The sequence below is a fragment of the Zingiber officinale genome, chromosome 2A (assembly GCF_018446385.1).
Source record: "Zingiber officinale cultivar Zhangliang chromosome 2A, Zo_v1.1, whole genome shotgun sequence".
Classification (NCBI taxonomy): domain Eukaryota; kingdom Viridiplantae; phylum Streptophyta; class Magnoliopsida; order Zingiberales; family Zingiberaceae; genus Zingiber; species Zingiber officinale.
This window is the reverse complement of record NC_055988.1, coordinates 151,166,925-151,237,256: the sequence shown is the minus strand read 5'-3', so window position 1 is coordinate 151,237,256 and position 70,332 is coordinate 151,166,925. Positions and strand designations below refer to the sequence as shown.

At 38.7% G+C, this 70,332-nt stretch overlaps 6 protein-coding genes across 24 annotated transcripts; 3 read left to right on the top strand and 3 right to left on the bottom strand.

Moving 5' to 3' along the window:
- The first annotated feature begins 17,153 nt into the window (after nucleotides 1-17,153).
- On the top strand, nucleotides 17,154-19,390 carry LOC122042705 (glutamic acid-rich protein-like). 3 transcript variants are annotated; one of them, XM_042602980.1, is made up of 4 exons: nucleotides 17,154-17,313; nucleotides 17,421-17,539; nucleotides 18,783-18,841; nucleotides 18,904-19,390. In XM_042602980.1, the coding sequence occupies exons 2-4, from the start codon at nucleotides 17,423-17,425 to the stop codon at nucleotides 19,235-19,237; spliced, it is 510 nt and encodes a 169-aa protein (XP_042458914.1). In that variant the 5' UTR covers nucleotides 17,154-17,313; nucleotides 17,421-17,422; the 3' UTR covers nucleotides 19,238-19,390. The 3 variants fall into 3 exon arrangements, with proteins under 3 accessions (XP_042458914.1, XP_042458915.1, XP_042458916.1); XM_042602981.1 differs by having other exon boundaries at nucleotides 17,186-17,346; XM_042602982.1 differs by having other exon boundaries at nucleotides 17,202-17,313; nucleotides 17,399-17,539.
- Nucleotides 19,391-20,027: 637 nt separating this feature from the next.
- Nucleotides 20,028-35,655, bottom strand: LOC122042703 (flowering time control protein FCA-like). 14 transcript variants are annotated; one of them, XM_042602971.1, is made up of 20 exons: nucleotides 35,186-35,655; nucleotides 34,423-34,493; nucleotides 34,084-34,162; nucleotides 27,693-27,775; nucleotides 27,563-27,614; nucleotides 26,763-26,830; nucleotides 26,144-26,210; nucleotides 25,981-26,060; nucleotides 25,849-25,913; nucleotides 25,694-25,756; nucleotides 24,680-24,839; nucleotides 24,528-24,602; nucleotides 23,873-24,439; nucleotides 23,424-23,622; nucleotides 23,135-23,352; nucleotides 23,000-23,035; nucleotides 21,215-22,263; nucleotides 20,973-21,133; nucleotides 20,829-20,861; nucleotides 20,028-20,688 (listed from the first exon to the last, which is right to left on the bottom strand). In XM_042602971.1, exons 1-17 carry the CDS (start codon nucleotides 35,514-35,516, stop codon nucleotides 22,174-22,176), a joined length of 2,304 nt encoding a protein of 767 aa, XP_042458905.1. In that variant the 5' UTR covers nucleotides 35,517-35,655; the 3' UTR covers nucleotides 20,028-20,688; nucleotides 20,829-20,861; nucleotides 20,973-21,133; nucleotides 21,215-22,173. The 14 variants fall into 14 exon arrangements, with proteins under 14 accessions (XP_042458905.1, XP_042458906.1, XP_042458910.1 ...); XM_042602972.1 differs by having other exon boundaries at nucleotides 20,990-21,133; XM_042602976.1 differs by having other exon boundaries at nucleotides 20,028-21,133; nucleotides 21,215-21,385; nucleotides 21,539-21,607; nucleotides 22,218-22,263.
- A 1,180-nt stretch (nucleotides 35,656-36,835) lies between these two features.
- On the top strand, nucleotides 36,836-45,660 carry LOC122042702 (ESCRT-related protein CHMP1B-like). Of its 3 annotated transcripts, none has more exons than XR_006129333.1 (3): nucleotides 36,836-37,549; nucleotides 45,308-45,366; nucleotides 45,473-45,660. XR_006129333.1 is itself a non-coding variant. In XM_042602963.1 (3 exons), exon 1 carries the CDS (start codon nucleotides 36,936-36,938, stop codon nucleotides 37,545-37,547), a length of 612 nt encoding a protein of 203 aa, XP_042458897.1. In that variant the 5' UTR covers nucleotides 36,836-36,935; the 3' UTR covers nucleotides 37,548-37,549; nucleotides 45,308-45,333; nucleotides 45,473-45,660. The 3 variants fall into 3 exon arrangements, 2 of the variants coding, with proteins under 2 accessions (XP_042458897.1, XP_042458896.1); XM_042602963.1 differs by having other exon boundaries at nucleotides 45,308-45,333; XM_042602962.1 differs by lacking the exon at nucleotides 45,308-45,366 and having other exon boundaries at nucleotides 36,837-37,549.
- A 667-nt stretch (nucleotides 45,661-46,327) lies between these two features.
- LOC122042700 (E3 ubiquitin-protein ligase KEG-like) lies at nucleotides 46,328-50,162 on the bottom strand. Of its 2 annotated transcripts, none has more exons than XM_042602960.1 (5): nucleotides 49,921-50,162; nucleotides 48,275-48,681; nucleotides 48,094-48,185; nucleotides 47,541-48,014; nucleotides 46,328-47,384 (listed from the first exon to the last, which is right to left on the bottom strand). In XM_042602960.1, the coding sequence occupies exons 2-5, from the start codon at nucleotides 48,641-48,643 to the stop codon at nucleotides 46,430-46,432; spliced, it is 1,890 nt and encodes a 629-aa protein (XP_042458894.1). In that variant the 5' UTR covers nucleotides 48,644-48,681; nucleotides 49,921-50,162; the 3' UTR covers nucleotides 46,328-46,429. The 2 variants fall into 2 exon arrangements, with proteins under 2 accessions (XP_042458894.1, XP_042458895.1); XM_042602961.1 differs by having other exon boundaries at nucleotides 48,275-48,646.
- Nucleotides 50,163-51,644: 1,482 nt separating this feature from the next.
- LOC122042699 (syntaxin-124-like) lies at nucleotides 51,645-52,571 on the top strand. The gene has a single exon (XM_042602959.1). It carries the CDS (start codon nucleotides 51,645-51,647, stop codon nucleotides 52,569-52,571), a length of 927 nt encoding a protein of 308 aa, XP_042458893.1.
- Nucleotides 52,572-52,648: 77 nt separating this feature from the next.
- Nucleotides 52,649-55,962, bottom strand: LOC122042698 (probable phytol kinase, chloroplastic). The gene is made up of 6 exons (XM_042602958.1): nucleotides 55,539-55,962; nucleotides 53,631-53,698; nucleotides 53,424-53,555; nucleotides 53,233-53,348; nucleotides 53,025-53,139; nucleotides 52,649-52,953 (listed from the first exon to the last, which is right to left on the bottom strand). Exons 1-6 carry the CDS (start codon nucleotides 55,866-55,868, stop codon nucleotides 52,767-52,769), a joined length of 948 nt encoding a protein of 315 aa, XP_042458892.1. The 5' UTR covers nucleotides 55,869-55,962; the 3' UTR covers nucleotides 52,649-52,766.
- Between the last annotated feature and the right edge of the window lie 14,370 nt (nucleotides 55,963-70,332).

Sequence of the window (70,332 nt, the reverse complement as noted above, 5' to 3'; positions counted from 1 at the left end):
CAGGAACCCGATCTCACTGTCGCTCCTCCAGTTTGCTTACCTCAACCTACCTGCCAAACTTTGATCCTCCAGATCCAGTTTGGACTTCTCACTCAGCCTTGATCGGCTCCCCAGGACTTTTCCTTTGATCTTCGATCCTTCAGACCTCTCGATCACACTGCCAAACTTCGTCTCCCCTCGACCTTCTTGGACTTTCACCTGGGTTCCACGATCTGCTAAGATTTCTCCTGCCTAGCCTCCAACTAGGTCTTTCCCGGTTGAGTAAACATTCTGCACACTCAGTAAGCTTGTTAGATCACAACAAGACTTAACTTGAACCTTTGACAACATCAAAACTTAGGTTTGATTCTAGCGTAGCTTGTACCAACAATCTCCCCCTTTTTGATGTTTGGCAACCACGGTTCAAAGTTAAGTTAATAATATGCAACAGGTAAATAAACAAGCATACAAATATGCAACAAGTAAATAAGCAAGCAATTTAACTTTTACCTTTCCCTTTGAATTAACTAACTCTCCCCCTGAATTCACCATCTCTCCCCCTTTGACACACATCAAAAATAGGGGTAGAACAAAAAACAAGTAAATTTAGAATAGACTAATATAAAAATCATTACGAAAAATGTACTAAGTCAAGAAACAATTCAAAATTTCTATTGTGAAAAGAATTTTTAAGTAAAAAATTTAAAAACCTTTTAAAATTATATTTTGAATTAAAAAAATTCTAAGTCAATAACAATTTTAATTTTTTTTTAAAATACTAAGGTAAGAAATATTTTGAAAAACTAAATAAAAAAATGAAATATTAAGTAAATTAAAACATTTGAAATTTTAATTTTTGAAAAGAATAAAAGTTGAACAACATTCTTAAAAAGTTATATTAAAAAAAACTAAAGCAAGAAATATTTTGAAAAATTCTAAAATTATATGTTAAAAAGAATAAAATTTTAAGTAAATTAAAGCATTTGAAGTTTTATTTCTTTTGAAAATGAATAAATTTTTAGGAGAATGAATTTCTAAAAAATAATATTTTGATCAAAATAGTATAAGCCTAAAAATCTTGTTTTGAAGCTCCCCCTAAAATTGACAAATTCCTAAAGTCCAAGCATGGATATAGAAAAACTAAGAAAAATTTGTCCTTATGATGAAATGTCCAACCCTTGTCCAAGGCCAGCTATCACAAGATAGTAGCAATTTGACTCAGGTTGGTCAATTTGAGCATTGTATAACTAGCAAGGTTTTACTTACTAGTCAACTCAAATTGATCAATGTTTGTTATTTAAAGCCCAGATTTATAGCGATACACTGACATAAGCATCTAAAATCTAGGGCTAGGACCTAAGCATCTCACCCATTCTAAGTTATCAAACAAGGGATCCTACTGTGCTTGTGAGATGCTGGCTCCTAGAACTATAGGATCATGCAATACTACGGTAAGACCTAGACTATTCCAGAAAATAAATTTAAAGAATTTTGAAAACAAAATTTTGAAATGGGGATTTTTACAAAAATAAATTTTGAAAATTAAACTAGGTAGTAATTTTCAAAATCAAAGATCATATTCTACAAAACATAACCCTAATTGTCTTCTTAGATTACTAAATTCTGCTTCAGGTAAAGGTTTAGTAAAAATGTCTGCCAAGTTAGATTTGGATTCAATATAATTAAGTTCAATATTTCCTTTAGACACATGATCCCTAATGAAGTGATGCTTAACTTCTATATGTTTAGTTCTAGAGTGATGTACTGGATTTTTAGTAAGATTTATAGAACTTATATTATCAATGTAGGTTTTTACATTTTTATAATCTAGATTAAAATCTTTTAATGTATGAGACATCCACAACAATTGAGCTACACATTCACCCATTGCTATGTATTCGGCCTCAGTGGTAGATAAGGCAACACATTGTTGCTTACGGCTAAACCAACTAACTAAAGATGAACCTAACAATTGACAACCTCCACTTGTACTCTTCCTATCTAACTTACACCCAGCATAATCCGAATCCGAGTATCCGACTAAGTCAAAATGTGAGGTTCTTGGGTACCAAATTCCTACATTAATAGTGCCTTTTAAATATTTGATAATTCTTTTAACCAGTGAAAGATAAGTTTCTTTTGCACAGGTTTGATATCGGGCACACATACTAACTGCAAATAAAATGTCAGGTCGGCTTGCAGTTAGATAAAGTAAACTCCCTATCATACTTCTATAATACTTTAAATCAACAGGTATACCATTTTCATCATTATCAATGGTTAGGTTACTTGCCATTGGTGTTTTAAGCCCTTTACAATTTTCCATACCAAATTTTTTAAGAAGTTCTTTTGTATACTTAGTTTGATGTACATAATTACCATCTTTAGTTTGTTTAATTTGAAGACCTAAAAAATAATTTAATTCACCAACTAAACTCATTTCAAATTCATTTTCCATTAAGGTTACAAATTCTTTTAAAAATTTTGAATTGGTTGAACCAAATATAATATCATCTACATAAACCTGAGCTATAAAAATGTCTGAGTGAAAGGTTTTAATAAAAAGTGTAGGATCAATTTGGCCTTCTTTAAAACCCTTGGATTTTAAAAAACTAGATAGACATTCATACCAAGCCCTAGGTGTTTGTTTTAATCCATGCAAAGCTTTTTTAAGTTTAAAGACATAAGTTGGATTTTCTAGATCTTCAAAACCGGGTGGTTGACTAACGTAGACTTCCTCCTTAATGACGTCATTTAGAAAAGCGGATTTAACATCCATTTGGTACAACTTGAACCCCTTAAATGCAGCATAGGCGAGCAACATTCTAATTGATTCAAGTCTAACTACCGGGGCATAAGTCTCGTCGTAATCTAGTCCTTCGACTTGACTAAACCCTTTCGCTACTAAACGAGCTTTATTTCTTAAAATATTACCTTGATCATCTAATTTGTTTTTAAACACCCATTTAGTATCAATGACCGTTTTATTTATTGGTGGAGGTACTAAGTCCCAAACCTGATTTCGTTCAAATTGGTGTAACTCTTCTTGCATTGCAATTACCCAGTCAGGTTCTGTTAATGCATCATTTATATTTTTAGGTTCAATTTTAGATATTAAAGCTATTTGACTTAGATTTCTAAAAGCAGATCTTGTTTGAACCCTTAATTCAGGATTTCCTATGATTTGATTGACTGGATGATGAGGGTTAGATTTTAATAATTTTGAATTTTCATATTCTTTAAGGTTGGGTAATTCTTCATCGTCTTCTTGATTACCATTTGAATGAGGTTGAGTTGTAGAATCAGTATCAATTTCATTAAATGTTACATTTGTTGTTTCCTCAATTTTCAAAGTGGATTTGTTATAAACCCTATATGCCCTACTTGTAGATGAATACCCTAGAAAAATTCCCAAGTTAGTTTTTGAAGTGAATTTGCCTAAGTGATCCTTAAGATTTAAAATATGAACATTACAACCAAAAACTTTAAAATATTTTATATTAGGAATTTTGTTGAAATAAATTTCATAGGATGTTTTATTTTTATCTTTATTAATTATGATCTGATTTTGAACATAACAAGCTGTGTTAACAGCTTCAGCCCAAAAGTATTTTGGTGTATTGTATTCATTTAACATGGTTCGGGCAGCTTTTTATAAGGTTCTATTCTTACGTTCTACTAAGCCATTTTGTTGTGGTGTTTTAGGGCATGAAAACTCATGGTGATAACCATTTTCTAAACAAAAATTATTAAAATTATGATTTCTGAATTCTCCTCCATTATCACTTCTTATCCTTTTTATTTTAATATCTCTATCATTTTCTACTTGTTTACAAAAATGCTTGAATGTTTCAAAGGTTTCATTTTTGTTAGATAAAAATTTTACCCAAGTATATCTAGAGTAGTCATCAATGATTATTAAGCAATATAGATTTCCATTAAAAGATTTTATTCCATGAGAATCAAATAAATCCAAATGTATTAGTTCAAGTATTTTATTTGTTCTTTTTTGATTAGTAAGTTTATGAGTTGATTTAATTTGTTTACCTTGTTGACAGGAATTACAAAATTTATTTAAAGGATTTCCTAATTTTGGCAAACCTTTAACTAAACCATTTTTGCTTAATTTTAATAAATTTCTAAGGTAAGTATGAGCTAATCTCCTATGCCATAACCAAATTTCATCATTATTTGCTAGAAGACATTTAGATATTGTTTTAGGTAGATGAATGAAGTATATATTTTTGTCTCTAAAACCTTTCAGTAAAACATTAGTTGAGTCATTGTAACTTATTAAGCATTTAGAAGACAAAAATTGAACCTTAAAACCTGAATCACAAAGTTGACTTATACTAAGTAAATTATAATTAAAATGTTCAACAAGTAAAACCTTTTTAATTGAAATGTTTGATTGTAATTGAATTTCACCTGTACCGATTACCTTTAACTTGTCGTTGTTTCCAAAGGCAACTGACCCTAAATTTTTGAATTCAATGTTGGTAAATTTGTGCTGATCTCCAGTCATGTGTCTGGAACACCCGCTATCCAAGATCCATTTATCCAGAGCTTTGGAATCCTACAAAATGTAGGATGAGACCAAAGTGTGGTTAAAGGATTTAGTAAGTAGTTTTGAAATCTAGTTGATTTATATGTATTATTTATTGTTCGAATCAAGTAAAGTGATTAAGTTTTAAATTAAAGTAATTTTAAAAGTTTTAATTTTAATTAATTTTTTTTTAATAAGTTTAAAATAATTTTTAATAAGTTTAAAATAATTTAATTTAGTTTAAAATAATTTTTAATAAGTTTAAAATAATTTTTAATAAGTTTAAAATAATTTTGATTAAGTTTAAAATAATTTTTAATAAATTTAAAATAATTTTGATTAAGTTTAAAATAATTTTAATTAAGTTTAAAATAATTTTTAATAAATTTAAAATAATTTTGATTGAATTTAAAATAATTTTAATTAAGTTTAAAATAATTTTTAATAAATTTTAAAATAATTTTGATTAAGTTTAAAATAATTTGTAATAAATTTTAAAATAATTTTGATTAAGTTTAAAATAATTTTAATTAAGTTTAAAATAATTTTTAATAAATTTTAAAATAATTTTGATTAAGTTTAAAATAATTTTGATTAAGTTTAAAATAATTTTTAATAAATTTTAAAATAATTTTGATTAAGTTTAAAATACTTTTAATTAATTTTAAAATAATTTTGATTAAGTTTAAAATAATTTTAATTAATTTTAAAATAATTTTGATTAAGTTTAAAATAATTTTTAATAAATTTTGAAATAATTTTGATTAAGTTTAAAATAATGTTTTAAAATAATTTTAATTAAGTTTTAAAATAATTTTTAATTTTAAAATTTAGTTTGAATTATAATTAATTAGAATTAAATTTAGTTTAAATTAATTTAATTTGAATTAGAATTAAATTTAGTTTGAATTATAATTAATTAGAATTAAATTTAGTTTGAATTATAATTAAATTTTGTTTGAATTAATTTAATTTGAATTAGAATTAAATTTAGTTTGAATTATAATTAATTAGAATTAAATTTAGTTTGAATTAATTTAATTTGAAGTAGAATTAAATTTAGTTTGAATTATAATTAAATTTTGTTTGAATTAATTTAATTTGAATTAGAATTAAATTTAGTTTGAATTATAATTAATTTTGTTTGAAAGAGGTTATTGAACCCATGTTAGATTCAAACTTAGCTTTGGGTTAATCAAGCAGGCGTCCTAAGGATAAGTTTCAGTTCAGTGGCGAGGCATATGACCTACTTGAATATCATTAGACCACTTGCTGAAGACTTTCCAAACTGTTCCTGCCCAAAAAACTTAATACTAAATTTTGGTCTAACTAGCCCATGTTTGACTGGGGTAGCTTCGGTCAGATCCACTAAGTCTAGTGCACCAGGTAGAATTCCATATTCAACCTAGACATGCCTTCGACAGAGTTTCCTTGACGTACTATCATCCCAATCCATTCCGGTGCTATGTTATAGAGTTTGGTAAACCTTTTTCATCTAACTGTTCTAATAATCCTAATCCTAAGTATTGAGTTTGGTTTAATTAAGTTGGTTGGATTGTTTTTCTAGTTGCTCCCCCTGAGTCATAGCTTAGATAAGGTCTATCTAAGTAATGAATTTGTCTCTTAGGGACCAGATAGTGGTTTGGTTTGATTGGTTTGATTAAGTGTTTTGTTTGAACTCATGCTTGGACTTGACTTCTAACATTTTGACTGATTAGAGACATGTATGATTTGTTTGTTTTGTTCGGTTTATAGCCAAGCCCCGATTTGTTGTACACGGCTCGTTGCGATCCAAGTACCATATTTAGACACTTGGATCCCATTTCGAACCTTTCAAAAGTTTTCTTGAGTCGCTCGACTTGACCTTTCAAATCGGAATTTTCTTCCTCGAGTTTTTCAACTTGAGTCAAAGTTCCGACTTGAACTTGGTTAGTCGAGTCACTCAAGCTAACTTGTTGATTAAGGTGGTCTATTTCCTTAAGTAACAAGTTATTTTGTTTTTCCGAATTTGCTAATTTTTTAAACAAACATTTAATTACTTTAAGTAAATTTGACTTTGAATAAATCGTTACCATATTCGGATCTTTCGATCCGGGGCTTCTCTCGGAATCGAGGTCGATCTCGGACTCGTATTCTTCGTCGGACTCGGACTCGGAATCTTCGTTCCTTGCCATAAATGCAAGGTGACTCGAGTGCTTCGTTTGCTCCGTGTCGGATTGGTCGGAAGAGGTTTCGTCCTAAGTCGCTTGAAGTGCCTTCTTCCGTCTTGTCGATTTGGGTCGTTCTTCTTTCCGATTTGGGCATTTGTTTTTAAAATGCCCCTTTTTGTTGCATCCATAACAAATCATTTCTGATTTGTTTTGGATCTGGTTCGGTGAAATCTTTTTGGTATTTCTTCTGAACTTTTTCTTAGTCAACAATCTTCGGACCATGTTGACTAGTTCTTCTTCGTTTGTTGAATCTGAGTCTGACTCGCTTTCAGACTCGATCTTCGTTTTTGATTTTGTCTCTTTGCTTGAACCTGCATACAAAGCAACTCCTTTCTCGACATGGCTCATGTTAGATTGCTCGTGTAATTCCAACTCGCAAAACAATTCGTCTAACTTAAGAATTGAAAGATCTTTGGAAACTTTGTATGCATCTACAATTGATGCCCACAAAGCATTCCTCGGAAAGGCGTTCAGAGCGTACCTTATCGTGTCACGATTTTCGAGTTCGTGTCCGATAAGGTGAAGACCGTTGAGGATGTCCTTCAGTCAGGCGTGTAGTTGCGAGGCCGTCTCTCGAGGAAACATTTTTATATTAAGTAAATTATTTAAAAGAAGATCTCGTTTGTTTACCTTTGAGTCGTCAGTTCCTTCGTGTAATTTGATTAGTGAGCCCCACAAGTCTTTGGCGTTGTCGTAGGGACCAACTCGGTTCAATTCCTCCATTATGAGTCCACACTGAATGGTGTTGATCGCCTTGTAATTTAGTTGTGCCTTTTTGACCATTTGTGGAGTCCATTCTTCCGGTTCTAGAGTTGTTCTGTCCTTCGTTGGAGGAGTATAACCTTTCAAGATTGTGAACCAGAGCTCGATGTCAGACTTCAGGAAACACTCCATCCTATTCTTCCAGTAGCTAAAGTTTTCTCCTTTGAATAGTGGAGGTCAGACCGTGCTATAGCCTTCTTGATATGAATTCGACATCCTTGCAAAGCACAGATTAAAAAAAATATTTCCAAGACTTTTGTCTTGGGATTAGTAGTGCTTGAAAAAATAGAGATAATGAAAAATATTAAAGAAATTTGAAGAAAAGAAAAGATTTTAAAGATGCTTAGAAAATCGGTTAAGAAATTTCAAAGCTAACCTTGCTCTGATACCAATTGATAGGATCGAGTAGCGCGATATAGGGGGGGGGGTGAATATCGCGTCTTTTAAAAACTATTCTTTTCGTATTTAAATCAAAGTCATGCACAGCGGAAAGTAAATAGAGACACAAATGTTTTACTTCGTTCGGAGACTAGCTCGACTCCTACTCGAAGGCCCGCGATCCTTGACTGCACCGATGGGCAAAGCACTAAAACTCTTCTCTCCGAACTCCTCGGAGAGAAGCAGATCGTACAAGTACAATAGAATAAGATAGTAACAAATCTACTATCTTATTAGCAATTAAGTATAAAACAAAAAACAAGTATACCGACAAATGAATCGAAGATGTAGCGTAGGTCGGTTCTTCCAAATGACGTAGCTTTGCACTGAAGATGAGTCGCTTGCAGAGTAGTAACTTGTGATCAGAAAGTTCTGGATTGGCTTCTATCTTTGAGTCTGAATTTATAAGTGGACTGAGGTTCAGTCGACCGATCCCCTGTTCGGTCGACCGAACTAGCTTCGATCACCTCCAGCTGGCAATTTGACGCTGGCTCATAATTGTGCTTTAATTTGCCTTCAATGGTTCGGTCGACCGAATCCTTTTATCGGTCGACCGAACAAGGTTTTTCCTTGTTCGTTGAAATGTGCCGAGATCACCCTTTAATGCTGATTAAATGTTGATTGGATCGGTCGACCGATCCTCTTGTTCGGTCGACCGATCAGCCCTTCTTTCCTTTGCTTGCTGATTCGATGCTGATGAACTGGCTTGCTGAGTCAACAGTTTCGGTCGATCGATCTTACTTTTCGGTCGACCGATCAAGCTTTGACCGGACTCTGGCTCAGTTCTGATCTGGACTGACTTCTGTGCTGACCTTACTTGGTTCGGTCGACCGATCCTCTAGTTCGGTCGACCGATCCGCCTAGACCTGCAAAACAGTGTTAGAACAAAAAACACCCTGCAACACAGATGTTAGTATAACAGTATAATAATGCATGAGTAATAAAAGAACAGTAGAACTGTTCTTGATCTCAACTTGGAAACCTTCCCGGTTTCTTCAGTTGGATCAGCGACCTAAGATTGTTCCCTCCAGGAACCCGACCTCACTGTCGCTCCTCCAGTTTGCTTACCTCAACCTACCTGCCAAACTTTGATCCTCCAGATCCAGTTTGGACTTCTCACTCAGCCTTGATCGGCTCCCCAGGACTTTTCCTTTGATCTTCGATCCTTCAGACCTCTCGATCACACTGCCAAGCTTCGTCTCCCCTCGACCTTCTTGGACTTTCACCTGGGTTCCACGATCTGCTAAGATTTCTCCTGCCTAGCCTCCAACTAGGTCTTTCCCGGTTGAGTAAACATTCTGCACACTCAGTAAGCTTGTTAGATCACAACAAGACTTAACTTGAACCTTTGACAACATCAAAAGTTAGGTTTGATTCTGGTGCAGCTTGCACCAACATAATCGAGCCGAGTCGAGCTAAATTCTTGAATGTTTGAGTTTAACTCGTTTATAATCGATCCGAGCGCGAGCTTTATTTAACAAATATATTCATGGCTCACGAGCTTATTCGAGCTTTTATTGAGCCTAAATGATCTTAATAAATATAAATTATAAATTTAAATCTTCATTAAAAACTAAATTATATATTTAGAGAAAATTATAATATTCTTATTAAAATTTATAATTTTATTTTAATAAATAAATTTAATATATTTATCTATATGTTTCTTAAGTAGAGTGTAAAATCTATAATTTTAATATCAAAACTATTAATTTTTTATTTAAAAATTGATTCATGAGCTTAACGAACATGTTCACAAGCTAACGAGCTGAATATTATAGAGCTTGAGCTTGATTTGTTTATCTTAACGAGCCTCATGAAACGAGCTCAAATGAACTTTTATCGAATCGAATTTCGAATAGCTCATGAGCGGCTTGGTTCATCTACATCCCTACCAACAACCATCCCGTTGACTATCCCAAACTCTCACCCCAATTGTGAGTTATAAGTGTACATGACTCACACGCCCAACAATCATCTAGTCAGCTGCCCTGGACTTTCACCACAGCTGCGAGTTATAAGCGTGCATGCCTTATGCAAGTTATTCAATTGGGTATGACTCCCAACACTAATTTACTTGGGCATGACTCCTAACATTAATCCACTTAGGTATGACTCTCAGGGCTAATTCACTTGGGCATGACTCCCTGTATCAACTCACTTGGGTTTGGCTACCCAACATTTTAACTTGGGCATGACTCCCAGCACCCATTTACTTGGGCATGACTCCCACTTGACCGAGAGTTATCACAAGTCATTGCCCACTTTAGGGGTATAAACGAACCGAATCGAGCCGAATATGTAGAAAAATCTAAGGGTTGAATTCAGCTTGAAATAGGTATATTTGAATTCAAGCTCGATTCGAAGCTCGAAAATTTTAAAAATTTTTGTTCGAGTTCAGTTCGAATTAGGGCTTGAGTTCAAGTTCGAATTGAAAGATTCGAACATGTTTGTGAACTATTTGAATTATTGCTCAAAAATAGCTATTCGAAAGGCTAGAAATTTATTTATTTAATATATATTTAACTTATATTAATAAAATATTAAGGCTCGTGAACAACTCGCGAACTATCGAACAATATAATTTGGGCTCGAGTTCGGCTTAAAAAAAGTTCGAACATGTTCAAGTTCGGCTCGAATTTGATAAATTCGAATATGAATCAAATATTTTTCGTGTCAACTCGAAAAGCTCGCGAGCCGGCTTGATTTATTTACACCCTTAGCCCACTTGACATTCCTTACAAATCATCGCTCGCTCAGCACTCCTCACAAGCTGTTGCTCGGCATGTCACATAAATTGTCGTTTGCTCTGCATTCCTTACATATTATCGTCTACTCGACACTCACATATCATCGCTCGCTCGACACTCACATATCATGGTCCGCTCGACATTTCTTACATATCGTCGTCTGCTCGACACTCACATATCGCAACCCGCTCGACATTTCTTACATACCACCGCCTGCTTGACATTCCTTACTTACCACAGTTTGCTTAGCACGCTGCATAAATCATCGCTTGCTCAACACTCCTCATAAGCTGTCACTCGGCACACCGCACGAATCACTACTGTTATGTCACCGCAAGTGTACGGTTACGTCGTCAGTAATAATAAAAGATATCGTATCCAAAAGGACTGGTTATAATCACTAAAGATGTTTCAAAGGCGAATTAGCTAAACAAACGGTTAAAAGATCATTTATAACTAAAGATTAGATGTAAGGGTTAAATGTAGGAATTCAGTTTTAATAAGGTTCTAGGAGTCTTGGTTTCTTTGTGATACTTATCAATGTAATGCAATCTACCAAACCTTGTCCTCAATTGTAACGTATTCGTAAGAATTCACCGGTTATCTTTTGCAGAAAACACCAGTTAAGGACTCAAATCTAAATCCTAAGTAATCAAAGAGTTATGATCCCTATGAAGTCCGTTAGCGGGGCAACCCTGTCACGACACCCCTTGGTCATACGACATAGAAACACATCACTAATCAATTCACCTTAAGATATAGAATTAAGCATGTCAATCCGTCCTACTTTTTTGTATGTTCTTGCTTTATCCCTAAAGGATTCCCTAAAAGGTCCGTGAGCGGGCAGCCCTGTCACGATGCCCCTCGGTCATACGATTTAGCAAATTCCTTGGCAAGATTCCACAGGAAATACAAACAACCAATCAAGAATGGTAATTAGACACAAAATATAACAATCCATACAAGATTGATTGATACAAAACAATACAATATCCTTGAAATAAGAAGATGGCAAATCCATGGATCTTACATCAAATTACATCACAAATATTCCCTCCTTCCTAGAACAAAGAATCTACCCCATAGAAACCGAGGAAAGAATCGAAGACAAGAAGAATAAAGACATTCCGATCCAAATCAAGAAAGTAGAAGGGAATGCTTATCTTGATACGATGAGTGATCTTCGGAACCAATCCTTTGCTCTTAGAGTCAAATCTTGGACAGAAATCTCCCTCCGATGCTGGAAATTCACCCAAGAACCGATCTCCCCAAAGGGAGAGCCTCCTCTTTTTAAAGGGGAAGAAGCTCTATATATAGAGGAGGGCATTTGGGCGCCACATGGCTTAGGACACGACCGTGTGAGATCCACATGGCCAAGGCGTTCCTCCTCTCGTCCAAGGTCACACGGCCGTGTGATCCTCACACGGTCGTGCCATGTCCCCTTTCTGCTTGCTTACACGGTCGTGTGAAACCACATGACCTGATCAGTTCTTGCCTCTGGAAGTGTTGCATGACCGTGTGGCACACACGACCATGCCATTCTTCGGCTCTGGAAGGGCTACATGGTCATGTAATTATACACGGCCAGGGCAATCTTCATCATTGGAAAGGCTACACGGCCGTGTAACCATACACGGCCGTGCACTGGCTGGCTAGAGAAGGTGGCACGGCCGTGCAACTTCACACGACCCAGGCATTCTCCCTTGATGCCGATGCTACACGACTCTCTCATGACCACACGGCCAGGGCCATTCCCCTTTGCAAGGTCATGTGGCACTCATTGCCAAAGTCGTCTTTCCTCCGTTTAGTTGTAGAATCAGCCACGGACATCAATTCTTCTCCAAATTTGACTCTTGAAAGCATAAAACGCACAAGAGCAGATCTTCGAACAAAGAAAAATATTTATGCTAAAAGCAAAGCAAGGAACATGAAAGTGCATAGATAAAGCATGTATAAAATATAAGAATGTGCGTCAAAACATGCTAAACAAGTGTATAAAATCTACGCACATCAGCTACTCACTCGACACTCCTCGTAGAATGTTTGATTGTCATTTTTTTTAGAAAGATAGTGTTGACAGATCATTGACAACGAGTGTTAGAGTCGCCCACCGATCAGATGATTGAACGACAGAAGGACTTGGGTCTAGTTAGTCGGTCATAAATCTCCTTTGACTAAACTTGAAGGGGAGGCTTGTAATACGACGTGTTGTGAGTGACCCCAAAGATAAGGTGGGGTCGATATTTAAGGTGATGTGGTAATCAAGGTCAAGATGAGGCGATAGTAAAAGTCAAGGTGTATATATCCAAACAAACAACTTTCAATGAGGCTCGGCTCCCCACTCCTAATAGGTATGACTCCCAATATTAGCCCGACCGACTCTAGTATCAGTTGACTCAACGGGGACCAACTTCTCACTTATCATGGATACAACTCCCGACATTAGCCTAACCAGCTCTACTATCGGTCAGATCTTTGGGGCTCATTTCCCCACTTCTCATAGTCCGACCGACTCTATAGCTGGTCAGACTTACGGGGCTCAATTCTCCACTATTTATGGGCATGACTCCCAACATTTGCCCAACTGACTTTAGTATTGTCGAACCTTCGGGGCTCATCTTCCCACTCTTTATGGGCATGACTCCTAACATAAATCCGGTCGGCCCTAGATCTTGTTGGATCTTCGGGGCTCAACTCGCTGCTCCTCATGGGCATGACTCCTAACATAAATCCGACTAGTCCTAGAGCTGGTCGGATCTCGGGACTTAGTTTTCTACTTCTCATGAGCATGACTCTCAGCATAAAATCGACCAATCCTAGGGCCGGTTAGATATTCGGGGCTCAGCTCCTTACTGCTCATAGGCATAACTCCCAACATAAACCTGGCTGACCCTAGAGCCGATCAAATCTTCAGGGCTCAGCTATCCACTCCTCATGGACATGACTCCCAACATAAACCCAATCGACTCTAGAGCCAGTCGGATCCTGGGACTTAGCTTTCCACTCATGGGCATGACTCCCAACATAAACCCGACCGACCCTAGATCCAATCAGATCCCTGAGACGCATCTCTACATTTCTCATGAGTATGACTCCCGACATAAACCCGGTCAGCCCTAGATGTGGTCGGATTTCTATGGCTTAGTTCCCACTCCTTATAGGCATGACTCCCAACATAAACCCGATCGACCCTATAGCCAGTCGGACTCCCTCTAGGAGATAACCTTGTCAGGGAATCACAAACACCTATCAGAGAATAATGACTACTCACCAAGGAATATTCCCCTGCTCTGACATATACATGCAATAAAACCTTCCTTTGCTTAGGAGAAGGCGACTTTCCGTCCTCCATTATTCGACATATTCTAATACCTGACATTCTCTGACGTCTCATTATTACAGAGGTTATGAGAAATAATATAAAAGGGGAGACCTCTTCATTGGCTAGGTATGAGTACACACACATGCACACACATCCATATTACGGTTCTACTATTCATTTTCTTCTCCATTTTCACTCGGCTACCGTTCTAACTTGAGCATCAGAATGCTTGTGTCAGAGACCCCCTCCCTAGCTTTTGCCTAATGTTACCGTTGGCCCTGTCTATGGTGTGCATAGGTTTGCAGCTTCCAGCTCCAGGTTCAGTTTCAGACGGGACCAACCACCTTTTTCCTCATCTGCCGCACTACCAACGTCGTTGGAGCTGCAATGCATTTGTTATATCCCTTGCAAGAAGTAGCAGAGGCCACGCACTTGGCAAGGTAGTCCTTCGACCTCTTCGTCGCTGTCGCTCTATCATCATCGATTTAGAAATGTGAATGATAAATAGGTGGAAAGATAGAAGAAGACTTCACTGTGAATGGAAGTTCAAGATCTTTTGATCGGTTTATATTATATCACAAGCATATATATTGTGAATAATTATACAAGAAAAGACTTTCTCTCATACATGAGCTCGTAAGGTCTTGATTACACTGAATCAAGTTGACTCATGTGTGATCACAATCTAAGCGTATCGAATGTTAGACTAGTCTGGATCAAATTTTCCCAAGTGAAGAATGAACTAACGTGTCGCCACATGAGCCTTTTTGCTGATTGCTTAACTGTTAATGTAGAATCTAAAATCAGTAATTGGTTAAATGAAACATCGACGTTTTGAGCTCGGCAAGTAATGGTGATAAATGGTCATTAATAGATCATCCTATATAAAAAAGCTACGACTACATGTAAAATACACACTACAAAAACAAAGACTCATAAGCTTTCCACCTATGTTTCTCTCATCTTCTTCTCTGTCTAGTATTCTTTCCACTTGACAATTTATCCATGATAACAATCAAGTATTTTTTAAGTTTACCACGAATAATCCGTGCTAGGTTGTGATCGTGATTTCTTACCGTTGTATTCTGGGAGACAAACGTCCTGCATAACTCTGTAGCACCACTCGAGGGGGACAAATCTATTTAATTTAAGGAAACTGCATTTAATGCAGACCTTAACTTCTATGTTTTTGAGTACTCGTAAACCCACTCGGACTCAAGACTACTTCCCAAGTACTCTACATCGCTTTCTCGACTGGGTACTCAGAAATCCATTTGGGCATGAGTGGCACTCGACAGCTTGACCGACTTTGCTTGACTCTGCAACTCGGTAGCTCGACCGACTCTAGAACTCAACAACTTGGCCTTGCAAAATAACTCGGTCATATAAGACAGTTCAGCCCTACATCTCTATCTCGGATGATAAGATTGTCTAAACCGCTTCTTCGCTGCACCTTGCTTAAATTCCTTGCTTCTCGATGAGCTTGAGGATCTTGAGGTGGTGCTTGGCAGCCGAGATTCTCATGCTCTGAAGGAACTAGTGGCCGGAGTAGAGATGTCGGCGTCCTCTAGCTCATCGACAAGGAAGATTTGATCGTAAAATTGAAGCTAAGTTTAGAAAATAGAATTGAGAGACACTGAAGCTGACAATAAATTCATCTTCATAAAAGGATTTAGAAATGCTCTGTCTTCTGCACACCCGTGAACAAAAGATAAAATAACTCTAAGTCGATTTTTGTATGGGTAGGATGGGAATTACCAGATCTCCTAGTATATTAAAAAGTGAATTAGAGAATAAATCACTTATAATTGTGATTGGATCGTGGTCATGATCCAATCGTAATTGGTTACAATCTCTCTTTGGATTCATCGTCCTCCAAGTTATAGTTTGGATCGAGATATATGATCGAAAGTCGTCCGCAACCCTCGATAATTTGGCCACTTACCCATCGCTAGCGGCCTCCCTACCTCCGACCATCCACCCTGACCCAAAGTATAATCTTAGGTGATGATAAATCCATAGAATCAATTGTGATCAAATTACGACTATGATCTCATCGTAATTATGAATGATTCATTTTTTGATCCACTGTTTTTATGTGGCAAAAAAAAAGGCGATTCGCTCGCCCCCAGTGCCCCCGCCAACCCGTCCCTAGGCCAACACGGAGGAGGTAAATCACGGATGACTACTAGTTATTAGTGCAAATGGCCAAGACATAGGGGAGGTCATGCTCGGTCACGGCGAGTTTCGACCCACCGACCAGTGTTTTTATGTGACAAAAAGGCGATTCGCTCGCCCCCAGCGCCCCCGCCAACCCGTCCCTAGGCCAACACGGAGGAGGTAAATCACGGGTGGCTACTAGCCATTAGTGCAAATGGCCAAGACATGGGGGAGATTATGCTCGGTCACGCCGAGTTTCGACCCCATGACATCATGTGGCAACACCCCATGTCTTAACCATCGCATCGCCCCGAAGGGATTGAATTGATGGCAACACCCCATGTCTTAATCATCACGGGATTATTTTTATGTGGCAAAAGGCGATTCGCTCGCCCCCAGCGCCCCCGCCAACTCGTCTCTAGGTCAACACGGAGGAGGTAAATCACGGGTGGCTACTAGCCATTAGTGCAAATGGTCAAGACATGGGGGAGGTTATGCTCGGTCACGCCGAGTTTTGACCCCAAGACCTCATGTGATAACACCCCATATTTTAACCATCGCATCGCCCCGAGGGGACACACGGGACTATTTTTATGTGGCAAAAGGTGATTCGCTCGTCCCCAGTGCTCCCGTCAACCCGTCCCTAGACCAACACGGAGGAAATAAATCACGGATGTTTATTAGCCATTAGTATAAATGGTCAAGACACGGGACTATTTTTATGAACTCTAGGATCGGAGATAACTCTCGATTGATGGGAACTGAATTGCTAAAAAAGTACTAGATTTTAATCCGCAAATCTATTATTTATCACCAGAAATAGGAAGCCGCCGACACTTTTAACGAACCCAATCTATCCGTGAGCCCGGCCCCAAACCCCTAAAGTACAGTGGGGATCTTCTCCAACCGAACGGTGCATCGATATCTTAACATACCTATAATAGCCGTTCGATTTTATAAAGCCCGAGAGATCAGACGTCAGTTTGCCACCATATGCTTCAACGGCTTGAACAGGATCATGGCTCCCAACATATCCTAAAACCCTAATCCTCGAAGGAGACTCGGAGATCTGGCGCGGCAGCATCGGATCGGAGGCGTCTCTCTGCTACGCTCCCTCCTCGGTCTCGCGGGATTCTTCGCTGCTCGGTTTGTGCTTTGCCACGATAGAGGGCTGCAGTTGTAGGCTTCTATTTCTCATCCTTTTTTCATCTCGTTGCTGGTTTCTTTGAAGGGTTTTGGTGTGTATTTTGTAGAGATGGAGGTTCTCTGTCGAACCCAGAGCAGCAGAGCTGCTTTATGCTCCGTAGTGCTGTTGTTCGTCGCCGAGGCTGCTTTGGTCGCGAAAAAGACTCTCCTTTCGCTTCTACTGGCGGTAAAAAAAAAAGGGGGCTTTTCTTCAGCTTGATGTCCTCCATCCAATTTCCTTTGTTATTTATTTCATTGCGACTGCTAAAAGTAGAGAATTTGGAGATGTTCTTTTGTCATTGGGTGACTCTTTGTCGTTTCGGACCCTGCTGCAAGGGTGTTCTTGAGTTTTTCCCCTTTCTTATCTGCTTCATTGTTATATCTACACTTTTGTTCGCTTTTAAATTTGGTTTTTCACCATAAATGGATATCAAACTCCATTGCAACTGCATTTGCAGTTCTTGACAAAGTAGAGCTGTGTTTGAACTATTGCTGATTGCTTATCTTGAGTCTCTGGCTGCACTGCTTTCACAGTCGTTCATTTATCTTTTGTTTTTGGAATGACATTAGATTATGTAGGTTAATTTATGCAGTTTGCGAATGTCCTCCAGGACTAAAACCTTCCATGCTTCTTCGGTTTACAAGTCAACAATTTCTAATCTTCAATTAGCATCTAGTGCTTTTTACTCGATTCTGCATAATTTATATTTCATGAACTCATTGATTTAATGTGCAAGCTTGAATTTTTTTTATGTTAGATACACCATCCAGTGTGAAAAAATAAGAATGACATCATTACTCTTATGAACAAACTTTCTGGTGATTTGTGAATTAACATATGTTTGTCACAGGCTTGGTTTTTCAGATGTTCTTAATATCATGAGCTTATGGAAGGTTGAATTAACTCTGTTCAGATCATACCAATCTCTAGTTCTTGTGACTTAAGTTCTACTTCAATTGGCTCCATGGTGCTCCAATAGTTTGTTAGAGGAAAAAATATGAGAAAAGAAAATTCACCCTATCAGGTTCGACAATTAGTAAACATACTTGACAATAAAGGTTAGGATCGGCAAGGATTTAGGCCTAGTGTAAGATTTGTTCTTAATTGCTTCACAAACAAGATATTAGATCATGGAAGTTAACCTTCCATGCATGATGTTTATGTTCTTTACCCTGTTTACTCTTCTACAGAGGATGTTTGCGAAGAATGTTTATGCTCTAGTTTATGTTTATCAAGCATTAGAAAAGTGTGAAGAAAGAAACCTTTTCATTTGCTTGATGCTCTCAGTTATGCGAAGGCATAAAATACGAGAAGATCGTCTTTCGATTTATATACACTGTTCGATACAAGCAGTTCATCGTTGAAATAGATCAAATTGTTTGTTCAAATACTAAATGCATTCCATGTTTATATACTTTTATTGTTTCAGATTGGCTCTGTATCAAGTCAAACTGGTCAGCTTGTTGAAGGTCCTGATGCAATTCACAGGTAAGATAATGTTACCTTAAGCTCAAAGCAGTAGGATGATTAATCCATCGTCATGTTTGAAGGCTACTTCAAAAGAGCAAGCATGAATCTGTGCCGGAGAACAAAGATGATGGAGAATCTGATGAGGACGACGATGAGGATGACGATGACCAAGATGGTGAAGATCAGGAGGACGATGGAGGTGAAGGTGATCCTTCCGGGGATGAAAACGACAACGAAGGAGATGAAAAAGATGACCCAGAAGCCAATGGCGAAGGCGGAAGCGAAGAGGACGATGATGATAATGACGATGATGATGACGACGATGACGAGGAACAGGAAGAGGACGATGAGGATGAGGAAGACGATGAAGAGGACGAGGAGCTTCCACAGCCACCGGCAAAGAAGAGAAAGTGAAGCTGTGTGTTGATCTCAAGATTCTAATTTAGCTAGTGTTTGATTAGGACCAACTTGCCTTTGCTACTTTTGCTATGCTTTAATCTGAAATCAGTAGTTTGTTAAGAAAGATCAAATGATTAGTGATAATCTATTTATTTACTCTTTAGTTTATTCTATTCTCTATACGTTTAATCTCAGTATCATTAGAGAGTGAAGACTAACAAGTATTGCTAAGTATTGTTAAAGTTCTAATTAACTTTATTTATATAAATCTATGGAGATAAATTTAAAAATTAGAGATAAAACAAATATGGCATTTTCGTTATTCTGGTATAATACATAAATCCGGCACCAATTAAAAAATAGGTTATGATTGTATAGAGTTCAAAGGTGTTCAATAAATTCTATAGTTAGATGAGTTAATTCAAGTAAAAGGAGTAAAATGAGACAAAAAAAAAATTGTAGTTAATACAATAAAAGGTCTAATTGATTTCATTAGTAATTTATATAAATCTATGGAGATAAATTTAAAAATTAGAGATAAAACAAATATGGCATTTTCGTTATTCTGGTATAATACATAAATCCGGCACCAATTAAAAAATAGGTTATGATTGTATAGAGTTCAAAGGTGTTCAATAAATTCTATAGTTAGATGAGTTAATTCAAGTAAAAGGAGTAAAATGAGACAAAAAAAAAATTGTAGTTAATACAATAAAAGGTCTAATTGATTTGAATATTACTAATGCCATAACCTTCATAGAGCTCAATAGAGCGGTAATATGCATGTAGCTGAGACAAACATAGCTTGAGGATGATGACAATTGTTAGTAAAACAAAATGATACTATTACAATAGTTATGCTGTTTTGATAAAATAAATTGTCTTCATGTACAAAGCAAAGTCATGACAAATGACCAAGCAAGAAACTAATCTATACAGAGGACTCAGGAAGGCAAAACTATGTAAACTCTTATAACAATAAAGTTTTTTGGATACACAAACTGTCTTAGTTTAATCACCAAGTGCATCTTGGGGAATATAGCGATTATCCACTACTTAAGCTCATAACCGATATCTTTGGTTCTTCAATCTGGTTTAACACAGTTCTGGTCATGACACATTCCTCATCACATCCTCCTGATGGATCTGAGGGCTTCCCTGTCGCTTACAATGCTTTTGTGCACAAGTGCACAATGATCCTTCAACATTATATACGTCAGGTTGTTTCAAATGCACAATTCAAAACTCCTGTTGTGCTGGTAGAAAACCATCCGATGTGTAGAACTAATACTCGAGGCGAGAAGGTTCAACCAAATGACCAGGTGTGGTTATCTCAGTTATTGCTGTTATGTGCTGCAACTCGCTATTAAAGTTTCAGGACAGCTTTCAACTAACACCTAATGGCAGTCGGTCGCCTTCGTTGCCTCATCTCCTCTCGTCTATACTTCATCACCGTTCCTTAGCTACTGCTGATGGCATTGATGATGATGATGATACAGATGAGATTTTGGACAATGATGAGGATGATTACGATAACCTACCTCCAATTCGTATATTAACAAAAGCACAGTTCTAAAACCCATCCAAAGTCCAGAGAAATGTGTACCTTGCTGAGTTAGCTGACCAGGAAACCTTGTATCTAAAGAAGCAAGGGAAGGAAGAACTTAGAAGGCGAAGAGAAATAATGCTTCACCATGATACGTTGCTTCCCAAGAGGTTATGCAAGTGTCAGATATGACTATCCCATTACCTTTTGATGCTGATTACCTGGTACACAGATTCCGCTGTGTATTATGTCATGATCAGTTGCTCGTGAGACCGATTTTAGATTCACATGGATGGGATCATGATGTTGGATTCGATGGAATCAATTTGGAGGGTTCTCAAGAGTTAGGAAGAAACTTCCAAGACCTGTTTCAAGAGAAAAAGAACTGCTTCAGTCTATACGGAAGAATAGTTTAGGTCATTGATTTGTAAGAAGAGAAGGAACACCATGTCTCTTATTGTTGATTTGTAAGAATACTTTAGGTCAATGTACTGAAGGCCATTCATGAGGTTGAGGCACATTCCCTATAGAAGGCAGTGAAATGTGACAGCAATGAGTTGGTCCGTGTTACCGACATGTGAGAGCAAAGAGCATCGCCAACTATCAACATAGACGACCTAAGAAATAAAAGTTTACTCAAAAGGGGGGATATAAATACAACACTACTTGCTTTTACAAAATGCTAATAGTAATACACTGCAAAGTTTAAGGAGAAATATTGGCATTAAACAGCAAGAACAGCCATTTGATAGCCAGCCGATAATGGTTACATGTTTAGAAACACTCGATCTGAAGCCTTTTAAAGCTTTTATACTCGGACTCATGGTTGGATCAAGTACCTAAAAGAACTCAAACATCAAAATCAGTACATAAGCTGAAAAATAGGACCATGAACAAAAAACCATCAACTTGAATTGAGTCCATATATGACACATGGAGTGTTGAGAATTTCTTAATTTCATGGAATAAATTCATCACATCAATAGGAAACTAAGCGGGATAAGCTACAGAGATTAAACTCTTAGTTGTGATAATTCTACGTTGTCTTCCTCTTTGATCACTCCACTCTCATAACTTCAGAATCAACCTAAAACGGAGACATTGTTAATGTGATACCAAACAGTAATTTCAGGACCATCATAAATTATTAGTTGAACTTGAACTGGATTAAATAAAGGATTGCATTACAGAAATAGGATGAAACTCGTAGGAATTCTTAGTAGTTAATATCACAGCAGCTCTATGGGCAAACATATGAACTAATCTAGACTAACCAAAATATATCTTAAAGAACACATCTCAGACTAGTGAATGAAACCAAAAAATATTGTTGGTTGACTAATATCTACTGAGAAGACTAAAAATAACATTCATCATTACACCGAGAAAAATTTGCAGAGATATGTTAACAATAGAGTTGTACAATGTAAGAATGAGAATTTAAAGAACCTGCAGGTTTGTTTTTTGAAGTCCAATCTTGTGCCGGTGAAATCCCCTACACAAAAATAAGAAATGCTAATGCACAATAGTAATTGGAATATAATAATGCAAAGAAATGGCATGAGAAGCCATATTCATGTCCTAAAAAGAATAGTTGTGAGTACAATCTCCCCATTTATTACAATAAGAAACAGCAACCATCACTACGAAAATACTCTCAATAATCATCTATTTTTTAAAAAAATAATAAGAATCAAATTGAAGTTCATTTTTCTTATGCAGTTGATTGGGCACCAGTGTGAGGGGGAAAAAACACTGATAGTTAGTACCCTTTAATCTCATCACACCAAAGAACACTGAAAAAAAAAATAGAGGCAGTTGGACATGCTAGCTAGGCCAGGAAAGAGTGCTCTATCTATGCCAGCAACTCATAGGATATGATCCTATAATAATAGACCTCTGTCCTGTAAATCATTATGCTTTATAGAATACAACCATCTACTAAGGATGACAGGTGTGATAATTTTTTCTTTCAAACAAGAGGATAATAATATAGATAGAAGATCGTTTCTGAAGTGGCACAATGAGAAGTATATTTGTCATTTTGTTGTCAATATTTTTCAAAAAAAAACACTAAATGTGAAATGTTGTTGCCTTCTAAGATTCTAATATATATTTCAGAACATTTGCACAATATGGGTTGCAAAGATGGAAGATTATTAGTAAAAGCATTGGGATCAAATTTCTATTTGTAAGTATCTCAATAAAATTTGCTATGCTGCCGAACTTACTTGCATATGTGGTTGGACTCCACCAGAAGCTTGATACTGAGTAGAAAAATGTAAAGTTAAATATTGGAGGGAAGGTTGTAGGATACAGTAAAAAAAATGTTCACCGACAGTGGGTTGAAGAAGTTGCAATTGCACCTGTTGCCTCAGCATTTGAGGTTGTACTTGTTGAGCTGGCAAAACTTGCTGGGTTGGTTGAACTTGTGTATGCGGTTTGGGATCAGCTTGTGCCGGAAGCAGCTGGAAAGAAAGTTTTTGTTGTTGCTGCTGCTGCTGCTGCTGCAACAGAAGCAATTCCTGCTGTTGTTGCTGTTGCTCAAATAGAATCAATTCTTCAGGCTGCTCCCACTGGCACACTAATAGTTTGGTTATTTGCAGCTATCTTGGAATTCAGATATATTATTATGTTGCCTGAATAATACCTTACTTTCTTGAGTAACATTATTATAGTAATACTTAAATCCATCTGGAGATGTATGCTCTGTCCAATTGCAAGGTATAGAAACTGTAGGTGAAGCATTTACTGCAACTGGAAGAGTTGACACAGTTGTAGTGATGACTGAAGCAGGCACGCTGGCAGCTGTGCTAGGAGGAATTGATGTTGATTGTGATCCACCCCATGCAGACTGGACAATAAATGTTTTAAACTTAAGCATATATGTAAAATTTGTAGTATCACACAGGAATGAAGATAGATAAAACAAATGTACACACTTTTTAAGTTGTAATTATAGTATAACACAGGAATGAAGAAAGACATAACAAATGTAACACACCTTTTAAATCAATTTAGACACTTCTATTTCATGAAAGACCCTCATACACTTCTAGGAGGAAAGGAAGTCTAAGTACATAACCCATCGACAGTTGTTTTACCTGCAATTTAGAGGCCTCAGATACTTGCTGCTGCTGTTGCATTTGTTGAAGCTGCTGTTGCAATTGGAAAATTGCTTGTTGAGATGATTGGAAGCTAGATTGTAAAGCTTGTGCCTGTTGTTGGAGCAACATCTGGGGTACTTGTGATGGAAACTGTTGAATAGGTTGCTGAAGCATTTGAGGTGTAACATTAGACGCCGGAAACTGTGAAAGATTAGCAGTAGTGGGCATCGCTTGTGCTTGTAGGCTAAAAGGAGCTTGCAGGACTATAGAAGAGGCTTTTTGTGGATGTAAAGGCTGTGAGGATGTTTGCCCACTCAATCCAGGTAACTGCTGTGATGGTATGTCTTGGTTCGAGGATAAGCCACTGGATTGAGGAAGTTGAAGCTGTCCAAGGTGCTGTGGAGGTCCCTGAAAATTAAACAAATGTATGTGGGAAGCAGGCCCTTGCTGGGACTGCAGCTTGAGAGGCAATGGGAAGTTTCGTGGGTGTATCATTGGCTTCTGCAATGGTGATATTTGCTGGGCACCAAATGAAGGGACTGCTGCCATTGAAGGATTGAATCCCTATAAGTTGCAGCACTTATATTAAATTCAAAATGCTGAAGTTATTAGTGAATTGTATTATAATAGTCAACTGGAATCACAATAATACCTGCTGTGATGGTGGCACTGAAAGACTTGAGACTGATCCAGAATTCGAAACAGCAGTTGGTCCATAAATGCCAGGCTAGACAACAAGACATATTTCCTAAGGGAGAGAAAAAAAACAACAACAATACCAAGCTAGAAGATTTCAATACTAACATCTGAAGTCATTGCAATGGGGCCACCTTTGACTTGCAAGGTAGCTCCACATCCATATGGATTAGACTGGGAATCAGGACTGAAGGAATCAGGACTTGGTGACTGCCAAGAATCAGCTGTTTTACTCCCATTTCTTGGTTCATCCAGATTAGCTGTTGGCCTGAAACCAAAAGTGGATGGAATTAGCAGCTTACAAAGAATATAAAATGTCATGGTGAAATATTGAAAGGTGTAGAATTTTCAATAAACATGCAACTGAGTAGAATTCTGCTTGCCTTTTTAAAATCAGATTTACATGGGGTTATAGTTTGGAACAATACATATTTCTACAGTTTCAAAATGTTATAAAAGAAGACACTAATCGCCAAGTTATGTCCACATAAATTAAAAAAAAAAACAGCTCTGAAGAAAAAGTTAAGTAATCCACAGCTAAGCCTTGTGCAATGATAGCTAGTAATGTTAACAAATTGCAAAAAAGAAAACCTGTAGTACTATTTCGATGTATTTCAACTCAGTATTAGAACAATCTTTACACACATGCATCCTACAATAGAAATCTTGTCACAATCCTATTTTCATTTTTCACTAAGTTGTTAGTGAGCAGTGTGATATATCATCAGGTTATGCATACACATATATACATTCAGCATACATATAAGTAACTTTCAGTGCTTCTAAGAAATATTACTCTTCCAAGTAGTGCAAAACCTATAGGATGAAACTAATTTACATTCTTCAAAGAATCTAAGACTGATTCATTTAGTAGATTACTTATACATTTTGTTATAACACCATAGATATATGTGATAATCACATGTCGCTTTTGTAAGCTTTTTAAACCCATGAAATTTTGTATGTTATTCAACATATGAAGTCAAAACCAACATGCTAGCATCTGCAATTATTGGGAAAAAAAATAACCACCAAAACATGAGAATCATCCACAAGTCAACATTACACTTTATTTTTAACTGAAAATTTAAACATAACAGTTGTATATGCAGTCCATCGTACCTGATAACTAATGTTGCATCAGATCGAGGACTAAGACCAGGTCCACCAAATGCAGGTCCATTCCTGAAATTAACCAAGTGCACTAAAGTAATGTGAAGGAAAAGGTAAGTTTATAGGAAGAAGTAACTCCTCTAAGATTATACAGAAGTGAAAACCTCTGGTCTGCACTCCTAGGCCGCTTAGGATCAGCAAATTGAACAACCAAGGGTTGATCACATCCCTAATGGCCAAGAAAAGAAAAGCTCATCACTATTCTTAGCAAATAAAGCACCTAAAGGAAAAATTACCCTCATCACAAAAGTTCCATTAAGAGCATTCAAAGCTGCAGCTGCCATCTCTCTATTTGAGAATTTAACAAAGCCACAACCTTCATATTGAAAATATATTACAACCAAGAAATAAGTAACCCCATATATGACAAAAAAATTCCACAAATGTGTGTAGACATACCACGATTTTGATTTAATGCATCTCTCATTATGTAGACATCTTCAACTCGTCCATATGGAGAAAAAATCTGTCAAATATTTGCCAAACAGACTTCAACAAAAAATACAAACATATTAAACACCATTGATTTGGAAAAGTAGTGTATTCCAAAATCTGTCAAATTTTATTTAGTTTGTTTTCCAATTTGGTATAACATTGGAAAGGTCATCTCGATACAAAGTGCCATATTCAATTAATTCACTTCCTATTGCAAAAACTCCATGCTATTAGGGAAAAAAAACAATTTATTGATATTCTTAACATTCCCCCTTCTTGTGTGGTTCCCTTCTTGTGTGGATGGCAGACTAGATTTGGCTGGATTTGACCGTCTCAAGCCCAATAATGTTTTAATTGTGGGGTGTATATTAGGAATTAGGATTCAAACACAAAGAAACATGTTATATTTGATAGGATAATAGCTTATCCCCAAAGTTCCATCTATTAGAATGAGATTGGTCTATAATTTATATTATCAACAGAAAATAAAGCATAAAAAATTGGTTTTCTTGGTCTATAAAAGTTTAATGGTGTCATTAAAAATATGAAAGACACCAGATTATAGAAAGCTATACAAGCTTACATCCTCAATCTCCTTTGCAGTAGCTTGCTTGTTCAGCGATGCAACAAATAATTTGTCATCAGCAGCACCTAAGCATTATATTGGTTCATGAAATATAAAATCAGAATATGCAGAAAAAGAACTTTCAGATTTAGTGAACAAGTGCAGATAAGACTTTAGAAGCTAGCAAAAGGACTACACTTATCACCTTAAGATCACCCACAACAAACAATTCTCCACAAGTCAAGCTTAATAAGTTAAAAGCATAATAGACATTTCCATCCAATAACCATATGCAAGGATTGAAGCCAAGAAGAGTAACTATAGAGTGAATTTTAATTCATTTATCACGGTATAACTTGTTAGAAAATCTTCAGATGCAATGCATGTTCCAGTGCTTTCGGTATGAAAAGCAGCATCTAAAGTAATGCAAAGAAGTGCAAAAAATTGTTCCGCTAGATTCATTGAAATAATAAGTGTTATGTGCAATAATTTGAAGATTCAAACACCAAAAATAGAAAGTTATGCTATTTGCTCAGGTACAGCATTAGAGATTGCATTTATAATGATATGAAGGCCAGTCAAGCCCTCTTAATTATGCATCACCAGAAGAGTTTGGTTGCAAGGTGCCCTAGCGCACTGTCTGCCTATCAATTTAATCGACTAAAAACAGAAATATGAGACAAACGTAATATGCAATATTAAAATACATCAGACAAAATATAACATTCCAAACAATAAAAAAGCAATAGATGTCCATTTCTCAAGAAGTAGAAAACAAAGATTAATCTTCATACTAGTGATGGCAGGTAAGTAAATACCAGGATGATTTCTGTCTCCATCGGCATATCTTACCTGAATAGGTCCTGTTCCCTGAGAAAATCAATCAAAGTCAAGATATGCGAGGAAAAAAATCAGTAAATATACACTAGCAGTGGAAAAAATACTCACTCTAGGTAAAGTATATCGATTATGTAAAGCCCTGATGGCTCTATCGGCCTCATCGGAAGTTGCATATTTAACAAAACAACATCCTGCATAAAAAGGTTTAGTCAAGTTGAAATACGAAATTACTTTATGGACATCGAAATGCAAGACATAACCAAAACAAATAATAATTTAATGATCATAAAAGGTAAACAAAAAGGGTAACCCAGTGCACAAAGCTCCCGCTATGCGAGGTCCCGGGGATAGCTCCATTGTACGCAGCCTTACCCTACTTTTTGTAAGAGATTGTTTCTAGCATAATGGTATAATATTGTCCACTTTGGACCTAAGCCCTTATGATTTTGTTTTTGGACTCTACCCAAAAGGTAAACAAAACACAAAAAAAAATGTTGAAGGAGAGACTAAAAGGTTCAGTCTTTTTGTATGTTAGAAAAGGTAACAAAATGTTTTCTCAACTTTCCAAACAAGTAAAGGAGGCTCATGATACCCAACATACTTCACACAAATGAAAGGAATGATAACTAATTCACCACTGTTAAAATGAGAAACAGAATAGGAAGTTCAGATTATTAATAAGAGAAAGTTATTGAGTGAGATGTCATCTTGCTCATTGAACTGAGAAAGTTTTGACAGTAAACAAGGTCCTCCCTGCTTTATTTGACAACATCAGATGAAGGTGGAGAAAAGTACCCAAATAAAGTAAAGATTAATACTAAATCCATACAAAACACTAACTTGAAAAAACAGAATCAATAATACTTGACAAGAGATTAGATAAAAAATCTAACATTAGTAAGAAAAAATAAACCAGGAAAAATATCTCATATAACATACTAACTTGAATGAACAAAAGCAAGAATAATGCTTGACAGAAGACAAGATAACAGAATCTAACATAAGAAATAATTAACCCGGAACAATATCTCAGACTCTAATGCATGAATACAATTTGTGGATAATACCATGATGTCTAACTCTCACGCATATACTTAAATTCAGCAGGTAATATTGAGAGTAAAAAAATCTTACTTAAGGAATAGTTAACCGGGAACAATATCTCATACACTAAATGTTAATTCAGAGAATTAGATTCCTGAATTCCAATATACTTCCAGACCTACCTTAGATTGAACAAAATTTGTGGATGAGACTCGGATGTCTATAACTTCCACAGATATACTTAAATTCTGCTAATGCATGATCTATTCCTGGTATTTTCACAAAAGAATCAGTTGCAACTAGATGAGGCATCGAATCATCTAGAATCATAGACGGCCAACAAACATGTAACAAATCAATCAAATGGATAACAAATCAAAAACCATATTAAACAACAAGATTGATTACCACACTGTACCTAATAATAACCTTCCATTCCATGCATGGGAGCAGGAGCATAGCAACTTCTCTTTGTCAAGCAATATGTTATCCTCATTTCCCAAAATACCCCAACGTAATTCCTAAATGCCAATAGAATCACATGCATACACGGCCATGAAGCAAGGCCAAGCAACAGAAGGGCAAAGAAATTAGTAATCTCAGTAGTCAATAGTGTGAGTAAGTGACACAGGTCTGTCACAAACAACTTGTATATGTTTCTTGTCTAAGAATGTCCTCTGTACGAACTATATTTAAAAGCCCCTTTCAATGAACGAGTAGAACCTTGAGAGGACAACAAAATAATGCACTAATATCCATTTAGCAAGATTCTTGCTCAAGAGAAGTCTCTAAACAATATAAATAATAGTAACAAAATCCAGCAAACATGAATATGTTGTGCATCAAGTTGCAGAACTTAATGCCATATAATTGCAAGATCTATTAATGCACTAACATCCATTCAGCAAGATTTGTGTTCCAAGAGAAGTCTGTAAACAATGTAAATAATAGTAACAAAATCCAGCAAACATGAATGTGGTGTGCATCAAGTTCCAGAACTTAATGCCATAGAATTGTATGATCTATTTTTCATGCATACTCAGAACATATAGGGAAAATTACACTACTAATCCAAATCGGAGAGAAGACAATTTATGTGTTCCGCTTATTGAACAAGGTCTACAATCGGTCCATAACCTGAATATTTAAGGCACCCTCGAGGTGATCTCATAGTTCTTATGGGGAGAGATGATATCCATGGATTTCCTTTCCTTTCAACTTTTTTGTCGCAAAGCAACAACTTTATCATTACGCCAAGCTCCCCTTCAAATATCCAGTTGATACCCAAACAAAAAATGCATATTTTTAGTTGATCCTCAATATTTGAAAAAGAAAAACTAGGGATTTCTATTAGCAGAGCCAATGGAACGGAAGGAACAGCTTCTATGGCAGCCACTTGGTGCCATGGGGAATGACAATAGTGTCCCTCTTAACCAAAGTGTTTTATATTTTGCATTAAATTTTCTTGAGTTGCGTCTGTACAGCCTCCATTTGTCAACCTCTTTCACTGTCCATGAGTCATCCAGCTTGGCACACCACTATCTCACCAACCTCTTACTATGTTCCTTCCTCTGTCTCCTCTTCATCAGCCATCCACCATGACTCTGGACTTCCAGGGTGGGCCTTTTCCTAACATGAACTGATTGTTAGCCAGGCTGTTGCACCGCCACGCATAAATAAGATAGATGTTAACAAACTTAGATCATCACTTATCAAGTATGGTTCTCCACAGACACAGCACAAAAATTCTTGCACACAAAGCACGTCAGAAAAACAAAGAACCAAGCTCAAAAGCACCCAATTTAAAATACATGCAGGTTTCAATGGGGAGAAATGAGATCAAATAGACATCTGACTAGAATAAAAATAACACATTTTAGGTTTGAGATTCAAGAAGCTCAAACGTGTGGCTAGAAAAGCTTACCAACATATTTTCCCAAAGTTCCCTCAGATAATTAATGCAGTATTTCAATGATTTTAATGGAAATAAAAATGAAATGCAAAATCATCTCAACTTTTCTCATGAAGAGTTAACCAGAGACGTTGATAACATGATGCTGGCCGAAAATATAGTTACCAGATCCACATTACAGCACAAACAGAACAAGTTGAGCATGTAGTGGGAATCTGGCACCACATAAATAGCCATGCTGCCAGAAAATGGTAGAAGACTACCAGTGAGAAATAGCAAATTTTCCATAACCGATTCAAAGCCATCCCAGAGCCATGAATGTTTACTCAACAAGCATGTATCTAATTGTAAAATAGCAAACACATAGATGAATAAGATAATAAAATGATTTTAGAAAAAGGAAATTATAAGTGTTGTCGATAGAGAATGATATAGAAAATAGGGAAAAAAAGTTTCTTGCAGACTCAAAGTACGAAGGACCAAACAGAAAAAATATCAACAAAGAGAGCATCACTATCATCCCACAATGACCATAGAATTTTAGTTAAACAATTGAACACAGAGTGCATAACAGTATATGTGCAGCATCAGCCACCATTTGCCACAGCAACAAAATAAGACTCAAGAAATAAGATGACAAATGACAAACAGACATTCAATTTAATTCAATAATAGCTCTCAGCCAATTATACATGGACTATGGCAAATTAATTTGTGTGATGCAATCACCTACGGATGTCAAATAGAAATTTGAGTGTATGTGTATATGGTAAGTGAACAAAGAACAACTTCAGAAACAATATGCAGAAACTAGTGTTATAAATCCCATGCTTATAAGTTATCAGTGATAATCATCAATACCACAAACTATATCAAGAGAATACTATAAAGGAAATGAGACTGTTGACCATATACTAGAAAGAGAAGCAAAATGAAGCAGCCAGATAAAAGCAGAATAAAAGAGGAAAGGTTCAGGCAGTGGTATCCAGGAAATAGCTCAATTTTAGCAATTTCAAATTATACACAGCAAAAATGCGCCCCATCACCATGATAGCATGCATCGTAGTGAAGATATAGCAGAACTTGGTATGAAAAAAAATTCTGGCATCAGCAGAGTTCTCAAACTGATGCAGGATACGCAAAGCATAGATAATATGATGCTAAAATTCAAGATAAAGTCAGAGCAATAGTGCACAAGGATTACCAATGAAAAACTGCATTGCAACCATGTATATCAAAATATTTTAATAGAATGCCACCGTGTAAGCAACCGTGCAGCCATATTATCAGCACATTAAAAAAAGAAAAGGAAAGGACACATCAGAGTTAAATTCATAGCTTGAACAGAGAGATAGCCACAAGCCAAAGTTCATTGGGTCTCTTTTCCTTGTGAACTATATGGTATGCATTTAGGTATCGATCAATAACTTTGTATTTAAGAATCCATCATAGCCACATGCTCCACAGAGTTTGCATTTAAGAACCTTAATAACATTTAGCACCACCATAGCCAATCTCAGAAATTATTTTAAAAAATATGCACTTACAATAGAGGAAGAACAAGAAACACAAGAACAAATCTAACCATCTATCAATAGACAACATCGATAATTCACTTTTTTTATCATAACATTTTACATCCACCAATTGTTGAAGCAGTTGGCACCAATAATCAAACCTAAATTTCGATGAATGACAAATGGATTTAAGTTATGTGTAGGTGATATAACCTTTCTACTAAGTGTGCGGGACTTGACAGGTTTGGAGGAGCTGATACCAGGCTGAAATCTAGCTAGGTCTATTAGACCTGATAGTTGGTGTAAAAGTCTATATAGGTCAAGGAGTGACCCGATATCTGGCGGAAAGTCCGGCTGGGTCCGCGGGACCTGATAGCTGGTCTAGTCCAGTTGGGTTTGTGGATTTGACAACTGGCGAGAAGACCTAGTAGATCAAAGACAAGTCAAGCGATTCTACATGGTAAGTAAGGTAAATCACTAGAGGAGAGTGTTCAATGAGGACAAGTCCCAATTAGGGACTTTAGGCATTGGTCCAGTTTAGGTCCATTTTGAATACCTAAACTGAGACGATGACTAGATCCTAGTCTCAGAAAGACAGGATCTAGTTAATAATGTTATTTTATTATTGTGCTAACTTCGTTTTGCATGTTACATTTTGCTTTTGGATTAATGCATTTTGCAGGACGAAAGTAGCAAAAATCAGCCTCGGATGAACAATATTCGAGGCGCCTCAGAGGTGCTTTGAGATGCCTCGGATCGGCGCTTGGAGGCGCCCTCGACTAGTCAGAGGTGCCCACAAGGAGATAAGTTTGCGCTGCGAGGAGGTGCCTTGGAGTGCGCTAGAGGTGACTTAGTGATCACTAGAGGCGCCCTCGCGCAAATAGAAATTGCATACTTTGGAGGTGATGAGCAACCGAAGGTTATGCTAGCAGATTTGCATTGAAGGTGCCTCCGAGGAGGGTTGGAGGCACCCTCAACAACCTTTAAAAGAAGTGGTCGGCCAGGGATCATGATAACTTGAACACAACTCTTCTACGCGATCATTCGACATTCTGGCTGCTCCAACCTCATGTTGCTACGACACTGCTACACCCGACTAATATGGACAGACCAACGCCGACACACGAGCGCTTTCATTTCGACATCTTCGTGTTGGTAACGACTTTTACATGCAAAAGGGAAGTATAGGAGTGTTACACTTTCCCATTCGCTTCTTTGTATTTGATTACTCTTCCGGCTCCCCCGCACCGATCCTACACCAATGACAAGTGAAGGCAAAAAAACCATCACAACACACCTTAGGGATTAAAACTTAAGCGAATCATTTTTTTGTTCATGCTAATAATCAGAGAACAAGAAAAGGAACTTCTTGCAACACTAGGGAAATGGCTTCTGTTGTCACATGACAATGCACAACCAAGCCAAGAATGCTAGTTTCAACAAAACAACTATAATCAATCAATGATACCGAAAGACCATATCAATGAGTTGGATCAAAGATCACCTGGACATATCCATATCCAATGACATAGAGTGCACAAAGAAGCTTAGAAGACCATTCAAACATGAACAAAATTATTCCAGGTTTGACAATAATCAATATGTTTCTTAGCATATTTTTAAAGCATGCATAGGATGCATAATCACATCAGACTGTAACTTAGAATACAACAATGCCAGAGAACCAAAGACTGACATCATCTCAAAATTAAATAAACCTACAACCAATGACTTGCATATTGCAACTCATGAAACACACTATTTCATCAGGGTACCAACTGATACAGCAGTGTCAGAGTACTTGACAGAAAAACTCAAGAGTTAATAAACCATTGATGATCTTGGAATTTCCTTCATCTCGATGTAGAAAATATCAAAATTGAAACCAGCCACAAGAGGGTAATAATTGGCAACTGTTCCAAAATCAAATGATAGGAGAGACAGCCAGATTGTTCTCTGCTTACCCTCAGGAACCTGAGAAAGATAATTGATCAAAAATATAAAGGCAAAATAAATATGAACACACCTTGTTGCTCGCCTGTTTTTCTATCCTTGATAAAGGCTACTTCAATGACATCTCCGTGCTCCTCAAACAAGGGGCGAATCTAATAAACAAAAATGTATATGCACAAATGAAAAATACTGAAACCATATTTACACACAAAATATATTGAACTTGCAAACCAGAAAGTATGTTTAAGATCATCTAATAGTTTAATGTTAATTATAAACATCATCTACTACCGAATGGAAGACCCAAAGAGAGAAATGGATAATGTGATTGAGGAAAAATGATATGGAACTTTACATATATGAACAACGGAGGGAAAAACCCAATCAGTTAATAAAAGCAATAGTGACTTACATCTAATTCAGTTGCTGTCCTTGGAACTGCTCCAATAAAAAGCTTCGCAATTTTATTTCCACCAGCACGTTCTACATAATATTTATAAAAAAAAATTTACAATGATCACCTTTAGCATTCAGAGATCAAACTGCCTTTAGTTTTAAATTCAACCAACGACAGTTTGCATATTCCAGTGAACATATCAAGCTACCAAATTTTTGCATGACAAGGCCCTCACCAGCCTATCAGGTTTTGTAGGTGGGCTGATTATACTTTATAATAGGATAATGAAGGTGCTGCTTCAGCACTACATGTAGGAGCACAAGACAACCCTCGTGCGCTGGGGGCGAGCGTATTCGCCTTGTGCCACCACAAGACAACCCTCGCCACATTAAGAATTAAAGAAGCTTCTCCGTGTATTAAATGTTACAACAATACGAAACATGACAATCTATCTGTGTAATGTAGCTATGATCCCATCATAATTTTCCCACTCCCGTTCCTATAATTTGTAAGGAAACCAGAAGCCAAACGTTCAACTTTTTGAGGTCCAAGGTCAGGTACCATCCCCATAAGTCAAAGTCAATTAACCCCAGAGATAGAGAGGCAAAACTCCAATGGACAAACAAGCACAATGGTCAAATAGAGCTGCAACATGCCAATGAGTCCCAACTAAGGAAACACTCCTAAATACTGAAGCAAACATTTTTTACGAACCCTTACTCGGCCACGCCAAGCACAAAGTGACGCGCAAACGAGAAAAATTAAGATTTTGAGCTACCTGGAGAACCTCCTCGACCGTAGAACCCGCGCCTGGGGCCACCCACGGGCGGCGACGGGCCGAACTCCCCAGCATCTCCGTCACGGAAGCCGGAAGTGGGAGGCGGCGGCGGGAAGTCCTGCGGCGCACGGTAGGGGTGGAATCGGCCTCCAGAGCTACTATTTCCTCCGAATACATCTTCGCCCCTGCCTCCATGGCCGCCCCTAGGGTAGCGCGGTTGCCGTTCGGTGGTGCTGTCGGAGGACCAGCGAGAAGGCACCCGCCGACCGCTGCCATCGCCGAAGTGGTCCCCAGGACGGTCGTCGAAGCGGTCTCCGCGGTGCCTTTCCATGGATACGACTAGGGTTTGCACCTCTTTGACGACGACGACGACGAAGGAAAGATTCGAAGAGATCGAACCGCCTTTCCATGTATCCGGCAAGCACAGGGCTTATATAGTGACACTCTCATCGTTAACGGCCTGATTTGAGAGCCAATAGTCCGTTGTGCCGCGCTATAACCTTCAATTGTCCTCCAAATACCCACAATTTAATCCTTAATTATAAAATATTTTTAGATTTTTTTTTCGGGTACAATTAAAGGATGCTAGACTTCTGTACTGACAATGTATTTTCTAATTTACCCTGATAAACGATGGAAAATTTTCGTGAGGTCGGGGGGCGATCACCTCAAGGATAATGAATGAGACTAATTGTAATTATCATTTTTTAAAGTACAGTTATGGCGCTCCTAGGGCATAGTACAGATGCTGGATGCATGATATCTCTGGAGTAATCGTTAGAAGTTGATTTTTAAGAACTGATGATTAAGATTTATCCCACCATACACATATGGTACGTGTACCTGTATTTACCTCATTCTATATCCATGAGACCGGTACTAAAGAGTCGTTAAGGTAGCAACTCTATTTTATTTTTTTTAAAGTGCAGTTATAGCACAGGGATTATCATTTTTTTAAGTGCAGTTACAGCGTGCCCCCTCAGAGCGATTACAACTCGGCATATCCGAGCATGCTCTTCCTCATGTCTTGACCACTTGCACTAATGACTAGTAGTCACCAATGATTTACCTCTTCCGTGTTGACCTAGGGATAGATTGGCGGGGGCGTTAGGACGAGCGAATCGCCTTAAGTGCAGTTATGGCACGCCACACATTTTTCCGATTTACTCGGGTGGCCGGTTGAAAACTTCTGCGGGACTGGGTTAGTCACCCTAGGCATAATCAATGAGGCTAACTGAGCTTATTATTAAGTGCAATCCGCTAGGATAGCGGATCTTTGTTAAGTGGTTGCTAATTAATTGAGACGAATTTAACGGTCAAAGGCTCAGTGTAACTAATAATATGTTTATTATTATCTAATAAATGTTTATATTATTGTTTATTACATTATATATATAATATTCTATATATACTTAAATTAAACAATATCAAACCCTTATTTAAAAAATTTAGTAAATTACCTTTTTTTAAAAGTTGATTATTATCCTACTAACCCTTGATTTTTTTTAAAAAAATACAAATAATTGAATACCAAACAAAAATAATTCTACATAATTTGAACAATATATAATAAATTTTGGCAAGCAATAAAGAGGCCCAATTAAATACATTAGGCCCACGAAACTACTAATATAAGCCCTCAAAATATACTTCCCATTTTATAAAAAAGGAAAAAAAAACACTTTTTCAACCCTCAACGTTGACGGAACCCTAACCTCGATCTCGTTCCTCCTCCGTCGACGCCGAGGCCATGGGGAGTTCAGGGAAGCTGATGAACCAGATCATGGAGCTCAAGTTCACGTCCAAGAGCCTGCAGCGGCAGTCGCGCAAGTGCGAAAAAGAGGAGAAGTCGGAGAAGCTCAAGGTGAAGAAGGCGATCGAGAAGGGAAACATGGACGGAGCCCGGATTTACGCTGAGAACGCCATCCGGAAGCGGAACGAGCAGATGAACTATCTCCGCCTCGCCTCTCGCCTCGACGCCGTCGTCGCCCGCCTCGATACCCAGGCCAAGATGCAGGTGATCGGGAAGTCCATGGGTTCCATCGTCAAGTCCCTTGAGTCTTCTCTCGCCTCCGGAAACCTGCAGAAGATGTCTGAGACGATGGATCAATTCGAGCGCCAGTTTGTCAACATGGAGGTCCAGGCGGAGTTCATGGAAGGCGCCATGGCCGGATCCACCAGCCTCTCCACGCCGGAGGGCGAAGTTAATAGCCTGATGCAGCAAGTTGCTGATGATTATGGTCTTGAGGTTTCAGTTGGGCTGCCACAGGCTGCGGCGCATGCCATTCCGGCGAAGGAAACTGAGAAGGTAAACGAGGATGATCTCTCCAGACGCCTCGCAGACCTCAAGGCGAGGGGCTAAAGGTAAACATCTTTCCTCTACTATTCTGGTTTCTCTTACTTCCTGGTTGCCGCAAATATCAACACAAGGTGACAAAAAGGGAGATTTCCTGATGCAGATATTGTTTCAACATTTCTATTACTCGATGTCGTGGTGAAAAAAAAAAACTTCCATTGATCTTTGGGACTTTGGCCACTGAATAATTGATATCTAAACCTGGAGAACATTTCAACCACCATCTCTTTCTTTTGCTTTTCTTACCGAGTATGCTGTAAATTAAATTGATCGAACTTATGTGCAACTACAAAAACAACTCGTGTTAGTGCCAACTATTAGGTTTGATTCAACTTATATATGCTATGCTTATAGTTATAGCATATAATTGTGGATGACATTAGGTTTTTTAACATTTAACTGACTAATCATATTTCAAGAATTGTTTTGTTATTTTGAGCCATTACATTGAATAATTAAACTGCAATTCTACTGTTATGATCCAAGTTTACAAATCATGTTCTGGATCTAGGTGGGAAAGTGAGTTTGACAACTTTGAAAATAACACTTTGTTTTGATGGGTTTTTTTGGTAAGATTAACACATAGGATGTGTTTGAAGATTCTTGTAAGAAACCTAATCGAACAATGGGACATTTCACTCAAAAGGCTGATCTGTTGTGTCTCTGAATGAGTTTAATTTTTTTCGGTTTACCTGGTTTCTGGTTTACTTGGTTTCTGGTTTACCTAGTTTCTTGTTTTGGTTTAAATATTTTTGGGTGTTTGTTGGTCTAGGTCAAAAAGGATATCATTGTTCCTCTTCTCAGTTTTTAGCATTCACCTGTAACCACAAGATCCCCACCTAGTGGGATAAGTCTTGGCTGTTGTTGTTCTTGTTGTAACCACAAGATCTTAGCCACAGCTCTGTTTAGATCTTATGTTGGCCTTGTGCCATGTTGCCTATGGAGCCCGCATAGGTCTTATAAGAACAAGGTCACAGTTACCTTTCAATGCTAGGATTTACTTGGAAAAGGACTGAGGAAGCTGATAGCAAAAACTAGAAGAAGAAGAAAGCAGGTCTGCGTATCCTAGAAAGGGTCTTTAAGTTGCCATAAGAAAAGAAGGAAATAGCATAGACAAATATAGAACATACTGCCACGGTTTAAAATTTCGACCCGTGCCGAGGTTTCGGTCTCAGACTGGAATGATACTAGGTCGGTATCGTATTGTGCCGTGTCGATATCAGTTTCGGTATTTTTTTTATTTATCTATAGTAATTATAAGATAAATATGTTTATGTTGTATATTAAAATAAGTTGTATATTGATTTATTATAAGTTCTCAATTATTGAATGCTTTAATATTGTTAGAAAAAATAATTAAAAATAGTTTTATTTACATAGAATTTATATATCAATAATTCAAATTAAAATGGAAGTATCTATAATAATAATAATAATGACAATAATAATATTAATAATAATAAGTATATAAATTAATACAAGATATTACTTTATATTAATAATAATTATATAAATTAACTATTTATTCATATAATTAATTATTAATTAAATAATATATATTTTAAACAGTAAAACATATATCAGAATATAAATATAATTTATTAGATTTTTTTTTAAAAAAAATTAGATTTTTTTTTAATTTTTTAGGATTTTTAAAGAATTAAAAAAAAAATAAATGGAATTCAAAATAATAAAGAATATATTAGAATATAAATAAGAATTATTATATTTTTTAAAATTTTAAATGAAATTTAAAACATTATTTTTTTAAGAATATTAATTAATAAAATTTATTAAATTTATTTTAATTTTAAATATATTTTTTAATATATTTTATTAAGATAATTTAATTAGGGTTTATAAAAGCCTTTTCGAAATATTACACATCCTCCTTAGGAGTTGTTTAAATTAATTAAATAAAATAAATAATTATTGAAAAAGAAAAAAAAACAAACGGATGTGAGATCGCTCGCGATCTCGCAGGGGCCGTCCGGTGGCGCCGAAAGCGTCGCCGGATGCAAGGGTCGCAGAACCGTTCGGTGACGCCGGTAGGGTCGTCGGACGCTTTCGGCGCCGCCGGAGGCTGGAGGCGTCCCGCATCTCCTCCAGCGCTGACGGAGGTGTCTCACGTCTCCTCTAGCGCCGCCGAGATGGGGACGTCTCCTGTCCTGTTTTTAGCCGCCCAGCGGAACGGTAAAAACCGTCGGTGCCGGGCGGCACGGAACGACATTTCATACCTTGCACACTATATTAAAGAACTTACATAAAGAAATTGCATAAGACAATCCAGAAAGAACGTAAGGAAATTACATAAGACAATGCAGGAACACTCATTGAGAAACACTTGCACACATGTAGACTAGGTTGCTATCATTCTCCAGTATCTATCTTCTGGGAGGCGTAGTGTGAGGTCCTTATATAGACCGACTCCGTGGAAGACAGCATGCGTGTAGATAAGAAGGAATCTGGTAAGTGCTTGGTAGAGTCATCAGCTTTTTGAGTGTTGGCTGAGTCACCAAGGATGAGAAGGAATCTTGCTATATACGCCTTGTGAGTTGTGAGGCTCGGTTAGAGTTCCATCATATTAGTGAGGTTGACGTCTTATGTGAAGTGACAAATGGAGGAGTTTCGGGTAGTGAAGTCACCGGTCCTTGTTTGCTAGTAGTATACCATTCGTCACTTTTCTTTTGGTATCATTTATACAGATTTGGACGCAAAATTGTACATTTGAATGGAAGAAAAATAGTATCCATTTTTTTAGGCCAGTAGAGTTTTTCAATATAAGTTTCTCCCACTAACAAGGATTCATAGGAGTCATAGTGTTGGTCCCATAACCATGAACTTCCTTGAACTGAGTCTTTCCAATGTTTCAATTGTTCGTCTAAAGTTGTACTGAGTAGTCATTTTGTATTGGGATCATAAAATGTTTCAACAAACGTTTCATGGCGGCCATTGACTTCATTAATATCCATTCATATTAGATGTCCGGTTCAATTTTATAGGCTATCCATTCTAGAGAAGTGCTTTCAAAATGACAGATAACTAAAATTTCAACTTTCAAGGTTTTTTTAGAATAGTGCCTAGTTTATAGGGAAACAATAGAGTAGACTCAGTATCCTTATCAAGATTCTATTTAGAAGACCATAATCCATGAGCGTAAAAGGAGTGATTTGTCTACCCTTAAAATTATGTTACTCAAAATTTTCAAAATTAATGTTAGCTTTGCGAATCGAATAAATCAATTGATATCGACACCTTAGCATTGAGGAAAAGTTTTGCGGCATTTCCTTTTATTAGCAAATTTGGCTTCATACATTATGTTGACTCCCTTTGTGTTATTTTTGTGGAACCATTCGAGTGCTTCGCATATCTCTTTGAAGCTTTGGACAGTAGTATTGGCAATCAAACTCCTGATGGAGGATGTCATATCCAATGGTAAATTAGTCATTGTTTCAACAAGTTTCTCCTTGCCTTTATTCGCCTTTGCTTGTAATATTTCTAATGATTGATAGTCCAAGGGGTGTTGTCTAGGAGACATTTCAAGTGGGATATCTTGGACATCATTCAGAATTCTACCATAGGGTGATTTACAAGGAGTATAAGTATTGTGTTGTTAGTGGTACTGAGGTTATCTGGCTGGTTGGTAAGGCCATCAATTTTGATAGTATGACTAATAAAGTAATTCGGACCACTTTTGGTTCGAATTGAATCAAGAGCGTCATCTAAAATGTAGAACCCCAATAGGAAGGGTTTTCATGTCCCAAGATGACAGTCTTCACCTAATCTCAAGTTGAATAGACTCCTGCTTGTACGCCTGAATAGACTGCATAGCCAGAAATTTTTTTTTCCCACTATTTTTGAACCATGGCTAGAAAATAATTGGATAAAGCATTGATAATTGCACTTATAATTTTCTGTGCTATGACGGTTCCAATTCTGTTGTTAAAGTGAAATTGTTCGTTTGTTGAGTAAACTGTTAAGCTCTTGGTTTCCGAACCTCATAGTTTGTTTTGAAAAAGGTGTTACTTTTCTCTATTGATCCATAGGACAAGTAGAAGTTATTTGTCTGTAAAAGCAAAGTATGATTAAGTTAATAGACGAGAAAGTGTCTGGAATAATTTATTCCTTTAATATGCTCCCAAATAATTCTTAAACCTTTGTTTATGAGGGTATCAGGTAAATTTTAGCCATCTTTTCGTGCTCTGGCTTTTTATCATATTTTTGGTTTGCTGACCATATTTTATAATAGTCTCACAATCTGTTCTAATTGTTATTTCTTATTTTCTTGAAATGAACAACATAAAAAAGTTCAAACAATATATGACAGCTAATAATTCATAATCCAATTAAGTTAGGTGTCCTTTTTCTTTAAATAAAGATTCAGAATTTTTATGCTCATATTTGGAGGTTTTTCGAAATAATGCCCTTACCCATCCTACGTCACAATCATCTGTTTCTATTAGGAGTCAAGTGGTAATGTGAGGACTTGTAGTTTAGTAACCATAGATTTAATTTGTTTTATGAGTTTTATATCTTGTTGATTAAAGTATTGTTGTCCCGTTATCGATGTCTTGTTATATAATGGGTTATTTATTTTTCTATATCCCTGAGATAGATTCTTGCATAGTTTAATAGTCCTCATATTATATAATGGCCCATTATGCACGACCCTATCTCAAGATATAGAACTCATAAAACAAATTAAATCTATGGTCACTAAATTATCAGTCCTCACATTACTACTTGGCTCTAACTATCTTATAATAGAAACAGATGGTTGTGACGTAGGATGGGGAGGGGCATTATTTTGAAAAATCTCAAAATATGAACTTAAAACTTTGAATCTTTACGTTAATATACTTTAGGAAAATTTAAGGAAAAAGGATAACTTCATTGGATTATGAACTATACTCCTTTATGTTGTTCATTTGTGGAAAATAAGAAATAATAATCAGGACCGATTGTAAGACTATTGTAAAATATGGTCAACAAACCAAAAGTATGAGCATGAAAAGGTGACTAAAATTTACTGATATCTCATAAACAAAGGTTTAAGAATTACTTGGAAATATATTAAAAGAATAAATAATTCCCTAGTAGACACTTTCTTGTCTATTAACTTAATCTTACATTGATTTTACAGACAAATAACTTCTACTTGGTCTTGTCGATTGATAGAGAAAAGTAAGGCCTTTTCTCAAATCAAACTATGAGGTTTGGAAACCAAGAACTTCAGCAATTTATTTGAACAATTTCACTTTGCTTAATCGACAATATTTGGAACATCCCTACTATTCCAGGCACAGCTAATTATAAGATTGCAATTATCAATGCTTTATCCAACTATTTTCTAATCATGGTTCAAAAACTAGCTGGGATTTTTTTTTATTGCTTTTCAGTCTATTTAGGCGCACAAGCAGGAGTCTATTTAACTTGGAAGAGGTCAAGACTGTCATCTTAGGACATGAAAACCCTTCCTACAGTGGCTCTACTCTTTAGATGACTCTTGATTCAATTTGAACCAAAAGCAGTCCCAATTACTTTGTTAGTCCTACTATCAAAACTGATGGTCTTACCAATCAGTCAGATAAGCACAATACCTACTTATACTCCTTATAAATCACCTATGGTATAATCTTGAATGATGTCCTAGATATCCCACTTGAAATGTCTCCTAGACAATGCCCCTTGGACTATCAATCTTTAGAAATATTACAAGCAAAGGCAAGGAGACACTTGTTGAAATGACTAATTTACCATTGGATACAACATCCTACATGAGGAGTTGTCCAAAGCTTCAGGGAGATATGCAAAGCACTTGAATGGTTCCACAAAAATAGCACAAAGGGAGTTCAACATAATGTATGGAGCTGAATTTGCTAATAAAAGGAAATGCCTCAATGCTCAAATCCTACTCAGCTAGGGTGTCGGTGTCAATTGATTTATTTGATTTGCAAAGCTAACATTAATTTTGAAGAATTTTAGCAATATAATTTCAGGGGTAGACAGATCACTCCTTTTATGTTCATGGATTATTGTCTTCTAAATAGAATCTCGATCAAGGATACTAAGTCTACTCAATTGTTTCCCTATAAACTAGGTATTATTTTGAAAATAGCCTTGGAAATTGAAATTTTAGTTATCTGTCATTTTGAAAGCTCTTCTCTAGAATGGATAGCCTATAAAATTGAACTAGCCGGACATCTAATTTGAATGGATATTGTTTGCTAAAACATTTTGTGATCCTGATACAGAATGGCTACTTGGTACAACTTTAGACAAGCAATTGAAATATTGGAGAGTCATGGTTATGAGACCAATACTATGATCCCATGAATTCCTATTAGTGGGAGAACTTTATATTGAAAAAATCTATTGGCATAAAGAAATGGGTACTATTTTTCTTTACTTCAGATGTACAACTTTGTATCCAAGTGTGTATGAATAGTACCAAAAGGAAAGCGATGAATGACATACTACTAGCAAATAGGGACCGGTGGCTTCACTATTCGAAACTCCTCCATCTATCACTTCTACTGAAAACGCCAACCTCACTAATATGATGGAACTCTAATTGGGCCCCACAAGGCGTATATAGTAAAATTCCTTCTCATCTTTGGTAACTTAGTCAGCACTCAAAAGGCTAATGACTCATCAAACATTTACCATATTCCTTATCCACACACATGTTGTCTTCCACAGAGTCTATCTATATAAGGACCTCGGATTACTCGAGATAAATACCAGAGAGTGGTAGCAACCCAGTGTGCAAGTGTTTCTCTGTGAGTGTTCCTGCATTGTGTTATGTAATTTCCTTACGTTCTTTCTGCATTGCCTTGTGTAAGTTCCCTAATTTTCTTAATGTGGTGTCTTATATTTTTGTCTATGATATTTCCTTCTTTTCTTTTGGCAATTTAAAGTTGAGTCTTGGCGCAACGGTAAATTATTGTTTTGTGATCAAAAGGTCACGAGTTTTAATCCTGGAAACAGCCTCTTGCAAAAAGTAAGGTAAGGCTGCGTACAATGGATTCTTCTCGGGACTCTGCATAGCGGGAGTTTTGTGCACCAGCTGTCCTTTTTTTTCTTTTGGCAATATAAAGATCCTTTTCTAGGACAGGAAGGCTCTGCCTCCTCCTTCTAGCTTTCGTTATAAGCTTTTCCACGTAAATCCTAGCGTTGAAAGGTAATTGTGTCCTTGTTCTTAAAAGACCGGTACGGACTCCATAGGCAACAACATGGCACAAGGCCAACATAAGACTTAAATAGAATCGGGGCTAAGATCTTGTGGTTACGGGTGAGGCTCACTCAAATAAAAATTGAGAAGAGGAACAATGGTATCTTTTTTTGACCTAGATCAACAAACACCCAAAAATATTTAAACCAAAACAAGAAACCAGGTAAACCGAAAATTTCAGAGAAGACAACTGTTCAAACAGCCTCTATCGGTGGAATTTGGAGGGGGGGATCCACTGAAAGATTCATTGAAATCTTTGCTAAACATGGCTTTGTCCTGTAATCTTTGTTTTTGCAGCTTAAGCATCTTTATGTAATTACCTTCTGTTTTTTGGCATACCTGAATGATCTCTAGATCTTTGCAATATCAATAGTCTAGAATCTCTTACTCGATGAATACACCTTGTGGAACATGCTTTCTGTTTGAGAACACATTATGTACCTTGCTTGAAGTTGTTGCTTGTTTACCAATCACATATCATCTAAATCCAACCTCTCTGTGATACATTCCTTCAAAATAACAACTTGTGCAGATTCTTCTCCAAACCAAGAAAAAGAGGTATCCTTGTTCATAGTTATAAATCCCTATTTTGTAAGTTCTAGTTCTTTTAAAATCAAAGCTTTCATTAATGTTTCTGTACTGTGAGTTGACAAATGAACCCACCACCCGTACTAATTTCTTCAAATTCAATTTTCAGGCTCTGATACTACACGGTGAAGACTCAATAATTTGCAATATGCTGGTGAACTACTTGTAATAAGCTTATTCGTAAATATCGTTGCGCTGTGATATAACTTGATTACTATCCAAACTCGAAGATTTGTAATATATTTCATGATTGTGTGAGCTTCATTTACTTGCAGCAAAATTTGTGTTGTTTGACCATCCTAAATGATTCTAGCAGTTTTTGACATGTTACGGAGAACTAGTATGCATGATAATAGAAAAAAAAACATCATTTATACTGTTCGATGTGATAATAGAAAAAAAAACATCTTTTATATTGTTTGATGTAATAAAAGGTGATTATATTTAGTTACGCTGTGATATAACTTCATTACTATCCAAACTCGAAGATTTGTATTATATTTCATGATTGTGTGAGCTTCATTTACTTGCAGCAAAATTTGTGTTGTTTGACCATCCTAAATGAGGCTAGCAGTTTTTGACATGTTAAGGAGAATTAGTTTGCATGACATCATTTATACTGTTTGATGTGATAATAGAAAAAAAACATTTTTATATTGTTCGATGCGGTAAAAGGTGATTATATTTACTTTTCGTTTCTAGATTATATAAGTAAGGAAAATTATAGAGTCAATTTATAATTAATTTTTAAGTTGGTTAAAAATGAGAGGATTCACAGGGTCAGTTTATAAAATTTTAAGTTGGCTAAAGATGGGAGGTTTTTTTTTTTTTAAACTAGACTAGTGGCTCGATCAGTTTAGCCCTAAATCAATCCTTGAGACACTTTCCAAAGATCTGCTATATATGAAATTAAGTATCCAAAGGCAAAGAGATGCATAATAAGCACCAAGAAATGCACAAGCAATTAGAGTTTAAACCAACATTAGATGAAAATAATCTTTGAACTGTATTTATATACATTTATTTAAGTCTTCCCTAGTTTGATCTTGAAGAAGTTGGATTGTTCTTATCGAGTAGCATTAGTTCCGTCTCCAAAGAATATATTTGAGACTAAAGGAGGAACCCATGCTGGATTAGCACTACTAGGTTCCTCTATCTGCTGTTGGTCCGCAACTTGCCCTGAGAGATCAACAAATGTACCGGTCTTCTTCCTCCGCGACTTGCCTGTGCTTTTTATGATGACCGTCCCCAGTTTCAGTGCTGCCAACAACCCGAACGTGATAGCTAATGGCCTCACGGCCCAATGAAAGTCTTCGAGATGCTGATATTTCTTCACTAACCCCTCACATTTCTTGAAGTTTACTACTTCCACTTCCGAAGGGTCGGCAAAGTAGCTGTTAGCTTCTCCAAAGCTAAACCTGCCTGGGAATTTAACTATTAGGCATCCATTTGGACGAATTTCAGATATTCTACCGATTGCCCATTCTAATCCAGGATTGCACGGCCACTCGAACCTCGGCGTGGAGATGCTTGATTTCACTTTCAGAAATTGGCCAATACAATATGATTCTGCGATTTGAAGTTCTGAATAATGACCATTCCAAAGAGTTTCTATCCCGATGAAACCAACAGTTACCTTTCCATCACGCTCTATGCTATGAAGGATGCCCACCGGCGAGCCCTTCTTGTCCTCATTACTCGTCCGTACCCAATCACCAACAACAAAGCCGTAGGTCACCCGCTCTACCGTAGAACTGTGCACTCTCAAAGGATTGTGAAGTCCGTGGACCCGAACAAGAATGTAGCCATCACTATGCTCCTCACTTTCCTTCCCAACAATGATACCCTCTGGGATCTCCATGCTCTCTGAATTGCATGAGTTCCTTGGCTTCCTAGAGCGGACAATATCGCCAACCTGAAGTTGGTCCTTCAAGAGTGCCCAACCGGTGAAACTAACACGACTTGTTTTTTCAGCCGTCTGATAGCCAACATTGCTTTCGCTATAATCACCATCCGGGAAACTGAAAAAAATAATAAAAGTAGAGGTTACATATTCAGTAGTCACATCGCGAGTGAAAAAGTTCTCTCTATATTGTACTTAAAAAAGCATGCTCTTAAGTAATAAAAAGAGAAGAAGAAATAACAATAGAGGGGAATCAAATAGTCGCGGAGAATACCTTTCAAATACGCGGAGAATATCTTTCACCAAAGGACGATCTCTGAAATCATATTCAAAGCATCCATGAAGAATACCTTCCAATTCAGGAGGTAGCCCGCTTGGAATTTTTGGCTTTTCTTTCCTTCGTACCACTAGTTGGTAGATTTCATCAGGAGACCTACTGCACCAAGGTTGTACTCCACTTAGCATCTCCACGATGCTACACCCAAGTCCCCATGAATCAGTTTCAAATGAGATGGGACCATTGATGCTTGGTTCCCATTGCTCAGGAGCCATGTAGTTTGGAGTACCAAGTCTCTGAATTAGGTCTGAAGATGGTAATGAAAGTCCATACATTCTGTGTGGAATCCCAAAATCTCCGATCACGGCCTGATCATTCTTGTCAAGAAGGAAATTGCAAGGCTTAAGATTGAGTAGCAGAATCCCATTTCCATGAAGTTTCAGGATGCCTCGAGCCAAATCAACAATATACCTGTAATTTTGAGCAAATGAAAGGAACTCCCAAACTTAAAAGTCATTGAGAAAACAATACTCTTTCCCAAACAATATACCTTTTGACATGTGATAGTGAAATTCTTCCGCCTTTTTGACGAGCCATCTTGTCACCAATTGATCCCTCATAATATTTCATGATAATGCAAACCTGTAATCATAAAACATGCTGCTGGTGATCTCACGATAGCTACGGAAAACTACTGAAGTTCACAGTTCAAACACTTCCATATGACTTACTCTTCCATTCTGAATCGTAACACCTTCAAGATGGCAAACAGTATCCATCCCTCGACACTTTGTGTACAGTTCCTCAAACTTGGCCAAACAGATCGGTATTTGATCGTCCTTGATAGGATATAGCATTTTCACTGCAACTTCATGATAATGATCGTAATCATTACTGTGTTGGTGCTGAGTAGCTATCCAGACATCACCGTATGGGCCACGCCCTATCCTATGCTTAAGTTTTATGACACTTGGATCAATCCATATGTTATTCTGAGCTGTCATAGATATATCTACAGGCCGTAGCTCATATTGATCTCTTTCGAGTAGAATGTACTCAGATGATTCAGAAGGTTCTGATGAAGCAGCTAGTCCAGACATTTTCTTATCCAAATAAACCAAAAATATATATTTTCAACCTGACCACATGACCATATATTCCAGAGAAATTCTCAAATAAATGCAAAATGTAAAACATGTAACAACAAGCCTATCTGACAATAATCATGAATAACAAAAAGTTTGCACTATTGCATCCCGAAGTACAATAATTGCAAAATTTAATCACTACAAACTACTGATTAGGAAGAGAGAATCATTAACATTGCAGAACTATAGATAGAACTTGAATGAAGAGTTCAATGTGTGTTCAAAGAAATACATGAAGTTCCAAAGACACTTAAATCTAGATCAGTCAGTAACAGAAGCTCAACCGTTTGGAAAACACTGTTAAATGGGTTTTATAATACAAATTGAATATAGAAGAGCGGTAAAATTTTAAAAGTCTTTACCTGGTCAGCACAATCAAAAAGTTTTATAGGTGATATAAGCAACAATAGGGCATCAGCCGATACACCATCTCAGCCAATGCCAGAAAGCTATCCAATTGTTAACTAGTAAAAGAAAACATATAATGCAAGCATGTTATGTGCAGGATCACTAATAAACATGCTATGAGTATCCAAAGGAATAAACCGTAATGGGTGAGACCCTGCTTCGTTAACTCTTCCAAAATCAGATCATGTCAATGTTAATGAAATATAGAATATTGATGCAGCAACCAAATTTTTAGCCTATGGTCTGGCCTCAGATAAACATCAAATCACACAATTTCTAATTTAATAATTACTTTGAAGTATGCAAAGGGACATGGTTGTTTGTCTTGACTACACCAACAAACACTGAAAAATCCAGTTTTTCTTGGAATTCAATCCTGTGCTTTGACACCACTTCCATCCTTCGCCTCAAAAGGAAAAACTTAATAATATTAAATCAAGATATCACTCCCTAATCAAAGTCACCATACTTTGGCCAATAGTAGTCAAAGTTTGTCCTTGCAACAACCAACAAAACTAAGAACACAACAATTTCCTAACACATGGTAACTTGATGTCAATGGACAAACTATTCCCAATCAAACTACAACCGGTTGTCCACTAAACTCTACACTAGAAAAATGAAATAAAGGGATACAGACCCTATCAAAATCAGAACTTTAGGTCAAAAGTAATTCAATCCACTAAATAAAACTCTTTCCATCGAAAAAGAAGAACTAAACACAAGAACAACATATTGATGCATCCAACTCAAGGGTAAAAATTGACAGACACAAGCAAAAAAAAGCGAAATTTTACAGATACCCGAACCAATTGTCTTACCTGAAGATTCCCCAAACCCCTACCGAGTGATGTCGACGAATTGATAAAAGAAAATAGATTATATGGAAAATAGCAGGACGATTCAAAAAGGAGAACAAGAAGAATCGGCCAACGATAGCCGATCCTGGAGGAGGAAAGGAGAGGATTTGGGAGAATCCAAGAAGAAGTCTTGCAGGAGAAGGCAGAGAGAGAAGTAGCGTTTTACGGAAAACTGCAACTGCAACAATAAGGCGAGGTGGAGAAAGCACAGAGCATCACTTGTTCCAGATTTTATCTGAACAAGATTGCACTGTTGTTACTTACAATTTAAATTTTGAGGGTAATTGATTTCGAGCTATGTGTATGAACGGTCTGAGATTGAGTTGTATCACAAAGTACAGAAAAGCACGATAATTTACGGATTTGATACATGGGTGAAGATTTTAATTACACGCACTTGGTCTTTTTACCGTGAATACCAATCTTTGATTGGAGATATTGTGAGCTTTCAAATATAGAAAGGGGTTGAATTTTGAGTAAGACATTAAATTATTATTTTTTATTTGGATTTTATAAGATAGGATCCTTTACGGGAGGAGGATTTTGTAGGAAATAGGAATTCATTGATTTTGTTTTTAGTGTAATTATTATGGCTACAAAATAAATAAAATAAAAAAGTGTTAATTTGAAGAGCAATTTATTACTCAACGTATTTAAAGAGACTAATTTTAAAAATTCATTTACAAATAAAACAAAAAATGCATATATATTTAAGTTTCCTTTAAAAAAAAAGAAAGAATTCTATTTTGTATCTGTTTTCCCTTTAACTAAGCAACTAAAATAAATAAATATTTATTCGTTTGATGATGATAGCAATAAGGAAATCGAACTATACATAGATATTTTTAAAATTTTAAAAAAGGGAGATTTGCCAAGTCAAAACTTGTTCACAAAGCTTTCTCTACGGGACTTTTCTACATTTTCTGAAAAATGTTCTCGTAGTTTTTTGCCATGATAAGAATGCTTTAATAAACTTTAAAAAAAAATATTTGTTTTCTCATAATTCTTATTTGACTATATTTGTGCTGAGAGGCATGTACAATCAGATATGACAATATAATTTATGAATTTTGATTGAGTAGACTTTTGAATGAATTCGATTAGAAAATTAATATTAGTTTTTTAAAATATCACTTGTTCTTTAAAGTCTAATGGCTAAAAGTGATTACTATTAGATAAAATTTTCCAAATTATTATATATACTTCTCTTTTTTTAATGAGAAAATATGTTGAAATTCCAAGGGTTATATTGTAATATGTTGAAGTCCCAAGGGGCGGTCCATAAATCTGAGAGCGCACCACTTAAACCGACCGTCGGTTGGATTGGGTTGGGTTCAACGAGACGATCCGACCGAAGATTCACCAAATCCAACCGCGAGATTTAAGATTTCCCTGAGAGGATCACGAGTCACGACCGCCAAGGAAGGCAGTCCAACGACAATTTTGAAATCTCGCTATTTTTGGATGGTTGCTGTTTATGGATCATCGAGGCATTCTCTTCTTCCTCTGTTTCAATTCCTCACCTGAATTCTTCTTCTTGGCCTCGTTCGTGTCGATTCCGGATCGAGGCCTCTCATTCCATTTATCTCTCCGGTCGCTCTTGTGTTCCAATCCATTGTCGGCCGGCCGGCCGGATTAAGTAGACGTTGGAGCTGAGGAAGCGTGCGGAGTGAGTTTGAGCGAAGATGAACGACCTTCTGTCGACGACGTCCTTCAAGAAGTACACGAACCTGCGGGAGCAGGTGCAGATGGACCAGGTGGAAGCGGGCATGGAGGCGGCGGAGGCGGGTGCCAACCTGACCTCGTTCTTCCAGGAAGTGGAGGGCGTCAAGAAGGACCTGCGTGGCCTGGAGGCACTGTACCGGCGACTGCAGGAGGCCAACGAGGAGAGCAAGACGGCGCACAGCGCGAAGGCCATGAAGGAGGTGCGCGCGCGGATGGACGCGGACACCGGGCAAGTGCTCCGGGCGGCCAAGGCGGTGAAAGCGAAGCTGGAGGCGCTGGAGAAGTCGAACGCGCAGCACCGGTTGGTGCCCGGCTGCGGGCCGGGGTCCTCCGCCGACCGGACGCGGACATCGGTGGTCGTCGGGCTCGGTTCCAAGCTCAAGGATCTGATGGACAGCTTCCAGGGCCTGCGCGCCCGCATCGCCGCCGAGTACAAGGAAACCGTCGGGCGGCGGTACTTCACCGTGACGGGGCAGCAGCCCGACGAGGAGACGGTGGAGAACCTCATCTCCTCCGGCGCGAGCGAGACGTTCCTGCAGAAGGCGATCCAGGAGCAGGGCCGCGGGCAGGTGATGGACACCATCTCGGAGATCCAGGAGCGGCACGACGCCGTCAAGGAGATCGAGCGCAGCCTGCTCGACCTGCACCAGGTCTTCCTCGACATGGCGGCGCTGGTGGAGGCGCAGGGCCACCAGCTCAACGACATCGAGAGCCACGTCGCCCACGCCAGCTCCTTCGTCCGGAGGGGCACGGTGGAGCTCGAGACGGCCAGGGAATACCAGCAGAGCTCCCGCAAGTGGGTCTGCATCGGCATCATCGCGGCCGTCGTCCTCATCATCATCCTCTTGCTCCCGCTTCTGCCCACCATTCTTACCCTGCTTAGATAGATCCATAGACAATGATTTAAACCAAACCAGCTCTGTTTAACATACTGTATATTTAAGTCAATTTTGAGCAAATGATCTATATAATTAAATCATTTGACATTGTAAACTAAAAATATTCATATATTTTAACTAAGATTCAAATTTTTCTTTACAATCTCATCTAGCCATGTTCAAACACACAGATTACGGATGAGTTCATGGTCCAAAAAGGAGGAGAGCAGACAACATGCTTGTTAGAGGAACAGAGATATTGTCGTCGACGACATGGCTAATGGGAAGAGACTCCACCACTGTGGCTGCTAGCGAGATCAATGCGACCCTCGCTACCATCTCCGGCTGATCAAAATGGAAGTATCCGAAAGCTGAGAAGTAGTAGAGCATCCTACAATTTGGAAGTCAGATGTCAATAACTGGAAGATCTGTAAAATGTATTAGGAGTCAATATCGACCAACCCAACAGAGATGAGGAAGCCAAATGCAAACATGGAAATGCTTCCGGCCCAGCTTTTCTCCTGATTATAAGGAAGCTTGGTCGTCCCGTACCTTCTGCCGACTATATCGGCAAACCCTGCAGATAGAAGTGATGCATAAGCTTGTTTGGACACCAATCCGATGGGAAACTGAAGAGTTGAAGAGGAACTAAGGAGGACCGGGGAATTACCATCACCGCCGCTCATCATTGCCAACGATACAATTCCAACGGGAGAATCACGCCAAAACACAAGAACACAGAGCAACAGAATGATGACGAAATACAGTGGGCCTCGGAGCAATTCTCTGCAAAGAATTGCCTGTGAATGAGGTGGAGGTTGCAATCAACGACAAGAACAATATACAATGTCAGTAGGTTACTCTGGTTTTCCTTCCCTCGAGATGGACTTAACTAGACTTTCATCGGTGAAAATTCTGAGGCCGTAGCTTAATAGCCTAATGCAGTTCAAAAAAGGAACAACTGCAGCAAAATATCGTGCTGCTGCTGATGTGCTGTGTCGATCAATTTCAAGCCATCAGACTTGTCATGAAAATTTAAGATATTAGGGAAATGAGACCGGTTTTTACCTGAAAAATGGCCAAGTGGACATGTATAGGAGCCCAGACAATACATGAACGATCTTCCTGCTCAAGCTCTGTGACAGTTACAAGAATCAGATACTTTCTGACATGAACAAGTATGGTTTTAACACAGGTGCCTATTTTACTAGGTTGCAGAAACAATTTCTCTCTCATTTCTTGCTCATCCAGTGTCTTGTAGCATTAGTTTCTGTGAGATAAATTGCAAGTTCGATTCTTTTTCTTCTGTTCAAGATGGAAAAGTTAACATGATAATAAACAGTTGACAAATAGCCGTGGTGAAATTCAGTATTTATGTCAAAAGATGGTTTTAGCTAGGAAACAGAAATCCAAGTATCGGTCATGAAGGTAGAAGTTGAAAGTTACTTGAACCAAACATGGCATCTTTTTATCAGTCAGAATCATAGAGAAAACAAGAAGTTTCACAGACAAAGCTACACCGATAAGGCGATAACAAGCCTCAGAATCTCCATACAAATTCAAATCAAGTCAATTGCAATATAATTATCCAAACTCTATCTGTTGCAATTCTGCAAACTGAATTGCTCACAACTCAAATTCTTAGAAAATAAAACCAAATCAAACTAACATGAAGATATAATTCACATTGATCCAGATTAGCAATACTATTATTCTTTGTAAAACAACATTCGCATATTTGAAAGTAATATTATTATATAATAGAAGTATCAAATTAATTAAAAACTATAAACCTCATTTTCGATTCAATTCCATTCCATTAGTCAGAATTAAAGAATAAAAACAAAGAAAAACTGCATTTATATCTGCCCGAGCTAAATTGAACTAAACAGAGAAATAGATTAATTGACTTGACAGATAGGAATGTTGTTTCAATTCAATCAAACTAATGAACACTCCATTCCTAGGGAGTTAAACTGTGGTGTAGCAAGAAAAGAAAAATAAGTAATTTTAAATATATCTCAGGTCCAAACTAAATATTAGCCAACTCCACCTAATGGGATAAGACTTTGTCGTTGTTATTGTTGTTCGAAAGAAGATTGCGTATAAGGTGCCACCATGTAAATGCCCTTAGTTCTTAAAATGAGGCAACATGAGCACATAAGGAAAAATGCTGATTTTCCAAAGAATGATTACATATATAGAAAGATTCAAATCACTAAAATTTACCTATCTTGCATATTCACTCTTCTATTTGTCAACTTATGAAACAGGTTCTTAACAAAACACACTTATAAGATAGGCTAATAACTTGAACATTTCTTGAAAATGTTTATTCTGCAAAAGATCCTTCCAATAGTAACTTGCAAAATATAGAGACAAATTTAGGCACTTGGTCATGACCATCCATAGACTACCAAAGGAACTACCTAGCATTCACTTATTCATGTGGAAAAGCCATTTGCAAGCAAGTTTGAATTCAGAAGCTGAGGAGGTTGCTAAAATTAACTAGATCAAAAGAGCTTCTTACAAATAGGGGAAAAAAATAGTCCCATGAAACAGAAAGAAACTACTAAACCTGAACTTACAGTCTGAGCAATGTTATTTCAACAAAGAGTTCTATCATGTCAATGCTGTCTGACTAGATTTGAGCTTATAAGCACGCATCATGCTCAAAAACTTATTCCTAAGAGAAAGATGGGAGGATAGATCTGTTGTTTTATGATGAAAAGTCAGTCCTAGCCCACAGCATAAATGAAAATTCCAAAATCCAAAGGAACTGCAAGACATATGTAGGGCAATGAACAAGATATGAAATATAAAGAATTTGACAATCTTTCATGAGGTGAACAAAACGGACAACTAATTTCAGAATTAACACACAAAGATCAAGCAATCGAGTACTTAAGCAACGATCACAGGACGAGAGTTTCTAGCTACAATCCGAAACAATTTGCGCGAAAAGGAGCGAGTGACCTTTTGGATGAGGTTCCGCTCTGTTAGGGCATCGATGGAGCGCACGAGGGAGTAAGCGCCGGAGAAGGAGAAGATCGTGGCAGCGGCGTCCTGAAGCAGCGCTCGGGCGACCGCTCGGCCTCGAAGGCGCAGGTGAGTGGGGGAGGAGAGCGGCGGCGGGGAGGCGACGAGAGTGAAGCTTCTAGGGAAAGGGGATGGCCAAGCGGAGTTGGAAAGGGCCAAGGGAAGCCCAGCCGGGGAAAGGGTCCATACACGCCGCATCCTCCCGGCCATGGAGGAGGAGGAGGAAAATACGGCGGTGGTGGCGCTCCGGAACGCTGCTCCTCCCATGCGGCGGGGCCGGCGATTCGTCGAACACTGGAGCTACAAGAACAGCGGAGCAGCGGGCGCTGGGGCCGAAGCGGCACGCACGCATCGCAAAGCCTCAATCATAGGGCCAGGCTATTCCCAAATCAACAATCAACGGTCTAAAATTCGTGCTTCAAAAATATTTCTTCCTTACAGACAGCCACCAAAAAGATTTATCCAAAAAAAGGAAAATAGATATACCACATTCATTTTCTAATACCCTAAAAAAATTAAACATGACTTAAATTAAATAAATATATTTGTTCATCATAAAATCTTTTATTGTAAAAAATAAAAATAAAAAATAAAAATAATATTACAATTTAATTCATTTTTTTTAGGAATTGATCTAAAATATGTATTTAATTTTATTAATCCACAGTTTAAATAATCCTAAAAAACTATAGTACTAAATTAATTATATATATATATATATATATATAGTCTTTTTAATGGCATTTTTCATCATTTCACTCATTAATTTGTTATTATATATTTTTTTAATGAACTGACTATCAGAATAATTTAAAAAATAGATTTAGTTTATTGTATTGTATTGTTTTGTTAAAATTAGGAATATAATTTTAGGAGAACTAAATTTAGGCCTGTGACAAGGAACCTAAACTTAACTACCCACCAAATCTCAGAGGAGATCCAATATACTTAATTCGATGTGGTAAGTTGATAAGTTAGGCACAAATTTAAAAAAAAAAAATTAAATGAACTGAAAGATTACTTTATAGTTGGTTGTATTTGGTCATATCTCATTACTGAGTTGATTAAGTAACCACATAAACTAAGTATAATTGAGTTGAAAAAATGATGAAAGTGTTGGAATGACTATTGTTTTAGTATAGCCTTAATTTTTTTTAAAAAATATGGAGGTTATTTTTTTATTTTCAATTTAATTTTGATCTTCTTCAAAAATATATATATATATATATATATATATATATATATATATATATATATATACTCTTTTTATCCCTCCTTATGAATTTCTTATATTTAGTGTTACCAAGTCATATGCTTTTGTTGGTGTCATGTAGTTATGTAGTTGATCCTGTCTGAAAGTCGAAGAGATGGAAAGTTAGGGATGTCACTCTACCACTGATTATATGTAGACTTCGCTCGAACCTGCAACATAGATGATGTTAGTACCGAGCTAGAGAAGGGGTCCCCGACACTGTCCCTCCGACGCTCAAGTCAGTCACCGACGACGAAGTATAAGGCGGAGCAACAAGAAGATTATAGCATAAATAGTGAATATCGCATGTATCGCGTACCTCTGCCGATGCTTGGACCCCCCTTTATATAGAGCTCCTGTAGCGCGCATGCATGATCCCCGAGGCGAGCACGCTTCCCACAAGTTTTCCCTGAAAAGACTTGTCAATAAAGTGTCCCTGACACAGTACCTTAACGGGTCGAGCATATCTCTGAAGTGACAGTAGAAGCTTCTGCCGTATGATCTTTTGGCTGCCTATGCCCGGTGTCGACGACACCAATTCCCAAAAGGATGTCGATGGATATCAGAGGGAGTGTACTGCTAGGCCGAGAGGGTTGGTCGCTCGACCGAAATTTCATCACTATGGTGTCCCGTTCGGTCAGCCAGAACCTCGTTATTCCTCAGTGTGTGTCCACTCGACCGAAGGTCCACTTTGCCACTGCCGAGACCTGTTGTCAGGCCAAGCGGGGTAGCCGCTCAGCCGAAGTTGAACTCTGGCCATATCAGGCTCTACTGTCTGGTAGAGCGGGGTAGCCGCTCGGCCCGGCTTCTGCACATCGTCTCCTCTGAGCGTCGGTCGTTTGTCTTCTCCCCGTATCGAATGAGGCAGCAGATCGGAATCTTTTCCCTCCGGTCGGGGCATGGTTCGCCCGATCGACTGTGGATATCTGAGCATTAACCGTCTTGACTTTGACCTCCACCGTGGCCGCAGGGCGGGACCCCTCATTATCACCGCATCACATGTCTCCCCCTTAAGTCTAGTCAAAGAAGGCTGCAAGTCCGACTGACTGGACAAAATTGTCTGTGAAGCTCGCCACTCGATCGACTGCTACACTCCTTGGTTCCCAATCAGGATAACGTGGGGCAACGGTCAGCTCCGTGACCGTTCTCTGCCAGTCTTCATGTTGAATTTTGTCGTTCGACCGTAGGTCTGCTCCTTCAATCTGATCGACACAACGAAGGTTTATACTTGTGAAATCTTTTCTTGGGCTATTTTGGGAGAGTGCGAGCCAGGCTTACGTCACCCAGATTTCTGGGAAATCGTGCAAATCTCTTCGCATTAAGGCTAAGCGTGCCCCCATGCCTTCATTAAATGTCGACTCGTGGCGACGCGCCACATGTCCTGCCCACTGCCGCCGCACGCCTGACGTGACAGGCGGATATCCGCTGGTGATGTGATGTTTGGCAGTTCAAATTCAACGGTCAGATCTCGGCCTGAGTTTCTGCGACCTAGATCGAACGGCTCCGGTCGGCCGACCTCCAGGTTTATAAACCCGAGTTTATCGCCACCTTTGCGCACTCTTGCCTTTGTGCTCCGACGACTTCATCTCTGTTCTTCGGGTGATTTCGTCTCTGTTCTCCGGCGATACTCCTCTTTTCCTGCTCCTCCGGCAACCTTTTTCTAGTAAGCTTCCTTCCAATCGACTTTGTCTTCGAGTTTTTCGGCGTTTCTGTTTCGGGGATACTCTGCTAGTCGTCTTCTCCTTCGCATCCTTTCACTGTGCTTTTTGCGATGGCGAGTTCCTCACAGCCTCCCGCCGGCATCCCTGGGCTCTGGTACACCTATGCTGAGTCCCGGTTTGACGCCGACGACGTTGAGAGTTTGACAGTCACATTCGAGTTTTCGCCTGATTATCAAGTTTTTCTTCCCTCTCATTCCGATCGGCCAAATTCTCCGTCGCCCAGCTGTCTCACCTTCTTTAGAGATCAATTTACCGCTGGTATGTGGTTTCCCATTCATCCCTTTTTCCCCGCCCATTTGTAAATACTTTCGCATCTCCCTTCACCAGTTATTGTTGAACTCCTTTCAGCTGCTGTGCGTGGTCGTCGTTCTTTTCTGTTTGCACGACATTCCTCTTACCCCTCAGATCTGTTAGGACCTTCGGACGCGGCTAGAGAGGGGGGGGGGGTGTGAATAGCCGACCCCAAATTCACGTTTCTTCCTACAATTTGAGTTAGCGCAGCGGAAATAAAAAGTAGAAACGAAAATGGAGAAGATCAAACCTCAAACGCGACGATATAACGAGGTTCGGAGATGATACTCCTACTCCTCGGCGTGTCCGTAAGGTGGACGAATCCTATCAATCCGTCGGTGGATGAGACCCCGGAGAACCGGCTAATAAAATCTCCTTCTGGGTGGAGAAACCTCGCCACAATCTCTCTTGCAACAGCAAGATCAGTGTACAAGAAATACAGCAAGAAGCCAAGAACAATATGAATGTAAAAATACTAGTTTGCTTGCCTTCTCGTCGACTGGTGATGAAGCAACCACTTCACGCCAACAACAGCAGCAACTGATCAATTGGAGTCCAGCCGAGGGAAGCTCACACGAAGCTTCAGTAATGGAGAGCTCAGCAAAGCTCTGATCGCAAGGAACAAGAAGGAGCAACAACAAGAACAACAACAACCTACTGTAGATGCCCCTTGATTTATATGAACCTGCGAAGAAGAAGAAAGAAGAAATCTAGCCGTTGTGTCTCAACGGCTAGACCTGGACCGATCAGGCTCCACCCTGATCGGTCCAAGATGGATCTGATCGGTCCCCAGACCGATCCCAACTCTCACAGAGAGTTGGTTGCGATCCCTGATCGGTCTGTGGACCGATCAGGCCCTAGGCTGATCGGTCCCCAGACCGATCCCAACTCTCACAGAGAGTTGGTTGCCAGAGCCCTGATCGGTCTGTGGACCGATCAGGCCATTCCTTCTCCCAATCTGTTTGGTTACTGATCGGTCACCAGATCGATCAGATGACCAAGTGTATCACTGGATCGGTCAGCAGACCGATCCAATTTCCCAGCCTTAAACCTAAAGCCTTCCTGATCTAGAGAACGAGCTACCGAGCCCTCTCTGACCTAGTCCGGAGAACGAGCTACCGAGCCCTCTCTGACTTTCACGTCCGGTCCAAAGAACGAGCTACCGAGCCCTCTCTGACCTAGTCCGGAGAACGAGCTACCGAGCCCTCTCCGACTTCCACGTCCGGTCCAGAGAACGAGCTACCGAGTCCTCTCTAACCTAGTCCGGAGAACGAGCTACCGAACCCTCTCCAACTTCGTCCGGTCCAGAGAACGAGCTACCGAGTCCTCTCTGACCTAATCCGGAGAATGAGCTACCGAGCCCTCTCCGACTCCATCCAGTCCAGAGAACGAGCTATCGAGCCCTCTCTGACCTCCCATGCCAAGCTTCCATACTTGGACTTTTCCTCGTGCCAAGCTCCCTGCTTGGACTTTTCCCGTGCCAAGCTCCCTGCTTGGACTTTTCCATGTCAAGCTCCCTGCTTGGACTTTTCCCGTGCCCAGCTCCCTGCTTGGACTTTTCCGTGCCAAGTCTCCATACTTGGACTTTTCCGTGCCAAGTCTCCATACTTGGACTTTTCCCGAATCAGGTCAACTCAAGTCAGGTCAACCAGGTCAACCTTGACCAAAGGTTGCACCCACAATCCCCCAAGTTCCTATTCTTGTCGAACATCAAAATATAACTTCTCTATTCTTGTCAAACATCAAAATATACCTCGAGTCAGGTCAACTCGAGTTGGGTCACCCAGGTCAACCTTGACCTAAGATTGCACCAACAATCTCCCCCTTTTTGATGTTTGACAAAAACCATAATCAAGTTAGGTTAACCCGATAACCTAACTTAGGTTTTCCAATAGTTCTCTAATATTCTTCCTTGAACATTCTCTGAGCATTCTCCCCAAACTCCAATGTTCTTCCTTGAACATTCTCTAGACATTCTCCCCAAACTCCAATGTTCTTCTTTGAACATTCTCTAGACATTCTCCCCCTTTTTGACACACATCAAAAAGAGTGAATCAAGGTCAAGAGTTTCTTCCTAATGAAAGTCCCATACCTTTCATTGAAACCCTTAATTTCCCCCTTGATACTAAAGTCAACAATCAACTTAGTGATAATCCCATATTCACTCATCCTCAGAAATCTTGACGAGTAAAACTCCCCCTAAAAGTCAACTCCCCCTTGACCAATAGGTAAAACTCCCCCTAAAGGTCAACTCCTCCTTGACCATTGCACCAACAATGTCTTGGAGAGTTTCAACCCTTTAGAAATCTAAAACACCAACTTCCACAGCTGAAATTTCAGACAACAGTCGAAAATCAACATTTTGGCACGCTTTGATCGGTCACCAGACCGATCAGGCCTCCACTGGATCGGTCACCAAACTGATCCACACTGCCCTGGATTGGTCCAGTGACCGATCCAGACTTCCCTGGACCGATCAGAATCTCCTCTGATCGGTCCACGACTCTCTGATCAGAATTTCTGATTTTTCTCCCGAAATTCAGAAATCCCTAAAAAATTACAGAAAATTCTAAAAATTGTAAAATTTTGAGGATACATTCCTCATAACATATATTATCATGGAAAAATAGTTTTCTATGAAAATAACTCCCATTTTCTAATCTTGATACAAAGTTCGAACGACTTTGAAATAGCTCAAGGTTAATTCATCTTTGTATCAACTTGCTCAATGATGAATGCTATCACTAGAAAAGCTTCATCAAGGTTTTTCAAATCAATTTTGAAATGATCTTAAACCATTCAATTTAGGACCACAATCTTAGGGCTAAATGTACATGACTTGTACACAAGTTTTCCCTATGATCCTTAATTTCGAATTAGGCTCATCTAGGTACAAGAACTATGCACCTTGATCCTAACTCATAATCCTAATATCTCACACACATCTAAGGTGTATCAAACACATCCAAGTCAATTTTGATGTGAGATATGGGTTTTGGTCATCTTAAGCTAAGTTCTCATGCATTTTCTAAACAACAATTTGATCTCCATATCAAATTGTGTTTCTATCCTTAAATCAAATTAATTGATCATAAATGCAAGAGATGATGACATGACATAAAATAATATCATAAGTGGAAATATGTGCCAATGTCATGATGTCATGGCATAAAGTATGAAACTTAAATAAGGCATGACATATAACTAACCTAAGCATTATCATGACATTTCAAATGATAATAAATTAAATATGATGTCATGACATGGCATATGGCAAACAATATATGGTAAATAACATATAAAGGTATAGAAAATACCTAATTATAGCCTTAGTTGCCATTTTTGGTAATTTTGATCATTTTACCATAAATTCTATATTCCTAAGTGTAATAGACCTAAAATCATATACTAAAGATTTTTAGATCACTATGTGCCAATTAGATTGACCCTAGAAAACTTCCTCAAATGTGGTTGGCACATCCTAATCACCTTAGGAATATTTTTTAATTTCATTTTCAAGGCTTGATTACACCTTGAAAATTCCTAAAATGCCAAGCTTTATCTCCTTGTGTTTGTTTTTTTAACTCATGGCCTCGTGATTCCTCCAATCATCCACGATCAATCCATCAAGTCGATCGATCCTTGTCTTCAGAGTTAACGTTATGATTTTGTGACCTTCCGATCGGCCGTGGGAGTTTTTTAAAGAGTAGTCCTGAACGATCACTATATTTAAAAGATTTCAAGCTTTTGAGTACCCTTGGTTCAAGGCCGGATATTCATCGAAGCTTGCTCGCTCACTGAGCTTTTGAAGACCTCTCGATCCCAAATGGGGGAGATAAAGAATCCAATATGCTGGTCCGAGACTTGTGAAGACCACCCAACCCTGAACGGGGGAGATAGGAGATATGATATGCTGGTTCGAGACTAGTAGAGCTGGCATAGACATGAGTTTATAGTCGCCGCTTGACTTCTAGAGCCCGTGGCTCTAATATAACTCAAACCCGGTCGATCGACACGGGAGTCTCTGACTCAAGGGTAAATAGTCGTCGCTCGACTGTTGTTGAAAACAGGGGTTTAAGGTCACCGATCGACCGTTGGCGTAGACAAGGGTTTCAAGCCGTCGCTCGACCGTTGACGTAGACCTGAGTTTAAGGTCGCCGTTAGACCGTTGATGGAGACAAAAATTTAAGGTCGCTGCTCAATTGTTAATGGAGATAAGAGTTTAAGGTCGCCGCTCCTCCGTTGACGGAGACAAGAGTTTAAGGTCACCGCTCGACCGTTGATAAAGACAAGAGTTTAAGGTCTTCGCTCGACCGTTGATGTAGACTTGGGTTTAAGGTATTGGAACCCGAAGGTATTTTGATGTGATCAAACAAGTTAAGTTAGATCCTATTTGTTTTAACCCTTGTGTCTAAGTGTGCAGGATCTTAGGAGCACAGGAAGTCAAGCGAAATACGCGGCTAACGAGAAGGACGACACGGGAGAGAGCAGACGGGCTCAGTGCGTCCGAGGGATGAGGTGATCGCGGAAGAGTACACCGGTGGACGAGAAGAACGTACGCGACGTTCGAGGGATGAGAAACCGGGGAGGAAGGCTACTCGAGGAGAAGGCCGGAACTTGAGTTCGGGTGAACCCTATTCCGGATGGTTGAGATCACTCAAGCTAGTTGAGCCGGAGCGAAAGACCCAGACCGAGATGAGCTGAACCGGAGCAGAGGTCCTGGACCGAAAAAAGTCAACTTTGTTGACTTTCTTGGTCTGGGCGCTCGAAACCATTCCGGGCACCCAGACCCGACTTTTTGACCAGATCGAGTTTTGACTCGATCTGAATGTTAGAGGATAAAGTTTATTCCCCCTAGGGTGCCCGCACCCTTCAGGGCGCCCCGAACAGTGCTATAAATATAACACTGATCTGCACAGTTTATTAAATTCACTTGTAATCCATTTCTCTGTGCTTTACATTTCTATCTGTGCTGTTAACGCTGTAAGAGGCTACTCCGCCCGAAGGAGACATCAGATAGTGTGTCATATTTTCCTTGGATTAACAATCTCCTGATTGCAAACCAAGTAACTTCCTTGTGTCTGCTTGCTTTTTATTAATCTCTTTATTTTAATTACAAGTGCTATTATTTAGTTGAAAATTTGAGAAAGGGTTGTTTTATTTTGTAGGGCAATTCAGCCCTCCCCTCTTATCGGCCTCCAAAGGGACCAACAAGTGGTATCAGAGCAAGGATGCTTCAGGAGGACTAACCGCCGATCGAAGCAACGAGATGGTCGGACCAAGTATCGTTCCACCAAAATTCGAGGGGGGCTTCGCACACTAAAAGCGTCGTATGGAGGTATTTCTGAAAACCGATTTCGAAATTCGTTTAATTATAAAATATGGTTTTGTAGCTCCTACTAATTAAAATTCAGAAGAAAAAGAAGAGAGTCTCTGGACGAAGAAGGAGCAGAATGATTCTGTAACGAAAAACCGAGCGCAGTATCACCTGCTGAGCGTGCTACCACTTCAAGAAGTCAACCGCATCGGAAGCTACTCGTTGGCCAAAGAACTCTGGGAAAAATTCCTGGAGCTTCACGAAGGCACGTCCGAAGCCAAACTAGCAAGAAGAGACATCTTTCGGAACCAACTGACGAACATTCGTCTGGAAAAAGGTGAGAAGGTAGCCGATCTACACGCGAAGGTAAAGAAATTAATTACCGGTCTCGAGAACCTCGGTGAAATGGTAACCAACCAGGACACCATACGCTACGCACTCTGTCGGTGCAACGGGGCCGGCACGAGGGGGGGGGGGTGAATTGCCTGCAAAACAAGGTATACCCTCCTCAAGACTTTCAAGTAAAAAAGATAGCAACAATAATAAAAGAAATAACAAGAAATAAAAGGGAGACTAGAATTTAACTTGGTTACAACCCAGGGGGTTGTTAATCCAAGGCGGTGGGAAAGCACACTAGAAAAGTCTCCTTCTCTGAAGGCGGAGAAGTCTTTTACACAATAAGAGAGCACAGAAGTAGCTAGGAAGTTGTTACTCAGTTGAATAATTATTTCCTAGCTCCAGGGGCCTTTATAGTTCCTGGAAAGTCTATCTCGAGTGTTGAAGGCGCCTCCAATGGTTTGACCGGATAAAACTCTATCTGATTGCAAACGACCACTTTGGCTGGGTCCGAGGCGGCTCCAATGCCCTTGAAGGCGCCTCAGACTGGGTCTGAGGCACCTTCAAGGTGATGGAGGCGTATCCAACCCTGCAGGCAGCATAGGCGCCTTTAGCACTTCGTTAAAGGCGCCTCCAGCTAACTTTCCAGCTCCTTTTGATTTCATTTTAGCTTCCGATGCTCCGATAGCTTGGGTGCTTGCGACCAACCGGAATAGGGCTCACCCGAACCCAATTCCCGGCCTTTTCCTCGAGCAGGCTTCCGTCCCGGCTTCTCGTCCCTCGAACGCCGCACATGTTCTTCTCGTCTACCGGTGTAATCTTCCGCAGCTCTTTCGTCCTTCAGACGCACCGAGCCCGTCAGCTCCCTTCCTGTGTCGTCCTTCTCGCTAGCTGCATCTTCCGCTCGACTTCTTGCGCTCTTAAACTCTTGCACACTTAGACACAGGGATCAAATAACAAACAGGACCTAACCTAACTTGGTTGATCATATCAAAATAACCACGGGGTTCAACACACTCAACACGTTTCCCAGAACTCCAGAATGGACGTCAATCATCGACGCCTACTACATTTCAAAGGACCTGGAGGTAATACCTTAGAAGAGCTATTTTCTACTCTTGAATTACATGAAATCAGATGTGAAGGGACAAAAAAGGAATCGAGCCAGATTATGACGCTAAACGTAACCAAAAAGGATGAACCCGAGTTAGACTCAGAAGAAGATCAAGAAGCGTATATGGTAAGAAACTTTAGAAAATTCTTTCGATCTAATAAATTTAAAGAAATGCAGAATAAGAAGAATCCGAGAAATAGAAGAAGGGTTCGTTGCTACCAGTTTCAAAAGGAAGGACACTTAAAAGAGGATTGCCTAGAACTCAAGAAGGACAAAGTCAAGATACCCAAGAAGCACAAGAATCTAAAAGCTACTTGGGACGATAGTTCATCATCTGAGTTCGAGATACAAGAATATGCTGGGCTAACACTGATGGCAATCTATGAAGGGAAAAGTACATCAAAACCTAGCATCGATGAAGGGGGAGTGACTTCAGATGAATGCAGCGAAGCAGGGGGAGAGTCAGGATTCAAGTTTGATATGGTAAGTGAGGTATGCCTCTTACCTCCTGATCAGCTTTATTTTGGTATTAAGGCTATATCAAAATCCATGTACAAATTAGAAAATAAAAATACCAAATTAAAAAAAGAAATTTTAGAAATAAAAAGAATTTTGACAAAATCTTGTCTAATAGAAAACTTTGATAAAATAAAATTTGAAAATGATAAATTAAAAGAAGAAATAGAAAATTTGAAAAAACCTACCTGTTCAAATATTTCTGCTTTTAAAAATTATAGAGGATTAAACGGGTACTATAGGTTTCACCAAAATCAAATCAGAAAAATATCAAAAGACTATGAGCCTAGAAAATACTTGATTAACCCTGTAGGAAGGAACCTCTATTGGGTTCCAAAAACTTGTTTAATTTAAAAATTAAAATTAGACTTAGCATTTTCAGCAAGAAAATTAAATATTTAATTTTTTTTATGCGGCTTTGTCTAAGAAAGTGGTTATTGCTCTAATAACCAAGAAGACCTAGTGTCTCACCACTGTCTGGAAGCCAAGTATCGAAATAAAAGTTTAATTAACTAACTGAAAAAACATTAAATTAATTTTGCTTTAAAGGATTACTCAATTTGTTTTTTAAAATATTTTTAAGTTGCACAACAAATTTTATTAAACAACAAATTAAAATATTTAAGGTTTTTTTTTATTTTTAGAAACTCTTCCAAATGCTTAACAATTTCATTTTACAATAGTTTCTATTAAAATGTTTTTCCCTTAGAAATTTTTTTACTTGGAAATATTTTTTTCAACACTTATGAAAATTTCTTCTGTTGATTTTTTTTTACTTAGAATTTTTTTTTGAAAGTTACTTATTCCGTTGCAAACAATTTATTTTTACCTTTCAAAAATAAATTTTCTTTTAACTAAGAATTTTTTTTTAAAAGTTAACCTTAGACTTGTTAAGGAACCCCAAATTTTTATGTGGTCAAAGAGGGAGAAGAATGTTAAGTCTAGGGGGGAGGTATAATTTCATCAAAAAAATCATATTTGCACTTATTTGCAAACTTAATTATTTTTAGTTTATGTTTGTTTTACCCTAACTTAACTTGGGTTGCTCACATCAAAAAGGGGGAGATTGTTGGAACCCCAAGGTGTTTTGATGTGATCAAACAAGTTAAGTTAGGTCCTGTTTGTTTTAACCCTTGTGTCTAAGTGTGCGGGAGCTTAGGAGCACATGAAGTCGAGCGGAAGATGCGGCTAACGAGAAGGACGACACGGGAGAGAGCCGACAGGCTCGGTGCGTCCGAGGGACGAGGTGATCGCGGAAGAGTACACCGGTGGACAAGAAGAATGTACGCGACGTTCGAGGGATGAGAAATCGGGGAGGAAGGCTGCTCGAGGAGAAGGTCGGAACTTAGGTTTGGGTGAGCCCTATTCCGGATGGCCGAGATCACCCAAGCTAGTGGAGTCGGAGCGAAAGACGCAGACCGAGACGAGCTAAACCGGAGCAGAGGTCCCGGACCGAGAAAAGTCAACCCTATTGACTTTCCTGGTCCAGACGCTCGGAACCATTCCGGGCGCTCGGACCAGTCCGGGGCGCCCGGACCCGACTTTTTGACCAGATCGAGTTTTGGCTCGATCTGAACGTTAGGAGATAAAATTGATCCCCCCAGGGCGCCCAGACCCTTCAGGGCGTCCCGAACAGTGCTATAAATATAGCACTAATCTGCACATTTTATTAAATTCACTTATAATCCATTTCTCTGTGCTTTACTTTTCTGTCTGTGCTGTTAACGCTGTAAGAGGCTACTCCACCCGAAGGAAACATCAGATAGTGCACCATATTTTCCTTGGATTAGCAATCTCCTGATTGCAAACCAAGTAACTTCCTTGTGGCTGTTTGCTTTTTATTAGTCTCTTTATTTTAATTACAAGTGCTATTATTTAGTTGAAAAATCTGAGAAAGGGTTGTTTTTATTTTGTAGGAAAATTCACCCCTCCCCTCTTGTCGGCCTCCAAAGGGACCAACATAAGGTTATCGCTCGATCGTAGATAGAGACAAGGGTTTAAGGTCACCGCTTGACCGTTGATGTAGATCCGGGTTTAAGGTCGTCGCTCGACCGTCGATGGAGATAAGGGTTTAAGGTTGTCGCTCGATTGTTGAGGCAGTCACATTTCAAGAGGTCTTCGCTTTTTATTCATATTTTGCCCTACGTTCAGGAAACATACAAAAATACATAATTCATTCATGCACCTCTCATTCAACCTTATAGGGTTGGAGATGATTCACGCTCCATGACTACTCTGCCTTCTTCTCAGGTTCCCGATCGATTGTGCTTAATATGGTGGCCTCCATTCAGCTTGGGTGAATTTGGACTTCTCCTTGTTTTCGTAGACCTACCCATGATGTGACAACATTCACCTCCAAGCGCGGATTCTTCTGAGCGCTCCTTGCTTCAGACTTGACCATCTCGACATAACATCGCTGAGCGACCAGCTGATCGCCTCTGATTTCGCCCACCTAGTCGTCCATCGGGAACTTGATCTTTTGGCAGTAGGTAGACACCACCGCTCGAAATTCGTTGAGGGTTGGTCGACCCAAGATTACGTTGTAGGCCGACGATGCATCCACCACGATGAAGTTTGTGGTCCTGGTTCTCCTCAGTGGCTCTTCCCCGAGCGAGATGGCCAATCGGGCCTGTCCAAGTGGCAGGACTTCATTGCCCGTGAAACCGTAAAGAGGGGTCATCATGGGCAGCAACTCATTTCGATCGATTTGTAATTGATTGAACGCCTTCCTGAAGATGATGTTCATCGAACTCACTGTATCAACAAAAGTTCGGTGAATAGTGTAATTAGCAATTACCGCCCAGATGATCAATGCATTATCGTGAGGGATCTCCACTCCCTCCAAGTCGCTGGGGCCGAAGCTCATCTCGGGCCCTTCAATCTTCTTCCAACTATATCCCACCGCGTGGATCTCCAACCGCCGGGCATACGACTTCCTAGCTCTGTTGGAGTCTCCGTCGGTCGGCCCACTGGCGATCATGCCTATTTCTCCTCGGGAGGCGTTGCTTCTATTTTCTTTCTCCCGAATGGAGGTTCTATTTTGCTCGGTAAGGACTCGGGAGGGATCAACGTTATCCCTCCCTTAATGTCGATTGTGCCATTATGGAGCTCTTCTTTCGTCTTCTCGCTGCCCAGCAGATCGTTGTCTATATTGTTGATTTGGACTTGGAGATTGGCGGCGATATCCTCTAGGAGCTGGTCGGCTATCGATCGGTGTTAGATCGTAGCAATCGTACGTGTTGTACGTCGACGACTGGTGAAAGGAGAAGAACATGGGCGCGTATACCTTGCCTCTTATCGTCTTCTGTTGACCAGAGGCCACATGCTATACGACATGTGTCATAGCCTCCTAGTATGGTCGTGCTCCCTCTACTCTTGGCCCTTTGGGTGGCTGATGGCTACTTGAGGGTCGACACTCAGTCAGTGCCACTTTTCTTCTGGTCGCTTAGGTTTTTTCCATATTTATATATTTGTTAGCCTTCTTGAGCATGTGGTCGAAGTCCCTGGGCGACTTCTTGATGAACGATCGGAAGAAATCTCCCTCGACGAGCCATTGAGTGAAGGCGTTCATCATTATCTCGGATGAGACCAAGGGAATGCCCATGGCTACTTGATTGAAACACTGTATGTATGCCCGGAGCGCTTCCTTGGACCCTTGCTTTAGGGCAAAGAGGTCAATGCTCGTCTAAAACAACCCCAGACATTTCTCAAACAATTTTTTTTTATAGACTCATGACCAAACAAAGGACATCCATCTAAACATTTGCTGTAAAAGTACTAGAAGAACAAACCCATCAGAATGAACACCCATACCCAACGTAACCAGTAACAACACAGTCTAGGGGTTAACAAAATAACAGAGAAGCACCGGTACATCTTCTTATACAATTAGAAGGACACATAAGAAAGCAAGCTTTCACCACACTCCTAAGACGTCCGGGCAGTGTGTCGTGCATCTATCTCGCCTCCTCGTCTGCTCCGTCAACATGCCCCCTATCATATCTTGGGAAACGTCTCCCTCACCTGTAACGTAGGCATCATGAGTCTACGAACCCAACAAGTACAATCTAATATGAAAGATATGTCATCCATAGAGTAGCAGAAACAGTAACTAGTAGGCATAGAACATAAACTCAATTATATAATAAAGGAAGGAAAATACAGTATGTAAAAGAGCTTATATA

Excerpts from the sequence above, each read along its gene's own strand:
- LOC122042703 (XM_042602966.1), bottom strand. The coding sequence starts at position 35,516 with ATGGAAAGGCACCGCGGAGACCGCTTCGACGACCGTCCTGGGGACCAC. Across the intron at positions 26,211-26,762 it reads CTGCAAAGGAGATTGAGGAT|ATTTTTTCTCCATATGGACG; the intron begins GTAAGCTTGTAT and ends AATATTTGACAG. Across the intron at positions 24,440-24,527 it reads CAGTGCCACCATCACAGCAG|GGATTCAATCCTTCAATGGC; the intron begins GTATTATTGTGA and ends TGCAACTTATAG.
- LOC122042699 (XM_042602959.1), top strand. The coding sequence starts at position 51,645 with ATGAACGACCTTCTGTCGACGACGTCCTTCAAGAAGTACACGAACCTG.
- LOC122042700 (XM_042602960.1), bottom strand. The coding sequence starts at position 48,643 with ATGTCTGGACTAGCTGCTTCATCAGAACCTTCTGAATCATCTGAGTAC. Across the intron at positions 48,015-48,093 it reads TCACTATCACATGTCAAAAG|GTATATTGTTGATTTGGCTC; the intron begins GTATATTGTTTG and ends TCAAAATTACAG. Across the intron at positions 47,385-47,540 it reads ATTCTCCGCGTATTTGAAAG|TTTCCCGGATGGTGATTATA; the intron begins GTATTCTCCGCG and ends TATTTTTTTCAG.
- LOC122042702 (XM_042602963.1), top strand. The coding sequence starts at position 36,936 with ATGGGGAGTTCAGGGAAGCTGATGAACCAGATCATGGAGCTCAAGTTC.
- LOC122042698 (XM_042602958.1), bottom strand. The coding sequence starts at position 55,868 with ATGGGAGGAGCAGCGTTCCGGAGCGCCACCACCGCCGTATTTTCCTCC. Across the intron at positions 53,556-53,630 it reads TCCACTTGGCCATTTTTCAG|CACATCAGCAGCAGCACGAT; the intron begins GTAAAAACCGGT and ends TGATCGACACAG. Across the intron at positions 53,140-53,232 it reads AATGATGAGCGGCGGTGATG|GGTTTGCCGATATAGTCGGC; the intron begins GTAATTCCCCGG and ends TTCTATCTGCAG.
- LOC122042705 (XM_042602980.1), top strand. The coding sequence starts at position 17,423 with ATGGAGGTTCTCTGTCGAACCCAGAGCAGCAGAGCTGCTTTATGCTCC. Across the intron at positions 17,540-18,782 it reads TCCTTTCGCTTCTACTGGCG|ATTGGCTCTGTATCAAGTCA; the intron begins GTAAAAAAAAAA and ends TTATTGTTTCAG. Across the intron at positions 18,842-18,903 it reads GGTCCTGATGCAATTCACAG|GCTACTTCAAAAGAGCAAGC; the intron begins GTAAGATAATGT and ends TCATGTTTGAAG.